This window comes from Acipenser ruthenus, chromosome 1 (assembly GCF_902713425.1).
Source record: "Acipenser ruthenus chromosome 1, fAciRut3.2 maternal haplotype, whole genome shotgun sequence".
NCBI lineage: Eukaryota > Metazoa > Chordata > Actinopteri > Acipenseriformes > Acipenseridae > Acipenser > Acipenser ruthenus.
The window spans coordinates 30,551,121-30,618,101 of record NC_081189.1 but is presented as its reverse complement, the minus strand read 5'-3'; the positions used below and the strand labels follow the sequence as shown (position 1 = coordinate 30,618,101).

General features: G+C 35.5%; 3 protein-coding genes across 4 annotated transcripts; 2 read left to right on the top strand and 1 right to left on the bottom strand.

Moving 5' to 3' along the window:
* Positions 1–15,114: 15,114 nt before the first annotated feature.
* Positions 15,115–30,842, top strand: LOC117421361 (UV excision repair protein RAD23 homolog B-like). Its single transcript, XM_034035667.3, has 10 exons — positions 15,115–15,360; positions 18,260–18,341; positions 19,904–19,983; positions 21,583–21,803; positions 22,076–22,131; positions 22,429–22,556; positions 26,762–26,909; positions 28,290–28,417; positions 29,307–29,456; positions 30,278–30,842. The coding sequence occupies exons 1-10, from the start codon at positions 15,295–15,297 to the stop codon at positions 30,389–30,391; spliced, it is 1,173 nt and encodes a 390-aa protein (XP_033891558.1). The 5' UTR covers positions 15,115–15,294; the 3' UTR covers positions 30,392–30,842.
* Positions 30,843–30,985: 143 nt separating this feature from the next.
* On the top strand, positions 30,986–40,144 carry LOC131737028 (uncharacterized). Its single transcript, XM_059023455.1, has 6 exons — positions 30,986–33,661; positions 36,123–36,194; positions 38,129–38,155; positions 38,507–38,581; positions 39,270–39,393; positions 39,832–40,144. Exons 1-6 carry the CDS (start codon positions 33,436–33,438, stop codon positions 39,959–39,961), a joined length of 654 nt encoding a protein of 217 aa, XP_058879438.1. The 5' UTR covers positions 30,986–33,435; the 3' UTR covers positions 39,962–40,144.
* Positions 40,145–45,713: 5,569 nt separating this feature from the next.
* On the bottom strand, positions 45,714–51,146 carry LOC117420823 (Krueppel-like factor 4). 2 transcript variants are annotated; one of them, XM_034034492.3, is made up of 5 exons: positions 50,859–51,146; positions 50,637–50,751; positions 48,849–49,635; positions 48,606–48,770; positions 45,714–47,132 (listed from the first exon to the last, which is right to left on the bottom strand). In XM_034034492.3, the coding sequence occupies exons 1-5, from the start codon at positions 50,861–50,863 to the stop codon at positions 46,957–46,959; spliced, it is 1,248 nt and encodes a 415-aa protein (XP_033890383.1). In that variant the 5' UTR covers positions 50,864–51,146; the 3' UTR covers positions 45,714–46,956. The 2 variants fall into 2 exon arrangements, with proteins under 2 accessions (XP_033890383.1, XP_033890382.1); XM_034034491.3 differs by having other exon boundaries at positions 48,606–49,635.
* Positions 51,147–66,981: the final 15,835 nt, after the last annotated feature.

The following is a 66,981-nucleotide window of genomic DNA, read 5'->3' as shown; positions in this document are numbered from 1 at the left end:
GGAGACAGACAGCATGGTTTTAGGAAAGGGAGATCGTGTCTAACTAACCTGCTTGATTTTTTTTCAGGATGCAACATTGAAAATGGATAACTGCAAAGCATACGACATGGTTTAATTAGATTTCCAGAAAGCTTTCGACAAAGTCCCGCATAAAAGATTAATTCTCAAACTGAACCCAGTAGGGATTCAAGGAAATGCATGCACATGGATTAGGGAGTGGTTAACATGTAGAAAACAGAAAGTATTGATAAGAGGAGAAACCTCAAAATGGAGTGAGGTAACCAGTGGTGTACCACAGGGATCAGTATTAGGTCCTCTGCTATTCCTAATCTACATTAATTGTTAAATTTGCAGACGACACAAAAATAGGAGGCGTGGCAAACACAGTTGCAGCCGCAAAGGTAATTCAAAATGATCTAGACAGCATTCAGAACTGGGCAGACACATGGCAAATGACATTTAATAGAGAAAAGTGTAAAATACTGCATGCAGGCAATAAAAATGTGCATTATAAATATCATATGGGAGATACTGAAATTGAAGAAGGAATATATGAAAAAGACCTAGGAGTTTATGTTGACTCAGAAATGTCTTCATCTAGACAATGTGGAGAAGCTATAAAAAGGCCAACAAGATGCTCAGATATATTGTGAGAAGTGTTGAATTTAAATCAAGGGAAGTAATGTTAAAACTTTACAATGCAATAGTAAGACCTCACCTAGAATATTGTGTTCCGTTCTGGTCACCTTGTTACAAAAAGGATATTGCTGCTCTAGAAAGAGTGCAAAGAAGAGCAACCAGAATTATCCCGGGTTTAAAAGGCATGTTGTATGCAGACAGGCTAAAATAATTGAATCTATTCAGTCTTGAACAAAGAAGACTACGCGGTGATCTAATTCAAGCATTAAAAATCCTAAAAGGTATAGACAATGTCAACCCAGGGGACTTTTTTGACCTGAAAAAAGAAACAAGGACCAGGGGTCACAAATGGATTAGAAAAAGGGGCATTCAAAACAGAAAATAGGAGGCACTTTTTTACACAGAGAATTGTGAGGCTGGAACCAACTCCCCAGTAATGTTGTTGAAGCTGACACCCTGCTTGATGAGATTCTGGGATCAATAAGCTACTAACAACCAAACGACCAAGATGGGCTGAATGGCCTCCTCTCATTTGTAAACTTTCTTATGTTCTTATGTTCTTATATTTTAAATTACTTGTAGTCTTCCAGAATATCAGATGGACTTTTAAACTTTTTTTTCTCAGTTTATGATATGCTTGAAGCAGCTAAACCAAAAAGGTTGGCATTGTATATGAAGTTATAGTCTCAATTAAATGAGTAAATGTGTCAAAACAGAATGAATTATCTACCAAACCTAAAAAGACCCTCAGATTGATCCAGACCTAAGGGTTTAAAACACAAATTACCTGGTTCAAGGTAAAGACAGACCTGTTATAACCTCCTTTTTCTCTGTATCCATTTCAATGTATTTTGGTGACCGGAAACAACCAAAGTTTGGCATCTTTTAAAATCAGTAGGTTGCCAAGTTAATATGCATTATTTACCATTTACTGCTTGTCCTGTAATATAAAGATTATTTTGTTGTTCACCAGAAATATGCTGTGCCCTGTTGGGCCTTGTTATACTTGTATCCTACTGAGCAACATAGTGTCTGGTTTACACCTGTGATAGGTGTTGATATAAAATTGCAAAGCGGTCTGCTCTGTGAACAGATTACCTTTATTTGACACACTTTGATGTTTCTCTGCTGGTTAAAAGGAGTATTTTATGTGTATTCCCACTGGGAGTACCATTCTCCATTATTGTGTGTCAATCTGACAATTGTTGCCGTGGACTGGGTTGCAATTGTCAAACAAGTAGAAACTTCATACGTTCTCATAACCTCAGAAATCATAACATCTCTAATAAACACTGTTGAGACATAGTTTGAGGGTTTTATTATTATTATAAAAAGCACTTATAAGATATTCCATGGTCACCACCATCTTTGTATCCTATCACAGTATATTGTTTACAGAGTTTCTTAATATATAATCTCTTCAGAAGGATATCGTGTTTTGTTGAAAAGAATGACAAGTTTCACAACCAGCCGAAAAACCAAAAATAGGCCATGCAATTAAATACAACAGTTGTCAAAAATTGTAATACACTAGCATGAACAATAAGTTGCTGGCAGTGCTGCATAGTAGCAAAAGTAACTACCAAGATCGATTCAGAGAACGTTTTCTTATTTTATTACAGTTTGGTTGTTCGCTGCTTGGTGGATCTTCCCTGAGGAGTGCTGCCTGTTATTGGTTGCCTATTTTACCCATGATAAACATCTTAATATATAATCATCCTTAAAACTTTTCAAATAGATGCAGTATGTATTGAGAAAGCCATCTAAAAAGTGAAGTGGTCTCCCAATATGTGATCCATTTTTTAAAAATGACAAACGACATTTGTTGACCCCCAATCAAGGCCCTTTTTTCACTAAATATCTTTGAATGGAATTGTACCCTCTTCAAATACAGTGGTATCCCAAATGTTATCCATGTACTACCATTGCAGAATGACTGAGTGGGATATTTGTTCTTCATTACTACAAAAAATGGTGACAGCCAAGACTGGTATCACATTGGATGGGCAGAACTATCTATTTGGGGCAAGAGGCATACACTAAAATGAATTTACGCAAATCGAAAACCTTAAATAATGTAACGCTTACATAAGAATCTAGGTCTAGACTTCTAGAGATGTTTTTCCCTTTCACTTTCAGATTGATGCACCAGCCAAGAACAGCTACTAATAATGAAGCTGCAGCAGCTGGTTTACAGCACATTACCTGAGGGATACAGTTGATGCCCTTACAAGACCATACAATCTATACATAGTTAATTCTCATTAAGACAAATGGATTAAACTAATGTCCTGATACTACGAGTGTTTACACGGTCCCAGACACATTTAACAATTGCTTATTATAAATTACTTCTTATGATACAAATTCACTTCAGAATTTCCTGTTTGTGCAAATTATTGTGGAAAACATTTTTCAAAAACAAGAGCAGTTTTTATTTCACATTGCAAAAAGTGGAGCGCACTTTGAACAAAGCAAAACAGTTGTACTGTACATCTGTAAGTGACCTCAGTAATAGGTAAGTGTGAAAAGCAGAACAGTGTCTGTATGCTTTAATTATAACAAAAAAATGTTATTTTTTATATTGTCAGCTTTTATTTAAACACCATGTACCTTGTATTGTATTAGAACAATGGTTTAAAACAAAACAGCAGATTAGCAAGCTTTGTTGAAGAGCCTGAGAGCTTTAAAAGTAATCAATGCCATTAAGATATTAAAGTCAATTAAACACAATCCTAAACAGATGTGGTCTTCTGTCAGGAAGGAGCAAGATTCTGCTTCTCATACAGTACACTCTTCAGGGAGCAGATTATTCCACAGCAATGGGGCAGTCTGCAAACCAAGACCTTTGTTCTTGAAATTAAGGGACATGAACATCTGATGACCTAGGGCTGTATTATCTCTGGATCTTGACATTTCAAACAGTTATGTCGAGATCATAAGATAAATTACCCTCAGTCCGTTTAGTAGTTTATGAGAAAGGTATTAAAAAGATTGGTGAAAAGCTAAGACAGTGTTCATCCGGTATAGTCCCCAATGTTTGAGGTGAGGATCCTAAAAACAAGTTGCCTGCAGGTTATTGAAAATTATAAGTCTACTCTACCACATTCTAACCATATATGGCTACTTCAAAGTGATTTTAGCTAATACAATTATGACATAAATCTTACCTGTTGTACACTTCAATTCATTATATACGTCTTAAATGTGCAATTTTGAAAGAAAAACATGTTCAGATATGATATCATGTACAACACTAGGTTAAAGAAATCTCTGTTGCACTTCCCCACCCTTTCAAGAGATGTTACCCTGCAGTTAACCAGTCAGCTGCTTCCTCTGTTGACTGACATGCTTTTAGAGAGTTACACTGCTGAGGTGAAATTACCTAGGAAGTGCAAGTGTAACAGACTGCCTGTTGAGTAAGGCATGGAGACTGAAAATGCTCTTTCAATTAATTGAGTACCAGATATCATGTGAAATAAAAACAATGCACGTTTACTATAGCATTCCTTTCAAAACTGCACACAGGACATAAGCAGCTAATCAAAGCGCAAGATTTATGGAAGTATTTAGTAGTCTACAATCACTTTAACAGTCTAGAATGAATACCTAACCAAAAAGATTCCCTAATGATTCAGGTGTTAAATCTTTGTAAATATGGCCCCATGTTAAAATATTTAAACTACTGAATATTACTAAACTACTGAACCACTGTATATGTTGCTGAGCAGTTTTGGAAAGATAACAATAATATAACTACTATGCTATAAAATCAATGTCAAAGCTGGGAGACAATTCATGACAGTAGCTAGATACTGTGTTTAATTGGATCATGCACACCCCTTTGCGTAAGGAATTGAAATGTGAATGCAGTGTTAGAAATAAACCACAAGGGGGCCAAAAAACACAGCTTGCAGTTTAAAACAAGCATTGAGTCCCACTAGTTTTACTGCATTGTGAAGATTAGCCATAAGATGTCTGTCAATGCAATATATCTTTAACCCAGTCCTGCTTCTAAAAAGAAAATTAAAAGAAACTGTTTCAGTTAGGCAAAGCTGAACTACACACACACACACACACACACACAAAACTTAAATCTGAAGGCTGTTTCTGTTTACTTACATGGTTAAGGTCATCAACTCATTTTACACAGTAATTGATTACGTACAATAGCAATAAACATTACATTTATATCATTTATATAAGTGTGTGTGGTTGTCTACAACAACCAAATAAAGCAAAAAGGTAAAGCCTTTCACCTGTGGATGCCTAGGTTGGATTCTGACTTAGTTGACAGTGTTTGTTGGTCTCAACTTACAGTTCACAAAACAAAACCATGACACAAGTTGGCATAATTATTGCTGGACACATTTACAGACAGTCTAATAAAATAAGGTCAAGAAGTAGGTGTTAATAAAGCTGAACTGCACCCTCTATAAGGGGGAGGGCTCTTAAGGGACAGGCTTAAGGCATATTCTGTGGATACTGGGACTGTAAATAGTGATGCCAATCAAGCACATTTCATTACAGTAATGTTACAGGGCGACAGAGTGGCTTTAAAACAAGTTCTAGTTATTTCAAGTAAATCGACAACAGTGATATGCAGTGGCCCTCAAAGTTGTACCTATTGTGTCTGTGTCTCTGCCAGCATCTGACATAATCAGGAATAATGCAATGCTGATTTATTGAGAGGGAAATAAATTACTGTTTACTACCTTGTGCTCTCAATCTCTTCTTTTGTTCCATTTGATAAATCTGCATGTTAATGTCATTTGATTTCACATTTTGGAATAAGTAATAGGTTAAATGTCAAAACTGAGAAAAGATCATGCCCTCGGCCTTTGTGTGGCAAAAACACAAATATGGCCATTGCCAAAAAACCTTTGAAGACCACTGGCCTAGCTAAATGCTTCGGGTTCAACTAAAACATAATTTGCATTATATTTAAAGTTGAACCACGTATAAAAGTGTGTGAAATAAAGGGGGTCACCCGAGTGGCTCACCTGGTAGAAGCGCAGCGCAGGTTTGTGTCCTGGCTGAGCAAAGTAGGCCAGTCTTTGCATCACATTGGCTCAGGCGCTTCCATGAGTTAGGGAGTAAAACTGGCAGGGACTGTTTCTCCTCATCGCTCTACAGCACATCCTGCTGGCCAGGTGCCCAGTGAGCTCAGAGCAGACATCTGCAGGGCTGGCCTTTGTCCTCCAGAGGTCAGTAGCTCGCTGACATCCGCTCTCAAGTTCCTGGGTGAAAAAGGAAGCTGGCTTGGTTGTGGGATCGGAGGACGCCCACTGAATCTTCAGGTCTCCTGAGCCATGTGGGGAATTGCTGAGGTGAGGAGAAAAGCAAGTGAGCATCCCAAATTGGGAGAAAATCAGGGGGAAAATTATAATTGGACACACTAAGTTTAAAAAAGAAAAGGGTGTGATGGATTCCAACCTCCTTGTCAGTGTGATGTATGAATATCTACAAACAACAGCACTCATGAGATTAGCTATGATCTGACTCTTTGGACACAAGTTAAGTAGGCTGGGGCCCAGAATACACACTGCCTGTTTTTTTGGCAACCACCTTGAATTATAACTACCATCTGATCCACTGCAGGCTAGTGACTGAGGTCAGATTTTCTACCTCTTCAGTTACCCCAGAGACCTGATCTTTATTTTCTGCTTGTCTGTTTACCAGACTAACAGCTGACTATCTTGAACTTTTGAAAATATTTCTACAGGAGGATTTCAGATCAGAAGAGTGAGGCTTGGTCAGATGAGGAGGAGGAAACCAGCTAAACTACTTGTTTACGCTGCGCTTACTTCCGCTCTGTGTATTTATAATACCTCACTTTGGCTATTCAGACTAAATTGTTCTTTATTAAACTATAGGGTCCTTTGAGCTTTTCACACCTAGTTTGTTTTTGAGTGATAATGAGATTCAGAGTTCAACTGTTTGTGGTCAGGTGTGAAACCTCAATGTTATTTATAATTACAATTTGCATGAAACTGGGAGTAGGTAAGTACAGTACTATGCATCAGTTTACATTTTTCTAAATGTATAGTGTTGTATTTAGGAAAATCTGCTAATCTTGCAAGTAGAAAAAAACAACCACAAAAAGAAAAAGATATTCAGCATAAGGACAGGAACTAGTGATAATTTTGCTAATTCTAATAAACGGTACTGTTAAGAAAAAATAAATATGTGAAAGCCTTGGTGTCCCCTATTTAATCAAATAACCATTTAGCTTGCTTATTTTATTATGTTCTTACACTTGAGTTGAATATGACCAGAAATAATGGTCAATCTACTCTGGACTCCATCCAAGACAATGCTTTACTGCAGATAGTACTGATATCTCAATTTCCATTATAAAAATAAATAAATAAATAAAAAGCCATAAAAATGACATGAAGGTTCGAGCTGTGTTATTGGCATCACGGTGGCATACTGTATGTGCCCTGCTTGAATCCTTCAGCTCTCAAACACTGCAGCAGCCAAGTAGAGCATTAAGAACATGAAATCCATAACAACACATTGTCTGTCATATAATGGACTAGAAAAAATAATTTGTTTGAAATAGCACACGCTGTATGTTTCTTTTGAGACTGAAAACTAAGTGGTAGCTTTCCAGCTATCCCCCGTCACTTTTTATCCAAAGCTATTTTTAAAAATGTTACGAAGAAACTGAAAAGCTGCATTTTCACTGAGGTGCGGAAGTGTGGGAGTCCTTTATTCTTCTTAGTTCTCATCTAGTCTGACTCCTTTTGATCTACAGTACTTTAAATCTTCTCCTGTTTGCTAGTGCCTTCGTTGCCATGTCCCCAAATAAAACCAAGTCATCATGGCACTCATAAGATAATTTTATCTTTGAAGCTGCTCATTAGTTACTAGCTTTATTTATTTATTTATATCTTCCTATGATCTTTTGAAGAAAAAAAGCATGTTTTTCTTCAAAACAGCTTGGTTTAGAATGGAATTGAAACCCAACTAAGGATATAACCAATTTTCTCAATGCATTTGAATATTAGGGACATATTTGTGCACCTGTGTGGAAGGGCAGGGAATGTGGCCTGGTGTTATCAATTAGATCTGGCCTTATGCTATAAAAGAGGAGCTGGGAGACAGCTCCAGGGTTGGTTTAGTTTTGGAAAAGGCTGTGCTTCCTGTTGCTGTACAGAGATAGCCTTTGCTTGGGTGCTGGTTTATTTCTGATTTGTTTGGTTAAATATTTTTGTTTCTTTAGTTGTTTAAATAAAAGTGTGCTAACAAGGTTTTTGAATTGAAATCTTCCTCCTGCCTTGACTGCAACGCTACCCTTCCACAAATTGTCTTTGTAATTATTACAAGACACTGTATGCCACTGTAACTTTAACTTACAGTATAAAGGTGCAGAAAGGAGTGATTTTGTAACAGAAAGTGTTGTGTGATACACTGGTTTTATGGATACCACTGACCTTTGCAGATGAGATGAGGCAATCTGATTTGAGAATGAAGAAAGAACTTGTCCATAGGGATCGATCCTTATGTACAATTTAAGAACAAACTAACTTGAGCACAGTACTTGCCTCAATAGCAACTCTGAACTGCTTAAAACCAGTGGAGGGCATAACTGGAATTTCTAACAAGCAGGCACTGTCTTCAGCTCCACTGTGCAAAAAGTCTTCCTGTATAACAACAATTAAAATGGGGGTATATTTTCAAACCTTATTTCTTACACAGAGAAGATTACACATGTTACAAGACCAAGAAATACATAACTTGAGAGTGCTTAACTGACCTTGAATTTGACTGCCTAGTTATTTTCTAGTTTTATCAGATTAAGTTTTTTTTCTTTTCCTTTCAAACATAAGGGACAATTCAAGATGAGAGTAAAAACTTATAAAATATGTCCTAGGAAGGTGTCTGAATTCTTTTTGGAAGGTATTGTATATAGTGTAAACAGACACTGCATATAAACACACACGTATTGTGCTGATAGCAAAAAAGTGAGGTAATGTTCATCAATTCATTTGTGGATCCACCTTTTCCCTTGTGCTTGCAGTGTCATCACAGGGATTATAGGCTTTTTGTTAGATGTAGTTCCACTCAACAATAACTAAATAGTTACAAGAAATATTACTAGGCCGGGATTTGGGCACACGCAGTAAAAAAGTTATATGTGTTTTATAAAGGTGTAACACAGTGAGATAACAGACCAAAAACAGAATAAAGAACCAAGTGGTATTTTATGCCTCTTCAGTGTAAATTACATCATAAATCAGGTGGGGACAGTGGGCTTTACCACTTATATACTGACATGAAAGCCAGTTATTTCTGTGAAAACTGCTTCATACAGAAGTAGTATAGTGTAATAAATAGTGTAATAAAGTAATAAAACTGAGGCCATGCTATCCAGATATCAAAGGCATTTGTGAAATTTCTTATTGCTTTTGTGACTCAATTTGTGAACAACACTTTATTTCTATACACACTATTAACTTAGTTAAGAGGTTAGACCTTTTTGAGGTCTCGAGCTTTGCATTTTTTTGGGGGGTGGGGGTTTCATACATCAACTCAATTAAATTTTAAAATGCTATTCTGTGTTAAGATTCATTAGAGACACAATGGTGACATCTAAAGGCCGAATCAGATTACTGCATAAATGAAGCCTGTTAAAGTCATTAAAATAATTCAGTAACCACCAAGGATTCTAAACTAAGGGACAAACTGAATAAATATTTTGGCCCATGCAATATCTATTTTTTTAAACAAAAAGTACAACATTCTTGTTTACTCTAGCTAATGACTAAGATTAGATATAAAGTCCAATCTCATTAGGACTACATGGTTTTTAACAGGTTTAACATTTCAGTGCAGTGAAGTTGAGACTAGCAGGGACAAACCCATATCAGACAGATCTAGGAGGCTGTGTGGTCCAGTGGTTAAAGAAACAGGCTTGTAACCAGGAGGTCCCCGGTTCAAATCCCACCTCAGCCACTGACTCATTGTGTGACCCTGAGCAAGTCACTTAACCTCCTTGTGCTCTGTCTTTCGGGTGAGACGTAATTGTAAGTGACTCTGCAGCTGATTCATAGTTCACACACCCTAGTCTCTGTAAGTCGCCTTGGATAAAGGCATCTGCTAAATAAAAAAAAAATAATAATAATAAATAATAATCTGTAGAGTGCAGTGAGTTTTAAAAACTACTGTTAAGCTAACAGTGTTGTCCATACCGACTAAACAATGTATAATGATATTCTTACAGGTGGCACTGCCTCTTAAACCAAAAAATATGCTTTGCTGATCTAGCCTGTAACAAATGTCTGTGGCGAAAGAGAATCTGGCAACTACCATACAGCTGCTCCTGGGCTCAAACCAAATCACTTTAACAGAAAGGATATCAATAATTGAATTAACACCATAATTGAGTAATTGCAAAGAGAAGCTGTCAGAATATTTGGAAACATCATAAAAAGGTAAGTGACCAATGGTAAAAGAAAATAGGAATATGTCATTTAAAGCTCTTTAAGAACATGCAACATATGATAGCACATCAGGGTTGCCAACTGGCTCCAGAATTTATGGACACTTTAAGCCAGGTCAGGTCTTTTAACTCGCCTCACTAACCGCAAATTAATTGATTTTATTGAACATGTACGTGAGTGTGAATTGCGGGAGCTGTCACTAAAGGAATGTAATTGTTTTGCTAACTGTTACTAAAAGCACGCAGCTGTCTGGGGGCGGGAATTACTTCCTGTGAGGATCGTTTCCATCAATCAGACCTATACAGACTGTGCGAAGCAGAAATAAGTATTAGAAACTTAACCCTGCAGTTAAACGAGAGAGTGCGGCTGACTGCCTAATTCTCTGAGATGACAGAATTGCACTATTTTGATACATATTGTTTACTACATAACATTTCAAGCTTACTGATTTAACATGGAGGCTGTGTGGTCCAGTGGTTAAAGAAACAGGCTTGTAACCAGGAGGTCCCCGGTTCAAATCCCACCTCAGCCACTGACTCATTGTGTGACCTTGAGCAAGTCACTTAACCTCCTTGTGCTCCGTCTTTCGGGTAAGAGGTAATTGTAAGTGACTCTGCAGCTGATGCATAGTTCACACATCCTAGTCTCTGTAAGTCACCTTGGATAAAGCCGTCTGCTAAATAAACAAATAACAATAATATCAATTCATTTGTGGTTTAGTGGTGAGTTAAAAAACCTGACCTGGCTTAAAGTGTCTGTAAATTCTGGAGTCAGCTGGCAACCCTGTAGCACACTCAGCACATTTCCTGCAAATATCTTATTCAACAGAAATTGAACAGCTGACATTGTGTGATAATATGGGGTGTCATGTAAAAAAAAGTTCAAATATTTACCAGGTGTTTTTTTTTTCCAGATTTAATTTAAATCACATAATTTTTCCTAGATTCAACCAAAACAAAAAAAAACCTGTCATTTATTCCAGATTTTGCTTAGTACATATATGTTAACAAAAACATAGTTAAATGTTTTGAAATGTGTACTGTACTGTCAGATATAATTTATAAATATTGAAAACGCGTATCACAAATTCAACATTTAAAGTCAATATGCCTATTAAATCTGGAATAAAATTCTTCAGTCTTTAAATCTTTTTTTTTTTTTTTTACACTTGGCGAGTCAACATTTAGCTGACAGATAAATCTGAAAAACATTATCGTTCAGCAATTAAATCAGAAAAATAAATCTGAAAAAATGAATCTAGGTTTTCACAAATTAGTTTTGCCAGCTAAATCTCAAGCTAACATGCAAATGAGTCCCTGCCCATTTCATCATTTGACATAGGCATTCTATACATAGAGGAAGCAGGGAGGCAGGGAAGCAGCAGAGAGCAGTGCTGCCAATTGGTTGGCTTTTCATTCCAGGAGAGAATGGTGGTAGGTGGATTGTGTTTTTAGGATGATTTTAGCAAAACGCTGCAGTTTTTATTTTTTTTATTATTTTAAATTTACATAAAGAAACAATGTTTTGTCAAATAATCTCTGCCATTATTGACACAACACATCGAATCAGAATCAGATGCTTAAATGACTCATTTGCATGTTAGCTTCAGATTTAAATGGCAAAAGATTTACTTTTTCAGAATTAATTGTTGAACAATTTTTTCTTTTTTTAGCTAAATGTTGAATCGGCAATTTCATAGAGAATTGTGAGGGTCTGGAACCAACTCCCCAGTAATGTTGTTGAAGCTGACACCCTGGGATCCTTCAAGAAGCTGCCTGATGAGATTCTGGGATCAATAAGCTACTGACTAACAACCAAATGAGCAAGATGGGCCGAATGGCCTCCTCTCGTTTGTAAACTTTCTTATGTTCTTCTTAAGTGTAACAAAAGATATTTAAAGACTGAAGCATTTTTGTTCCAGATTTAATAGGCATATTGACTTTAAATGTTGAATTTGTGATACGCGTTTTCAGTATTTATAAATGATATCTGACAGTACACATTTCAAAACTTTTAACTATGTTTTTGTTAACACTTATGTATTAAGCTAAATCTGTTAAAAATGACATTTTTCTTTTTTTTGGTTAAATCTAGGAAAAACTATGTGATTTAAATTAAATCCGGAAAAAAAAACACCTGGTAAAATATTTGTGCTTTAGAGGGGCTCTGGAGTGGTGCATCCAGTAAAGGCACTCCGCGTGGAGTGCAGGATGCGCCCCATAGCCTGGAGATCACCGGTTCAAGTCCAGGCTATTCCACTGCCAGTCGTGGACGGGAGTTCCCAGGGGGCGGCACACAATTGGCCAAGCGCCACCCGGGTGGGGAGGACTTAGGTCAGCCAGGGTGTCCTCAGCTCAACAGCAACTCCTGTAGACTGGCCAGGCGCCTGCAGAGTGAAAAGAAACAGACGGCTGACGGCACATGATTCAGAGGACGCACGTGTCCTCTTCATCTCTCCCAAGTCAGCGCAGGGGTGGCAGCACTGAGCCGGGTTGAAATAACCCAATTATTTTATCTTTGAACATTCCAGATTTCCAGATTTTATTCTGATAGAATATGCCAGAGGTCTAAAGCCACAGCTTCCACTTTTAATTATACTTAAAAACATCAAAATAATTCTTCCAGAAATGTATGTCATTTAAAAAAAAGATTTAAAAAAATTCAGCCTTTGTTTTCCAGACAGAGGGCCTTTATACTGAAGTGAATTGAAAGTGTTCCCTTACTTTTTTCTGAAAGCTGTGCTGTACATAAGTAATATTAAAAGGCAGAGTAACATCTGTGCAGCCAGTGAGGCAGACATACCTGCCCCTTAAGGGTTTCCTAATTGTAGCCAGCGCATTCTGAGAATTAATGTACTTTTAAAAAAATAATAATAAATCAATTGCTGCTACCTGTGTGTTGTTTTTATTTTGAGTATTTGACAAGTTTCCTGACCAATTCATACAGTGCTCTTACACATGATTTATAATAAAATATATAGGAGTACAGCTTTAACTTCTTACCGGTTTAAATAATATCCTACAGTATGTGTTCCCAGAAACTGATATATAACCTGGTAAATAATGGTAAAGCAGAAATACCAATAGAGAGCTATACAGAACCCACAAACAGAAAAATAAATTCTGAAAATGTAGATGGTAAGAAGTATTCCTTTACAATGCTTTAACCATAGCTGTTGGTTAAGTGTATCCCATGGAGCATTGACAATAGGCAGTTGTAACTGAATACCTTGGGAGATTTCACATATTTCTTTCGCGATGCAAGCTACCAATAGTTCTCCTATTGTCCAGTATTGGAGTCAGTGATCTTCACCTGATTCGACCCTACTGTCTGATCATAAGATCTTTCACTGACGTGGTTTAGAATAGTTTACTTTCAGTCTTCCTTATCTACATGTAGTGGGGGCTTGTACACGTCCATTCTGCAATTGTAATTTCATTATCATGTTGTCATTCTATTGGCATATTGTAAGGTCGCGTGTAAAATGAAAGCCGGCTCCACACCTGCAGCAGTTTTGTTCTCGAATTCAGTGGTTTAGCACAAGACAAATAAAAATAAAGGACCAGTGTCTTCCGTGGACCACGCCTAAGTAAAACTAAAAAATAAAAACCTCCCTGTGCTAAATTCAGTGTCCCTCTCGCTCTCACTCTGGCAACCTCAAGCTCTGTCTTGGTCTGTCACTCACTTTTCTTTTAGATGTTTCGTTATCTTCTCTCACAACTCACTCTGTGAGTGCGTGCACGCATGCACGCCTATTGATCTCTTTGCATTAAACCGCGCCCTCCATCCGCCTTCACCAATTGCGGGCATGCTATTCTCCCGCCAACATTCTGCGGTTGCAAATGCATGTCCAGGATTGGTGAGCCCGGACAGACAGGCACGTAGAGAGAGTATATTTGGGCAATAGTAGCATCCAGGTTTATAGAGAAGGAAGGAAGCCGCACCCAGGTTTGTAGGCAGTCCACAGTACCAATACTTTTATTATTACACAGAGATGCTGAGGATCATATATAGCTTTACAGCCATCTAGATTAGTCAACATACATGTTCCACTAGTGTAAATACAACAATAAGCCTTAAAGCCTTTATAATTCTATACCCTTCCCTCCTTGCCAGACGGTATCTGTCTGTCTGCCGACAGTGTTTACACTATGCCAGGGGAAGGGATAAGAACAAAGATTAGACTCTTGGAAAGGTGCTAATAGCTGAATAAGGGGTTAATTACAACTGTCTCACTTCTTTTGGTTGATAGAGCCATATTGATATCCAAACAACCATAAAAACAAAACAAAACAAATTACAAGAAGCAGCTAGACAACACACATTATGTATTTACTCACATGTTTAATCACCCAATATTAGTTTGTTGCACTCTTAAATCAAGAGAGCCATATCATCTGATCTTAGTAACAGTTTGAACACTGCCAGGTCTGAAGTCTACAGGATGCTGAAAGGTCTTATTAAGTATCAGAACCAGATTGCACACCTCATAATCGTAGCTAGTATTTCAGTTGGAAAAAATCAAATCCTACAACTTACTAGGTTTACCACTGACAGGGATGTGTACCACTAACGCAAAATGATCACTGATGCTTTGGGCTGACAATATGCAGTCTGTCGAAGGTGTGCATTGGCTTGTGAAAAGTCAGCTCTGCTTTAATAAATCTATATGTTTCAGTTATTGGTTACACATTGCAGTTTTAAATTTCTTTTTGGCATACCAGTGGTATCATGTTGGTACAGTGGGCAGTGGGGGCTTGGGGATAAAGACATAATGAAGAGTGCTAGTTCATAAAGCACGCTTTTATGTCACACAGTTGAATTGTGGAACATGGGTATTTGAGTTTTCATAAACCACTTTCTCAAATTTGAAAGTGTATATTTGTTACCAGCAGTTGTGCCAGCTTCAAAACTGTTTCAGGGTGATTATGTCGTATTGACATCTGCTTGGATGAGCTACTGAAGGCTGTATTTGTCATCCCAGAATCTGATAAAAACGTTCACGCAAGCGCACGGTTGGAGGTATTTGGCGCATGCGCAGTTTAGGTGCCCAGTTGTGTTTATGCGCTGTAACGAGCTCAGAGTAATGGCGGCGGACAGGCCGTAATGAGCTAGCGAAAATAGTCAGGAAACTAAATAGAGAGCTTTGTCACGAAATTGAGGAAAGATATACTGCAAAAACAACAACTAGATCACCGCAAACATGCAGATCACACTGAAAACCCTACAGCAGCAAACCTTCAAAATTGATATCGACGGAGAGGAGACGGTGAGAAGGGGGGAAGAGGGAGGACACAGTGTAGTTGGTTTGGGGAGGGATGATGATAAGTTAATGTTAACAAAAGAGTCTTTAAAATGCAAAACTTCTGGTCAGCTAATAAGATGTAACAGTTAAGTATTTTGTATTTAAAGCAGGCTTAAATGAGTATTAATTTACTCGTGTCACATGGACGGTCACTGCTTCGTAGTGCTTTTCATCCAGGGAAGCTAACCTGAAAAGCCTACTGTTGCAAATCTTTATGTTTTTACCACATTGTGTTTTTTTATATATAAAGTAGAAATGAAAGCAGAAGAAACGCTTGTTGATGCCTCAGTAAACCGTTTTAGTCACGACTACTACGATATGTTTCTGTACAGTACTAACATTCAATCACAGAAATCGTGACATAAGATAACTGTACATTTGATTTTTTTAGTTGGGAGAAACACATGTTCGTTAAAGTTTGTCATTAAAAAAAAACGGCCTAATTGATTTTTCTCTTGTTTTAAGAATGCATCCGAAGTGTAAATGCACCAGGGGTGCAGCTACGGATATTCTGCCAGGCCTCATATGAATTAGCTAGTCACATGAATCATAATGTTAATTTTCTTTGTATATTTGATTCCAGTAAACCGCTTACAGATGTGAAATACTCATTTAAAAATAAATTCTACATGCTTGGAAGGAGTGGTGGTGAAGTTTAGGCTATATCATAAACTAATACCTTGAGCTTTCATTGTTGTTTTGGAAACTGCTATAATTAAGCCTGCTTTAAAGGCTATGGCTATTTTGTATACTCAGATAAATACAACTATTATTATTTATTATTATTATTATTATTATTATTATTATTATTATTATTATTATTATTATTATTATTTATTTCTTAGCAGACGCCCTTATCCAGGGCGACTTACAATCGTAAGCAAATACATTTCAAGTATCACATTTCAACTGTTATATCGAAGTTAAAATAAATCCAGTAAACTGACCTAAAATTTAGCTGCAAAGGCATACAGCTCAGGTAGCACATTGCCTATTTATTGTTTGATATTATTATTATTATTATTATTATTTAAAAAGTGCATTTTAAATGTAACTGGCATTGCTTCCCAATACACTAGCGTACTGTATTTGTGAAGTCTGGGCATGTGTTTATTCTGAAAGATGGCAAAATCTGTTCTGGAACCTATAAGGTTGTCAAGAGAAGTAATTTAGGCCTATTGTTTGGTGATAAAGGCACGTTTTATTTCTATTAATCTTTCCAGCTAGTGTAGCAGGTAATCTACAAAAAGGAACAACAGCTATGCTGAGCTCCACTGTATTGTGAGGGCAGTGATATTTAATGAATTAAAGGGTGGGCTCAATAAATTGCTTTCCGTTCAAATACAATATATATGTGCAAGCGACACAATAAATCAAATGGTTTTCCTTGTGATGTCTGTCCAAATGTTAAAGAACAATTAAATGGCCAATTTGAATATGGTATATATCTTGCTGACACACAGGCATGTTGTACCGTATAAACTAAACATTCAGAAAGTGCTTCAAGAGCTTATCAGTTTTACACCAGGAGATTAAAATCCTTGATCTTGTGCAATTGCACTCTTGTGTACAGTGAACCACACTATTCCATTCATGTACACAGTCTGTGGCTCCCTTTTCATTTATTTGATGATGGTGCTGTATACCCATTGCCAGGAATACGGCAGACGTGGATTCTATTTTTGAGAAAGATGTGTATGATGTAACTGGATCAAACCCAGGTCCTGTTGGCTGCAGTCATGACACTCTGCCAATTGAGCAAGGGGTCATTTGGATGCCTGGATTCATGCCTGGTCACTTCCGTACTAAAGCACTGTTGAGTACACAGCTGTTGTGTCTGCTTTCGCTGCAATATGTATGGCAGTATCACAGAAAGCAGCAATCAAAGGTGGTAAGATTTAGAGATAGTCAGCGATTGAGATCTATGATCCAAGGAACACAGCCTGTCCTGGTATTAATACAGAGGCTGGGAGTTGTTAATCAGTTTTAAAAGTACCTTTTCAACCAGAAACTTGGTTAGTTTGCATATCCCATAAAGCAAACTTTTTTTTATTTTGTTTTTCTACATTTAAAAATTGGACTCTGGGGAATGGGTTACCTCTGAGTAATTTATCTGTGAATTCACTTAAACTTTCCCAAGGGTTATAATTGTTTGTATTGGCAAAACATTTTCACTATGTACAAAAGGAAAAGCAGACTAAATTCTGAAATACTGTGTAATCAATTTTGAATTAGATTCTGGCAGCTATCCCTACATTGTGGTTGCAGATCTATCTATCCGTGCATGTCATTTTGATTTTCGCTAGGACGCAAACAATGAAACATTAAATTCAGAACTTTGATATTTGGTCAAGACATATCGCAAGGGGGGGGGGGGGGGGTAAATATAAGTTTTATAAAATATTATCCATGAAATGTGGAAGGATAGGCACTATACAATGCTCAGTGCAGCTGCTACATTTGTCACCAGCAGGGCTTACATCTACCAAACTTTCCTCTGGTACAGCCACCTACTGTCTTGCAATCCATCCTGTTTTGTTGGACCACTGTGGCTAAGTAACTTTATAATTGCCTTGAATCCATAGTACGTGCCCAACTTCTGGTTTGGGCCAGCTTTAATGTAACCTGAACTAGTTCCATACATTTTTTCCATTATCATTAGGTCTCAAATGTGCAGTTTTGAAAGAAACACATGTTACAGCAAATGTTTTCATTTTAAATCCTGATATCTGCTACTATATTCCATTAAAGAAATCTTACAAGCCGTGTTTGACTGTCTTGCACTTCCTGGGTCACCTCAACCAAAGCTGCTTCCCCTTTTGACTGACATGCTTGTGTTTGTTTTCTATCTTATTTTTATTAGGTAAAGGCACTAAAGGAAAAAATTGAAACAGAAAAGGGAAAAGATGGTTTTCCAGTAGCTGGACAAAAACTGATATATGCAGGTATGTAAAAAAAAAAAAAAAAAAAAAAAATTTCTCAGTATTTAGGATGAACATGGTCTTTTCATGTTTGGATATCTGTTTAAGATTCAGACAAGTATTTGAATTGTCATTCATTTGCAAAACTTTATCAAAGCCATTATATGTAACACTGTATTAAAGTTAGAAAATATTCCAGAATAGGATGTAAAGGCCTTATTTTACACTAGTGAATTAACAACAAAACAAAGGATGCCATACCGTAGTTACGGTTTCAAAAACATTCTTGTCTCTTTCAGGTAAAAACAGTATTTTTTTATTTTAATCCCTGCCATTACCGTGTCTTCGCAATAGACCATAGACAAAGTGGCCACAGACACATTTTCATAATAACGTTACTTTTTAACTTTCAACACTTCAAATAAAATAAATGTGGAAAAGGAGCCGTTGTACAATAAAAAATACAATATTTACCCCTCATAACAAATTATAATTGCATCATGAAAGAAAACTAAAATGTTGATCACTGTACGGGTCATTTCTTTTGCAAATTTAGTGACATAACTGACTTGTATCATTTTGCAGACAGAAACGAACCCTGATTGATTCGCTTCCCAAATATAAAGCAGCACCGGGAACGTCACATATATGTAGAGATCACTATTTGGTAGCTAGTGTTGCATGCACAGCCTAATCTGGATGCTGTTTAAAATGCTGCCGTTTTTTGACATCGAAGATTAAACGGGGGACAAAGAGTGGCGCATATATATATATATATATTATTGGTGCAAGGCAAAACGTTGTGATACTTAATTCTCATTTCTATCAATTGTGTAATCTCTAGTGGCAAGGACATGTTTGTTTTTTTGTATTTATGTTTTTCCGGTGTATGATGTATATTTCATTTAAATATAAGTTAATGTTAGTTATAGATTTTTCTTTCTTACATTATGTAGTTGCTGTCAACTTTACTACAAAGACCTCTTCTTTTTTAAGTTTGTTTTTGAAGTTTTAAAAAAAGAGAAAAAAGGTGATTCATTTTTACAGCATTGAAAGCAACATTCCTCTGGTTTGGAAAGTGCATGAATTATGAAGTGCATGGATGACATTGTCATTGACCATCATCCTTCATTTGGGTAGAAGTATTTTCATTATTGTGGCCACAATGGTTGCCCTGCGAACACTCACACGTGCAGTCCGAAGCCATCTCTGTTGTCTAGTAATAGTACCGTTTTGTGTTGTCTGGAGTGATATCAACATCACAGAAGTTGCTCTGCAGTTGGCAGCAAGTTAAAGAAGATCCATTCTAGCTAAAGTAAACCAATTTCTGGGAAGGTGTCTCTTTCATTTGTAGCTGATGATACAACAATCAGAAGTAGGGCTGTGTGACTCATTCATCTCCACGTGGTGAGAATAGGTTGACTCATTCAGCTTGCAGTAATTGGGCTCATTATCTTTGAAAAATTAATGAAGTATTCTGAGTTGTTGTTAACAAATAGTGGAGCAAAATGTTAATATGACCAAATGATGACAAACGCTAAATAATTCAGGGTTTGCTTGACTACTATCCTTTTTCTTTTCTTCAGGTAAAATCCTGAATGATGACACAGCTCTCAAAGAGTATAAAATAGATGAGAAGAACTTTGTGGTGGTCATGGTGACAAAGGTAAGAGCAAGGTGGCCTGTATCACATATTGATGATTATTTTGGAATTGGAAGGCACTAGATGTGATAGTCTAGTGCTGTGCAGTTACAGTTGATCAGCATTATACCATTGTTACATTAGTGAAAGCCTTCACTTGTTGGTATTAACCCCTTTGCAGCCTCCTCCTGGCTATGTTCGAGTCCCCTGGTGGTCTTTGGGTAGCATGTTCTATTTTGCGCTATGTGTCCCTTGGTTATTTAACAACAGCATTCCGTCATTAAACTGCACCAAACTTCATATAGAGACAGTCAAGCCCTTTGTGAACCTGGCAGACTTGTCTCTGTTTACTTATGCAGCTTGATTGACATGCTGTTAGTTTTGATTGGTGGTGCAACTGTCACTTTTGCACACCCACATTCCCAGGTCGCCTGCACAGTATTTATTTTTTTGGCCCAACAAAAACTTTGTATTTTCTATTTCGAAACATCTAATACATGCAAGTAATTTTATTTTGTGATATTCTAAACTTCAGAAATCTGTTTATTTCAAAGTATATCTCTTTTATAAACGGTAACATCCCACATTGTCATTTCTGTTTATTTACTGTATATATTCTTTGTTTATTATGTTATATTATGTAATCTGTGAAAATAGTTACTATTTGATTTCATACTGGTATTTAAAAAAAAATGTATTCATTGTTAGTGAGTGACAATCTACGGACATATACATGTCAAACGCAGATAGAATGGATGGACATATAATGTAATAATAAAATGTAAATATAACTATGAATGTGTTTGCTTAATGTAAGGGGTGACTTTTTTTTTTTTTTTTTTACTTAAGCTCATTTTATCAGTTAATGTTTGTATTGTTATGCAAATTATTGAATTTTTCATTGTAAGTGTTTACTATTTTACCATGTGGTGAAGTTGGTTATGTTGAGTGTAAAAACTATAGGTTTAGTAATTTTAAATTGAGAAATAAAATCCCTTTAGCTTATCCCAGGGTACCTAATGTAACAGTTTATTTAAAAAAAAAAAAAAAAAAAAGTTATGATGTTGAAACAATACTTCCAAAAGATAGAATATATACAAAAATTAATGTTTTTAAATATTTTCACTTTTTAAATATTTTGATCTTTTAAAAAAAAAAAAAAAAATACAGCATTTTGTAGGATGAACATACAAGTCTTCTGGCAAGGGACTGGCAATAAAAAAAATAATCTACTCCCTCAACTTTTCTTTTTTTTTTATAGCCCTTTAAAGACATGCTAAATGCTAAGAATTTGGTAATTAAATCAAATAAAATAGTGATTCTTGCCTGTCATCTCCAAAAAGACACTGCTGATAAAATTCTCAAAAAGATTCTTAATGTGGTCTATCTCAGCAAGTATATACACTGATATCCCAATTCTGTTGTTCATGGATATTTGAACATACATAATTTAGAGACTTACGTGGTTACCAAAAACATTGATGTCAGAATTGTAGTGTACAAAGTTTGTGGGTTGCTGGTGGATCAAAAGCCATTCATTAAGTCAAAGGGTTTAACTTTTTAAATAAGGCTATTTAATATTCAGATGTCACTGATGAAAAATTTTATGTTCTACTTATTTAGCCTAAAGCAGCCCCTACAGCTGCCCAGCCTGCCACTGCCACAAGCACCACAGCTTCCAGCACTACGTCTTCAACCTCTGCTCCAGCACCAACCCCAGCGACACCAGCAGCTCCTGCTGCATCTGAAACTGCACCGGCCAGTGTTGCAAAAGAGGAGAAACCCACCGAGAAGGGAGATAGCAAACCTGCTACAACTGCAGCACCTGCAACATCTCCTCTTGGGTATATAGCCTCTATTTTCTATGCCTTTGAAGTGTCCCCAAATGAATTTGATCTGTAACCTTGTTTTGTTTCATCAGTACATAAAACATCTTGGTAAGTGATTATTTTACTGAAATAGTTTGGTTCTACTTCTGAAGCTCCCTATTAATTTAAAGAATCTATCTGCTAAGGTTGGGATTGCAAGAGGTTTAGTGCCCAGTTTACACAGAGAACACAGCAAAACTAGATGTTTAGCTATCTGTAAACTCATACTGGATTTTCTTCTTTTGTAGTACATCAAGTCTGTCTGCAAATGTAAACATTTTTGAAGAGGCTACTTCTGCACTTGGTAAGATGTGTGATCTGTTTTCCCATTTGAGTGCTTAATGTACAGTATGTGTTGTGATCTGATATTAAATGTTTTCAAACCTTCTGTAAGATCTGTTCGCTCCATTAGCAAAAAAAAAGTTACACTAATTGTTGTAGGAAAGTGGCCAAAAACAAGAGATTTTCTATACATTGGTATAGTTAAATTGTTACTAGCATGAAGTTGGTTTAATAAAACTTTAGATTGTGGTTCAATGCACATTTAATCTTATTTTCTGTTTACATAATTGATTTAATATTGGTGTTTTTATATATGCAGTGACGGGGCAGTCCTATGAAAACATGGTGTCAGAGATCATGTCGATGGGCTATGAAAGAGAGCAGGTTGTTGCAGCATTGAGAGCCAGCTTTAACAATCCTGACAGAGCAGTTGAATACCTCCTAACGGTAGGTGATTCTAATCAGCTCTTATAAATGGTACTGGTGAAGGATCAAGAATATGTATGTAGCACATACATTTTTATATACACGTAAGATGAATGCAGGTCATGATCAACTTTTTTTATACTGATGGCGCCACTTTTATATTTACGTATTAACCCTTTGCGGTCCTATGTCGGACCTGGTCCGACATTGCAATTATTCCTATCCGGTCCAATGTCGAACCTGTCCGACATCATCAAAAAGACGCAAAAAACGGGTTTCTAGTCGTTTTTTCTCCGGAAAAAGCCGAGAAAACCATTCAATGGTCGAGTGGGAGCGACAGGAGCCGAGACAAGCCGAAAAAACAAAAAAAAACAAAACAGGACGTATCTCATGAATAGTCATACTTGCCCCTGGCATCAGATAACGGCGGCCATAAGGAAACATGCTGGCTGCTAGTGCATCAGCGCTCAGAGAATATCACGGGCATTTGCAGAGCTTTTTTCAGATGTTATAGTAATAAAATAATGACTCGGATCGCATTATTGAAGCGTTTGGTGATAAAACGAGTGATCAGGAGATGATTGATCGGTATGTACGACTATTATTATTATTATTATTATTATTATTTATTTATTTCTTAGCATATGTGAAAGCTATAGCGAACGAAAGGGTGGGGCGGGGCTGGAGATGCCTAGTGAGTGCTTTGTTGATATGTAGGACCTTTTAAACCCGTTTGACTGTGGGGGGAAAAAAAAAACTTTTAAACAGCGCGTCTAAAATTAACTGCGCGTGTGAAAATAAATTGGACCTGACGCGTCTGACACGCACTTAATAAATGGACTGCAAAGGGTTAATATACCTGTTTCTCTTGCAAGGAGAGTTTTATAACAAAAGACTCTTGGGTAGCTCTTAAGGCTTTTGTATTACTGTTCCTTTAAGGTATAATACCCTCTGTTTACCAATGGACCTCTGGCACGTGTCATTCACACATGCTGGTACCAGCTGAACAGTACAGATGGAAACTGATTAATGCACATTTTATTGTCAAACAGCAAATTCAACTCTTAGCAGGACAGAAGAGATTCAGTTTTACTCAATTTTATACTCTCCTTGTAAGAATTCAAATCAATTGATACCTGTTAAGCCATTCGTGTATCTCACTTAGGGATGTCACGGTATAAAATTGACGGTATGGTAACCGTCAAAATATACCGCGGTTATCATCATACCGCGGTATGTCACTTTTTTTGTAATGCGTTTTTAAATGGCTATTTTAAAGAAATACTCAAGTCATTTTTTAACAAAAAAATAACTTTGAAGTTTTAAAACAAATTTTAATGTTAAATTGCTGTAGTTAAATTTCTGCTACAAAACTTGTTGAGAAAATAAAAAGTTTCCATCAATTTGAAAAACAAAATATTACTGCAGAATGTTTATTATACCACACTAATGAACTGGTCTGGCTTTGAAATCTCCATTTGCAAATGAAAAAGGTGCTATACATTGTACAACAAATTAGAGGCAGGGGGTTGTTTTAATAAATTTGCACACACCTGCATACATAATGGAATATTGAACGTGTAAATAAATTGAAAAATATGTTAATGTACAGCAAGTTATTTTAACAAGAAGGAAGTTCGCTAGTCAGTGTACTGTTAACAGCAACACGACTACATACTTATTTTATTACAGTATCTGAGTTAAACGGAACAGCAAGGCGGACGTGTTGCAGATATGAAGATTTACATTTTAAATCAGCAGTGTCAGACATTGTCTAGAATCTACATAAGAAAATTCACAATTCAAATTTCCTCTTGTGGAGGTATTTAATCACAATGCATACTGTATGTTCTACTTGGTAAAGATTCTAGTGATTCCACTAAAAGCAAGTTAAAAAAAAAAAAAAACATGGTGAAATTGTGCTTTCTGTGTGCCAACACACTGATTTTCAAGAGGCAAAATGAAAACTAGGTTGCGAAGGGGGGTAGGGTATCTACAGTAATACAGTACAGTTTAAACATGCTATGTAAAAACAGAATTTGATTTATATTTTCCCAGGACATTTGGCAGTTTAAAAAATATACATAATAGTAAAGTTGCATTTTTACTGTTCATAAGCCACTTCTCTCACGTGATTTTTTAAGAATATATTCTGTGGTAGAAAGGTATAATCTTTATGCAGCTGTATTTTCTTTGATGTAGTAGCAATACGTATTCTATACATGTCACAGTATTTATAAATGACAGTATAGAAACTACCATGCAAATGAAACCACTGCATAAATGAGGCGTGAAGTAAATAAAAGCACAAATTACTATACTTTCTTCAAATTAGTGTGTTTTATTTTCCTGGCGGTATCTGCTGTTTGCACAAAATCTCACCCGGGGTTTATGCTTTAATGTAAGTTTATGCACATGCTGCCGGAGCCCCTGAGTCTCTCAGCTACTACTGCTACGACAACATAGTAAAATATTTTTATTCTCGATTGTTTTAAATGTGGCATTCTATAAGTTAGAGGTTTATTTTTAAGGTTTGCCATCCGACATCAGTTAGCAAAAGCATAATACAGTAAATACTGTCTCTCGCAGCAGGTGCTGATATGATCAGCGATAGTTTGAAACCATGAACGCCCACCCTTGCATAGTATTGCTTAGTGCCAATTGGTTGAAATGCTAAATGCCAGCACCCGCACGGCAATTGGCTGAAACAGTTGCTGCATCTCTGTCTTGCTCATTCATAAACTAAAATTATCGGGAAACGAACAAAACTCCAAAATGCCAGTGCGGTTCACCGCTGGACAAACGGTGAATACAAAAACGCGCCGATACCGTGAACTCTGTAATCATGGTACAAAAAAATGGTTGCGGTTTCAAAACCGTGGCAGTTTATACTGCGGTTTACCGTAAAACCGATATACCATGACATCCCTAATCTCAATCACGTTTTAGTAATTAAAAAATATCTAGTAGTCTACATGTGTTCATGCTGACTGTTATTTATTCAGTAACCTTTTCACAGTGTGGTTTTATTCAAAGCCTGCTTTCTGACTTTGTTAGAGAAAAGAGCACCTTGCCTATGTTATTATAATATGCTGAAAGTAATCGAACTGCATCCAGTTGTTTGATTTCTTCATCTCGTCATTCAACAGCAAACACTATTCTCTTTTTATTTTATTTTTTTGCTTTATTTACTGTACTAAATTAATAGGTAGATTGAATGTATAGGACAGCGAGGAAGTACTTCATCTACATTGATGGAGGGAGTGTACTAGAACAGAGATCTTTTGTCAAGCAGAAAAAAGATAAAATATGTGAACTGTATTTATGTATTTTCCGTCGGTGATTTGGAACTGTGATTAAACTTGGTTTGAACGTTAACATTCACGGTCCATTACCAGAGATTAAGCCTCCCATATTGATCAATCAGGTTAAAGGAAATCTCTGATCCATGTTTCTAGTAATTTTATAATGCCCCAATGTTGATAAAGCAACTACAATATAGTAAACACACTCCATCCGAGATGATATTTTCACATATCTGATGGACTCCTGTAATTAGTTGCATCGGTTATGATAGGTTCTACTGTTATTCCCAAATAAATATTTAAAACACAAGTAAATCACTTGACCTGCCCCTTCTTTATTTGCAGACCAGTCTTATTTTTAGGCTGCAGTGCCATCGGTGTAACATTCTACTATTTCTTCCACTCTTGATACTTAATACTTAAGCTAAAATTTACATTTCCTTGCGCAGCATAGTCAGTGTAGCCTCATTTCCCCTCTCTGTTCCAGCTGCAATCTGAACCAGATTAACCTCTAACCCCTTTTGAAGCATTAGTATAAATTGGAGTGTGAAGGAAGAAAGTCTTGTTTTGATATACTGCTGTTAGCATGGATACAGAATCTAATATGGCAGCCTGTATTTTTGTTTGATGAGAATTATCATATGTCATCAGTCATGAAGTGTTTTGTTTTAAGTAGACCCAAATAACCCTCAGTTTCAATGCAGCATACTCCTCCTCCCCATCTTTTTTGCCCAGTTTGTGCATTTTGGCTTATTGAATCACTCTTTCAATCTGAGGGTCACGGTCCAAATAAAACAAATTGTTTCATAATGGTATCTAGGAATTTTCTTTGGGTCTTGTAATCCGTATTGTTCAAAATTGTTGGCACAAAAAGTGCAGAGTTTGTGACTTGGCGTGTTTTACATCGGATTCCCCTCCCAGGGTATTCCAGTGGAGAGAGAGAGTCATTCAATTGCTGATCCTGTTGTGCCACAAGCAGGCAGTACCCCTCCTGCTGCTACTACAGGGCCATCATTAACTCCCACTTCAGGTTTGACACAACCTGCTGCATCAGCCACAGTCCCTGGAGGTAAGTAGCAAGAGCAATAGGTAACCCAAGACATTTATCCTGGTTTTCCATCAAAGCACAAGCTTCACCCAAGTGCTAGACTATATATAAATTATTGTAGTTCAATTAAATATTTGTCTAAGGACCCATATGCAAGAAAGAGTGCTCTGGGCATTCAGTAATTTGAGACAACTATGTAAGGATATTCAAGATGTAGTTACCCACTTGACTTTGGATACAGATTATGATTGTAGATTGTTGCCATGTAAGCCCATAAGAAATAAATCAGTGTTTTCTTTTCTCCACTAGATGCCACTGTGTTCTTAATATTCAAGTGTTAATTTCTGACCCTAGTCTCTTGTGTGTGGGTATTTAACAACATGACCTATTTATGTATTGGTGTGCTACACTGAGCTGGGGTGTGATGTCAATAGGCACTTTGACAGCTAGAGTGACTATAGACCCAAGGGTTTAATAAAATATTTTATTGCAATAGTTAGTAGTTGAAGAATGCCTCCTAGTTGTATAGTGGCAAGCAGGTTTTGTGGGTGTTCATTTTGAGAATGTAAACAAACTATTATCAGTATGGTCAGTTTGAGTAAGTATAAAGTATACAGAAGGACAAACTATCAATGAATGTGGAAAATGCAACTCCTGATTTTTAAAAATCAAAGGCTTGTATAAGAATGCTGAAATGAATCCTCTAAAAGTGCTGACATGTTAATCTATGTAGGACACTTCTCATAAAGCGTGTATTAAATAGTTTTACAAGTTTTTGAATGGCGCCACTTAAGGTGTAACATTTGCTGTTACCTTTATTTTGAAGGACAATTAAAGATGGAGCCCTGATAGATGAAACTGAAATTAAAGCTTCCAATATGAAAGTCCCCTTCAGCTCAATTACAATTTAAACTTGTTCTTGAGGAAGTTAAGGAGTTTTAGTTGTACTCTTTAGTATGCTGTTCAGAACACGGAAGTATGTTTATTAGACAGTTGACTTCTAAAACTAGTTTTATACTAGTTTCTTAGCTTCAGTTTCTGTTCTGGTACAAGAATTACATTTGTGTGATGCTTTCACCCTCAATTCAAGCAGAAGTCAACTGATTTTTTAAGATGAAGTTTTGTAACAGGCAGAATATGAGAGACTGAAAGAGTTTTAATCTTTAGAAAAGAGTTCATCATAAATGTACACACAACCCGTTACAATGGAGTAAACCCCTATAATGTTTGGATTGCCCTGAGTGGATGTGGACTGGGACGGGAACAGGAACGGCCCAAGAACAACATTGATGATAATGGTCAAGCATTATTTTTATCATAAATGATTGTTTTGACTAATTATTTGGTTCCAACCCACCAAACTGAACTTGATTTACTTTGGTACCACCGGTTTCTTTTTAGCCAACCCCCTTGAGTTCTTGAGGAATCAGCCTCAGTTCCAGCAGATGCGACAGATTATTCAACAGAACCCATCCCTCCTACCAGCCTTATTGCAACAGATAGGGAGAGAGAACCCACAGTTGCTGCAGGTAATTTTTTTTTTCTTTTATTGAGGCCAAAATATAAACTGAATACTGATGGTTTACCTTATTTTTTATATTTCATTTTTACGCTCAGTTTTTATTGAAAATGTGTTTTGTTAATAAACCGTTCTGTAGATGTGTGATGGCGGATTTGAAAAGTTAAGCTCAACTACTACTGTGCAACCTGCCGTATGAAATAAGTGTTTGGCATTCAGATTAGTCAAGCTAATCATAGCCTGTGCTCATATACTTGTGACTATGTCCCTTGTGACATATTTGGCCTCTAAGACAAGCTATAGGAGGCTGTGTGGTCCAGTGGTAAAAGAAAAGGGCATGTAACCAGGAGGTCCCCGGTTCAAATCCCACCTCAGCCACTGACTCATTGTGTGACCCTGAGCAAGTCACTTAACCTCCTTGTGCTCCATCTTTCGAGTGAGACGTAGTTGTAAGTGACTCGGCAGCTGATGCATAGTTCACACACCCTAGTCTCTGTAAGTCACCTTGGATAAAGGCGTCTGCTAAATAAACAAATAATAATAATATGTGGCCCAAAACTCAGATTCAGGTTTATGTTCGGAACCCAGATAGAACTGAATAATTTTTTCAATTTTCAGAAATTAGGAATTACTGGGAAATAAGTTTTCTTTTTTATTACAGGATGCGCAGTAAATGCCATGTGCGAGCTATTCCCCTTTGTTTTCTATGGTTATCGCTAGCAACTAAAGAACTGTTGTATTATCCTTTCTGTTATAGCAAAATCTAAGTCAAATTATCAATTTTATTGTATATTACAGGCTGAAAACTAATGTTCAAGAAAATCGATTGAATAATGGAAGTGGATTAAGTGCCTCTGTAGAGCAGTACTGGTTATTTTGTTGGTGGTGTGTTTTTTTAGCAAATCAGCAGTCACCAGGAGCAGTTTATTCAGATGCTCAATGAGCCAGCACAGGAAGCAGCTGGACAAGGAGGAGGGCTGGCAGAAGCGGGAGGTGGACCGATGAACTACATTCAAGTAACGCCTCAGGAAAAAGAAGCTATTGAACGGGTATACTTTTCTCTCTCTGTTAGCTTTGTGGTTTTATTTTGTTTGTGTTTTTTTGTTGTAAACCTCTACCCAAGAGCACCCATTATAATCCTCATCATTCTTAATTCAGAGTAAGTTCTTTTTAAGTATGTTTTTGAGAGGGAGAAACACTGATTAAGTGCTAATCTCCCTGATTGCCAGGAACAAGTTTTAATGGATTGCAGGAGGACCCTGATGCATAAGGACTGATCTGCAGCAGGCTAAAGCATGTGTATTGGGGTTAGACTGTATTTCAACATATAAATTAGTACTTTTGTTTGTTTGAAATGAACGATTTAGCACTGCTTCCAGAGCTTAGGTTTGCCGTCATCTGGTAATCCTTTTCTTTTTTTTTTTTAAAACAAGTAAAACTTTGCAAGAGTGCACCCATACTTTTGCTTAGAAAAGAGGGTCATAGAAAATAAGAGAATTTCAGGTAACCAGATGAAGATTACTAGATAAGCATGGGGGAGATCTGTTTTAATAGTCTAAACCGCATCTGATTACTTTTTTCCTACATTAATCCCATTGGTTTCAGTCAAGGGTAATTGTTTTTGACCCATATTGATATAATGCAATAAAACAGTGGAAATTCTAGAAAAGCCACAATGTGTCACTCAGGGGCTCCAGTAACTTTGTGAAGCTTCATTTCTGCAAGGCTATAATACCCTGCCCCCCCTTTCATATTCAGAAATTCAAGGTTGAACCCACCACATTGAAATTAGACAAAAACCCATACCTTTAATAGGCAAGTAATAGAAGGGTTTTGTGGGTTTTGATTATTTTTATTTTTCCTCTTTCAGCTAAAAGCATTAGGATTCCCTGAAGGACTTGTTATTCAGGCTTACTTCGCTTGTGAGAAGAATGAAAACTTGGCGGCAAACTTTCTTCTACAGCAGAACTTTGATGATGACTAAGTGGAGAGACATCAGCTCTTTGCTTCAAACTTTTCCTTTCTGATTTAATGTTGTATTGAAAATACAGGCCTTTACTTTTCCTAGAATTACAATACATCTTCATGGTAACACTGGATGAACAATTCAATGAAAATAATTAAACTGTTTCTGAGCAGCTGTAATGATAATACAGTATTGCTGTTTCAGAAACAGGAAATGAGTGTGCAACCTGTTCATTATTCACATAGCTGACACAAAAATTATTGTTTTCATCAAAATGAAAGTAATGCTGTTTTAAAAGGTCGATCACTGAATATGTGATGCCCTGTTTGTTGGTTGCAAGTTATTGTACAATGGCATACACATACAAGTCCTGTTCCTGTTTACATATTTTATTTTGGTTAAATGCTAGGGATCCCAGTACTGTTTACTCCAATGAAATCAAATGAGAGTAAAAAGATTTTAAAACAAACGTGGCCTGTATTAATTTTCTGAATGTGTGAAATGGTTTTAATTTCAGTGGTTTATTATTATTATTTATGTGTTTGAAATGCAGTGGCTGTAAATCCATTCTACCACTTCCTATTGTTTCTATGTGGCTGATGGTGTGGTGGGCCTCAAGGAAATGCTGTGTTTGTGTTTATACTTAAGCTGAACTCTCCAACTGTTTGAGCAGAAAACAATTAAAAAGGCCTAATTAAGGGTTTAGTAAGTAACTGAGTTCAGTTGGAATGCAAACCAGAAGACACGGGTCCCCGAGGACCAGGGTTGAGAACCACTGCGCTGGGTTCTAGTCCTGCGGTGGCACTGGTCAGGTAACTTGTTCTCATTACCACCCACCATTACAATTAGAAATGGGCAACATGACAGACAATCAGATTTCACAAAGGGTGGTGGAGCTGTAAAAGGCTTTGTTTTGACCAGCACGGAGATTGTTTTGGGAGAATTGTATTTTGCTTAACTGTAAACATAGATGGTATCAAAATTTGCATTTTTTTTATTAGTATTTTCACTCTTCACAAGTTCACTGCACATTCATAGCACTTTCAACCAGTTTCATCGAAAGATCTCAAGCGCAAAAATCAAGTTGGTTTCAGATATCTAGTATATACCTTTTTGATATGGCCGTTTCTGTATTGAACACTGCATGCAAGCGATATGTGCCACATATACGGTTATTCTTGATAATGCATCTACTGTACAGAGACTACCCATTGCTGTATTCCATGAATTCATAATTATGGTTCTTCAGGTCTTTATTCAAACCAGGTCATATTAAACCTGTGTTGGATCAGTTTATCATAATGTATATTGTGGGTTGTGCGTCACTGAACACTAATTGAAGGATTCTATTATGACACAAGTGCTACTTTGTATTAAAGTGCAGTCAATGCAAGAAGCATCTAAAGCCCCTTTCACATCGGCGCTCTTACCCGGGTTTTGGCTACACAGGTTACAATCCTGCGTAGTGTGAAACCATGCAGCCAGGTTGACACTGACCTGGGTTGAGTAAGACAAAATGCATGATGAGCCATCCTAAGTGGACGAAATAACATGGCCACGCCTGTGTGAAGGTTTTGCTTCCACAAGGAACTTGTGTGCATTGCTGTTTATTCTGTTTAGCTATATTTCTGTTGATTGAGACACACCATGAGCTAGATTGCTGCAGCGATGGCGTGGAGCGATGAAGAAACATTTGCTCTAATCTGTAACAATCATGCCACCTTTGAAAGCCTGACCAGATAAAAGGGTGGTCATGTAAATGTTGCTTCTTATGGAGCGTTGCGTACGCGCATTGTTGACAGTGCTTCTAGAAAAAGCAGTGTGAAATCACGCAGAGCATGCCAGTGAAAGGGGCTTATGATTTGATCGTTTTTACAAAAATATAAGTCGGGTGATGAACAGGTTTAAGAGTAGTTTGCTAGTTGTTTTTTTTTTTTTTTTTTTTTTGGTTCCTGAGAAATTCCATATGGCTTCAGTACATGGTGCAGAAATTACCACTGATCAGAGATCCTTACTGATTAGTGATTCATGAATACTTTAGTATGAACTCTAGCTGGATGAAAGTGAGATGTGGATTATCAATTTAGGCTGCTACTTTGAAGATGAATGACGTTATATATTAAATTAATGTTTTCGTCATTACTATGATTAGTTAATTATTTATTATTATTATTATTATTATTATTATTATTATTATTATTATTTATTTCTTAGCAGACGCCCTTATCCAGGGCGACTTACAATCGTAAGCAAATACATTTCAAGTGTTACAGTACAAGTAATACAATAAGATAAATACAATTAATGTGTCCAGGGGATGTGTGCAAGTCGTTTGTACATGACTGCTGGAAAACAAGAGATGGTGTTTGTTTGTTTGTTTGTTTATTTATTTATTTTAATACAGTAATTTAGAAGTACATATTAATTTAAAACCTCTGGAAAAAATGAACGTTTTTTTTTTTTTAAGAGAAGTTTGTGTTTGATAATTTGTATCCTAATGTAGATTCATTAGCCTTTCTGGATGACACACAAAAACTGCACTGACAAAAATACTATGATCACGCAAATAGAAAATATAATGGTATTTCAGGCATGTTTATGATTAGATTATAAAATAATAATAATGGAAGCTGCACAACCCTGAAATATATTATCTTATGTGAAACATATTTCAATCGTTCATATGCAGTGGCAGTGCATAAAAAATTATACATTTCAGATAGGATTTATAATATAAAACGAGCATTGGCAAATGTTCCCCTTCATACATACATCACGTTACACCTAGTTATTCTTTTCAACAACTGTATAATTATACCGTAGCAATAATTCGCCTTCTCTTTGATTGCAAGTTTGCCTGAACGTATTAACAACAAAACAAAACAAAACAAAAAAAAGTTTAATGTCATTGTTTATTAAGGCACAAACTATAACAAACATGCATGTGTTCTAGAACAGTGGCTTTGTGACGTTAGCACACACAAACGCATTATCTAAACAGATTATCGTGTAGCATGTAGCATTTAGTTATTTATATATTTATAATGATCCCAAATGAATAAATGATGGTGCTTCGATCAAGATGTATGTGTGCATTGTTTTTGACACTGGCGCTTACTCGACCCACATTGTCCTGTATGAAATGTCAAAAAGAGTTCGATAGTAAATTTTTGAAATACAAGAAGGATCTATGGGGGAAATCATCTTGGGCTGGAGATTTGGTCTTCTGCCAGGGATACATTGATGACTGGATGGCAGATGTTAGGGATGGCTGGAAACATGATATTCGTGAGTGATGGCTTTGTTGTAGTTATGTACTGTATTTAGTTATTTATTTATTACCGCAGTAGTTATTTTTATAACTGAGGCAAATGTTAAGTGAAGCGCAAAGCTGCATCGACTTGAAAGACGATGAAAGTGTACATAAAAAAGTCATTCTAGTAGTTTACTTGAATTAATAAAAACTTAAAATAACTAGAATTCATTACCATTTAGTTTCTTTTTTGTGGAAGTTTGTGCATTGCTTTTCTTACAGCTAATGTAAGTAACGTATTGTATAACATGATACACTAGTATACTGTGTACAACTGCTTTTGATGTTAATGTCACCTGTCTGTGGAATATATTAATTTAGAGTTACTATACATTTATGTTTTGTCTATCCTGAATATTCAGTGTGAAAGAATATGTTAATATGGCATTTCACTTTTTAAAATTTTATATTTCCTCAGTATTTCTGCAAAATTGCATTTGAGGTGATACTTCCTTTGCTTTTTCTGGAAGAGTGTTAGTCTTCTTTCTCACATTGCCCTCACAAACTTCTCTATTATTGAGCAAGCTGTCTGACAAAAACAGCAGTGCACCAAAATGTTATTTTCTAGGAATGACAAAGGACTGGTAGGGGCAGATCTGTTATTTAATGTATCTTGTATCCTCGAAAATAATCATTTATTTCAGATTTTAGTAAGCATAAATCCACACGTGCAATGCAACCCCACATTGCAGTCACCGTTGCAGAAAACTTAAAAATATCGCACCAAGTCATTCTGCATTGGGAGTAAGTGGATACAAAGACTTGAGATTGAATACTTTTTTGAGTCACTTCATACAAGTGTCCTATAATTTTTAGTTTCATGGTTTTTTGTTTTTTCCCCCTCCAACAGCTAAAACAGATATTGAGGATATTGCCATTGATGTCTATGATCACATGGATAAACAGTACAGACTCTCAAGTACTCGCATTGGTAAATATTAAAATAAAAAGTGAATAAGGCAGGACAAGTGCTTTTTAAGACAGTGTATTCATAAATTAAAATATACTCGCAGTTTCCAAGCAACACTGTTACATTAAGAAACATTGTTCATATCTGGGCCTGGCTGTTACTGTGATACTGATTTTTTGGGTCACTAAAATACACATTGCCTTGAGCACTGGTTTGCTCGTCAAAGGTCAAATTCTCACATCAATTAAACCAGGATCTTATGACCTGATCAGCTTGTATTACTGTGTGCAGAGACAGGGTTTCCAGCCCTGTATGTTGTTACCACATTTTTTGCTCCAACAGGTTATACAGACAATGTGCAAATTAATTCATGTTGATTTTTTTTTTACTTCCAAATCATAAAATATCAAAATAATATACCATATTGATTGGTTGACTATAACATACTGTATATGTACAGGGATGGCCTAAATTCGCTCAACCTGGGGTATATCTACGAGGGGTGTGCAGATGAATGAATTATCTACCAGTGTTTTGTAATGGAGATGCATTTGTTTGTCGCGTTTAATCTGAGGTTAAATCTTTATCAAACGAATAAAAGAAAACTAATGATTTTTTATACAACTGATTTGATCAAGACAGGTTCATAATTTCAGATTGTTATTGAGTGGTACTCAATAATTGCGGAGACAAGGGCAAGCTAGGTAAAGTTTTGTTTTGTGTTGTGTAAATACACTTTTTAAAGGTTTTATTCCATTTGAATTAATACCTAACAAAATACAAGTATCTGCACATCCCTAATTTCCACACATGCTGTCGTTTATATGGCTGACATAGATTAGGCAGTTTTATATATTGCATCATTGTTTTTCCCATGCTCTGTGCCAATACCAAAATTCAGCAAGCTGTGTCAGATAAGCTGCAGCATAGTGGATATAGCAACTGTTTTTCATATATATACATATATATATATATATATATATATATATATATATATATATATATATATTTCTGTTGACCCTACAAATGCGCATTACAGCAATTCTAATGACCTATAATTCAAACCATGCAATGGATGGTATAGGAGTTGAGGGGCATATTTCTAACATATAATACTACTTTTTCTAAGGTCTCTTTAAGCAAACAGTTTTTTTTCCCCTCATTCTGTAAAATGAACAGATTCTCCTTCAGATTAAATTTTGCGTGGAACAGGCAGGCTCAGTTCAGTGCTTCCTGTTCCATTCAGTGCAGAACCATTTGGTCTGAGGTCCACTGGGAATTTCAACACAGCTGAATTACAGTATTACTGCAAAATGCAAAAATACCTCCTGAAAATTAAAAAAAGAGAGATGTTTGTTTATGGTGCACAATCTATTGTTCATGAGAGGTGGCATATTTCAAGGGTGACGGCTCTAGTCGCACATGTAGTGCAAGTCCATGACAAGTTGTTGTTTCTATTATTGTTAATGAAACGCAGCATGTCCAGCACTGAATGAGTTACAAGCAGCTTTTGTTTTCTGTGGCAGGCTACTTTCCGAAACAACTTCAGCGCATCAACAAGGATATGAAAGACAGACTTATAAAAGCTATTAAAGACGGTAAGACTTGCTCTCAGTAAGCAGCATGTACAGACAGTGCAAAGCTATTCAGTAAGATTTATACGGATTTAAAGACTTCCAAGACTTTTTTATTCTTTTATCTTATGATCCACATGTAACAAATAGTTTTCAGAAAGTTTGTTTTACATATGGCACTACTATCCTTACAGGAGCTTTTAAAAAGTAGCAAATAACAAACTAAAACAACTATGATAAAGATAACTGATGGTTTTTGGCATTTTATGCCGTTTTAATTAACATTATATAATTGTTATAGTTTACAGACCCGTTGCCAGCACCCCCACAAACCATACCCAAATTCCTGTTTGTATGCTGGTTCATTAAAGACAGTTACTAAAAATGCCCTTCCATAGGAATTCAATCAATTTACCCATAGAAAGCATCAACAAAGTAATCAGACTGCCAGAACTAATTGTATGTCTTCAATACTATGCAAAGTAAATGACTGTACTTTGCTTAGTTAAAACAAACAGCTGCTCACAGAAGCAGCTTCATGATAATTGCACAACAGACCTTTCTATCCAGGTGCCTATTTTACTCATTTTGAAACCGGATGGTAAGCACAGTCTTCCCCATTACTTCAATTGCTATCAAGTTGTTTTCGGCTGAGGGTGTCCATTTGCTTGTCTCACTTGTTTTGCAGCTTCACCCAGTCCTCTGTTTATTCTAGGGTTCTCTCTTGTTTAGTACCTCAACTAACATTTTCTTTTCTTTTGATAATTTAGCATTTTTTTAGTCAGTTTATCACCATTCATTTAATTTCTATTTGTAAATACAGCTGACATTTAAAGTAGGTCTACACACATTAACTGGTGGAGGTATGCAGTAGCACTGGAAGAGTAAACAGCATTTGTCAACCCATGACTTTCAGAATGTACTTTCATTGGTACATGCAGAAAGAAGAATGAAACAAAAAAACATTGCAGAGATGGCAGAGGGGAAGATGAAGGCAGCTAGAAAAATGTGAATACTCAGATTGGGTATTAATAGGGGCTCAAAATATTTGGGTTATCTGGAGCCCATGCTCTGCCTCCTGTACCACACCAGGGCAGAAATCATAAAACATGTTTTCTGCTTATACTGTTTAAAGTGACATCTTGGGAACCACGTGTCTAGTTGTAATGATAATTTAATCTAGTCTTACCAACAAAAAAATTGGAAAGATGGAACAGGTGATTCCTTCAATTATAAATAATATAAAATCACTTCATTCAACCTGAATCTTTTTCTCCATCCATGTGCTAAAGTAGTTAAATTGATTCAGAATATTATATGACTACCTTTTATTATAAACTCATTACAGTACTTTATATTACCTGCTATTGCAGTCTGTGTTGACGTCTACAGAACAACCAAGAGCTATTCCTATAGGACTACAACATTTAACGATACACCAAACACATGTTTTAAACACACTACAACTACAGTATAAAGAACCGTTCAAGCTACCAGAACGCAAGACAACTGTGCATCATAAGACACAGTGCTCCCTCTTTATAATGCTGTAGTTGGGAGACTGAGACTTTGTGTTGTATCTTTAGAAGTTAATTACGAGTGGAATGGTATTTCGAGACAAATGGGAGCCATGACAATACCAGCCCTAAAACCGGTTCTGCTGTATAAGGGGCCCACTTGTAACAAGGGAGCATTGTAATATGTTTCAGTATTCCATGCAGTCCATTCACACCAGAGGCATGAATGGATAATAAGTAACTGGAGGTAATGTGTGTTTTGCTGTATTTTATCCCATGTGAGACATTGGTGCCTCTTCACTTCAGTGACCTAAGATGTGTGGTGATCTCTTTCATCTCAGAACGACAGCATATTGTGTATCTGGGAAAAGACAGAAGGCATTTTCAGTTTTATTTTTTGGTGTAGCTCACAGTTTTACTTATTTTGTTAATTTTTTTCAGCTGACCGAAAATGCAAACAGGACTGCAGTAAGTATGGTCCTATAGCTAACCATGACATAATAGCTAAGTCAGCCCTACAGTAGCATACTTGTGGCCTTACATCTTAAAAGTCCTGCCCCATTAAGGCATTGTTATTGTTTAATTCTGTGTTCACCTCAGCATTGTCGCCACCTGTTGGCCAGATATAGTTCTAACATTTGAGGCGAGATTCAGAACTGATTTCAATCCTACTTCTTAAAATTTCACTTTCAGACATTTTATATTAAACTTGTTGTCCAAACGTGGGCACTAATTGTATATTGAAATCCCCAGGCAGTGACTGAAATAGCTTCTCTATGTTTACTGCCCATTATATTTAAAAGAAACATATTTTTCCAGATATACATCCTGTTGCCATGGTAAACTGCTGGACCTGCAAAGAAAGAACCATACAGTGTGGGGTTGACTGCTCAGGTAAAGAAAATAACAATTTTAATCAATAAGAATTGGGGTACAGTGAAAATCTCTTAATGTGGTCTGTTTGTACACCTTCATTTTGTCACATAAAGCGATTCATTCAATAAAGCAGTAGATTTTGTTTGAAGAGAAAAGGGAATGTAGTTGATTCAGTTAGCCAGGGGTTCTATTAAGCAATTTTCACTGTATAAAGTGAATTTTTTTTTAAATACTGTAATATCACATTTGTCGTTCATTACTTCAGTCCAAATTGACATTGTTTCATTGTGTTCTCTTTTATTTCAAAATAGCCATCGTAATGATATGTTGCACATTTATCTTACCTTCTACTTTACGTTATGTGAAAAGGAACAACAAATGAAAAGCATGTAACTTACAATAACTTACAATAACTCATATACAAAATTGGTAGGGTGCTCTAAACTTTTTTCTTTGGTAATGTATGCTTCTTAAACCATCAGTTCTGTACTTGATATATTGGCAGTTGTGAAAATCACAACATTTTATCCATTTAAATGCCTTAGTTTTGCTTCTCAAACTGTATGTATAGAGTACAGTTGAAACTCAAAGTTTCATTGCTCTTCAGAAGAACGTTCTGATTCGCTGTAGTCAAGTTGAGCCGAGTCCCCTTTATGAGGTCTTTTTAAGCGGGTAATGTGTGACTGACCTTTAAAATATCTTACAGTTACTTCCTTTCCAACATCAACACTGCCACCTACCACAACACCCGCTCCAGATGACAAAACCACAGGAATCTTAATAACAGTTGTTGTTGCATTATTTGCCATACTCGGAGGAGTTGGATATTAGTAAGTTTTGGGGGGGAAAAAAAAAAAACATGTATTTTTATGTTATATTCAGCTGTCATTTGTACTTTTTACAAACATCCCAATTGTATAGGCTAAATTAAAATGACTAACAAGCTGTTAATAATTATGATCTAACATAATTACATTCTTGGTAGTCTTGAAGTACCACCTCTTTCAAGCAATGAATTCTTAAATATACAGTACTAATACTTCACGTGATTGTTTCAGATGTTCTATTTGAAATCTTGTTCTTTAAAGAAAAAAGGGATGTGATGGGGGCAATAATAGGGTTTACAATAGCATTACTGACCTATTACTGTGTTATTTCTTAAGAGCCTCATTACCCGTTATATACTAAAGCAAACTTGGAACTGTACACTTATAACCATGCTGTTATCACAAAGTGTGTTTCCAAATCTTCTCTGTTTTACACAATAGCTTATACTTTGGGAAGAAGAAGAAGAAAGAAGCCAGTAAGGAAGGTGGAGATGGCGGCAATGATAATGAAGAGGGGGAGGAAAATGAGAAAAGCAAGGATGACAATGATGATGATAAAAGTGAGGGCTAAAAGAAAAAAGAAAATCTAAAAAGAAAGAGTATTCAGATTAAGCCATGAGATGAAACATTAAATGGTGAATTTGTTTTCTGAAATAAACATTAATAATAAAAAAAAATATTACCTTTCTGTATGTCTATATTTAAAGAGTAAATACATTTTTCTCCTGTTCCTGTACTTTCAAATTATGTTTGCAGTGTGATTCTTATCTTATGTTTGCAGTGAGTCTTATGTTTGCAGTGTGAGTCTTATCTTATTATGTGTGCAGTGATTCTTGTGGTTCTAATAGCAATTACTCAAAATGGTGTTTACTGTGTTTACTCAGATACTGTGATAAGGTGCTTTCACCTAATAAGGTGCTTTATCCTAAGGTCTTAAGAGCTGTTCTAGTTGACTGCCATAGATATATGCAACCTAGACTAGGGCTGGGACCAAATCAAAACTTTGCCAACCCGCTAATCACACTTAACAAAACTGTATTTAATAGCGTTTTCTTTTTATGAGTAGAAGAAATAAAATACTTACAAAAAAAAAAGAAAACGCTATTAAATACAGTTTTGTTAAGTGTGATTAGCGGGTTGGCAAAGTTTTGATTTGGTCCCAGTCTAGATCAGCTAAACTATATACAAGTAAGAGAAAGTGCCATCATGTGATCTGCCACTTTGGAAACACACTGCTGTGCATTAGATGCTGCTGTCAGTTACTAACATGAAAGCTGATGTGTAATCTAGCCTACATTACATACGTCTGTGATAGACAACTAGAACCAAAGAGCAGCTCCTGAACTCACTGTCAAAGCACTTTACCAAGAATGATCAAAACTGGTCATCACAATAAGAACCAGAATAAGGCAAGAACATGTAAAAAAATCAGAAAATCTTATCAGAAGAAGCTCTTCAAGGGTTATAAGAGTTTGTTAGACATGTTTTTTTTTTTTGAGTTTTACTTCAACACTTTTATTTTCTTATGTCAGGTCTCTCATTGTGACAAACCAAAAAATACACCTAAGGATTTAATCTTACATATGAAAGAAGTTATCTCAACTAAACACACATGCAAACGTGTGTATGTTGTGAGTATTCAATTTCATACCTAAACAGCAGTTATTTGATTCCCTGTGAGTCAGTATAATCTTAACATGTAAATATGTCAACACAAATATTTTTCATTTAGAAAATACATGGTAAATAATACATATGAGAGCAGCATAAATACATGTGCTTCACTAGAAATGTTAATGGCATACTGTAGAAAGCCTGCTATTTAATGTATTTTTTTTTTATTATTGTGAATTTTTGTTTGTTTTACATGCCTGCAAATTTGAAACATGACTAAGCTCCAATATAATGGACTAAGTTTGAGAACTATTTTCCACTGAGTTTGGATTAAGGCCACCAAACACATTTCTCTCGTAATATGAACCTAGGTGAAAGCTACAAAGGTTTGTGCAAGCCATCCATTAAAAATGGAATATTAGTAGCAGCATGGGAATATTTAAATATAGCAATTAGTAAACAGAAAAAGGTGCTATCATTCCTGAGTTGATTTTAGAAAAACTTTAAAAAAATGGTTGTGGAGCTGATGATAGTGCATTTTATTATTTAAGAATATGTCCAGATTGTGATATTGAGAATAGTAATAATGGTGCATTATGTATTAGACCTCAGTGCTGTGTATCATGATCTAGTGGAACGGCTGTATCCCATTTCACCACATAACCCCTGCCAATGGACTAGATTGTTGACTAGAACCAATATAAACAGTAAGTTGTGTAAAATATAACTTTCATTTTCCATTTACATTAGTTATCCAGTTAAGTGTTTTTTAATGGTGTTGCAGAAATCAACTTAACGCATTCAGGTCAACAACTTGGATAAAGGAAAATTACCCGAAAGCCTGAGTGGAAACAGCAGTCAGTGCCCTTGTTGTTTTAGAGCTTGATTTGAATATAAAAGTTCTTATTACAGTGCTACTCCTTTATAACGCTGTAGTCGGGAGCCATAGTTAAGAGACCGTGCTGTTTGTGTACCACCTTATAATGAGAATACTAGTGTTAGTGTAATAGCATTATGGGGCAAATGGGAGTCCGTACCGCCTTATAACCTGTTTCGCAGTATAAAGAGCCGCCTTATAAAGGGGGAGCACTGTATACTGTTTAAAAAAAATAGTAACTGGGGGATGTGGGGTGATGGGGATTAGGTTGTACATTAGTACTACTGTTTCATACCATTTATAACTAATAAGCATTGATTAAATTACCTTATTAATAATAATAATAATAATAATAATAATAATAATAATAATAATAATAGTTATTAGTTACAGTGCTGTATACGATGCAGTGTACTGTAGACAGAGTCTGCATTCTGAAAATACCCAACATTGAACTGCCCTATTTGAAGCAAGGGCAACATTGGGGCCCTATTTGAAGCAAGGGCAAAGGCAAATAAAAGCAGGTCCTTCCCTGTTTGAAATTTGCTTGCTTCAAAACAGGTCCCTAAAAGTGAGCTACCAGGTTTTAAATTGTATTAAATATTACTGTCCGTAGATAACTTAGTTGTATCACTCGCCAGCTCGCAATCAAACAATCCAATTATGATAGACTAGTCGTAAACGGTATGGTATACACAGAATGTATTCTAAGGATATGTTGCTATCTGCAATCCTGCATATATCCTGAGGGAGGCAGTAGTTGTACTGTTTAACTTTGGCTTCTCAGCTTTCATCCACACACTTCCAACAATTCTGTTTTTTTAGGGAATTCAAAATAATTTTTTTAATGAAATTAATGATTAATACTAGCAATATGTTCTAAGATATAAGCAAGCAATGTTGTATTTTATTTATTTATTTATTTATTTATTTATTTATTTATTTATTTATTTATTACCTTTACCCTAGCCACAACCCTAACAATAACCTTATCAGTATTACTGTTTATGACTATGATTATTTCAGATAATTATATTAATAATAACGCTGACAATCCTGTAAAAGATGAACTAATATAAAGTCCTACCAATAATATTTAAAAAAATAACTATAAATGTGTTTATACTAAATGGATAAGTACAGTGAAGAGATACAGTACCAGTGGATAAAATATGTGACGTCGAGGATTTTATACTAGCAAATGAGAATGTTGTCCACGTGGAGCACATCGGATACATCACTGGCCTGCTCTGAAAGACCAAACTTGAAATTGAATGTCAGATTTTATCCACTCTAAACTTGATAACCATGTTCCTAAGAGGATGAACAACTATACTTGAGGATAAGTTGTTTATCCAGGCAAACAAGCAGTTGTCTCACTTTACTTCATATATAATATAGCTATATACCTGTAAGATATGAGACATCAATGTAGGTGTATATACTGATTTGTCATAGCTGTGCCATAGATCCATATTCTCAAAATGTATTACTTTTAGAATTTAGAACACAAGTCATACTGTTTTGCAAGTATTTATTTTCTTTTCAGTAAATATTTAGGGTGTATGTGTGTGTATCCTTACTAGATACATTTGTTACTTGATTGGTGCATTATATTTAAAAATAATAATAACAATAATAAATGACCTGATAATTTGTAAGACTAAATGTCTTTGATGTCATTCCCTATACTGTTATCCATAATACCATCAACATATCCTTTGAGGGTGTGGTGGAGGTATTTTTATTTTTTTTCTGGTCGACACATATCCTTTGATAGTAATCTGATTAAACCCAGCAGGCTTTTAGAAGAGATCAGACATCAGATCACAGTTGGCAAACAATTACCTTTCTTCACATATTTGTCTGCAAATCTGGATGCATTTCCTATGCTGCTGTATTGTGGAGACGGGTGGGAAATGAAGCAGGCTCACACAGGTATTGCAGGTTCTTGAATTCAACGGTTTATTGAAAAGCAACAGCTGAGTAACGCAGTGTTACACAGACTGTAGAAACAAAAGAAAAGCACACTGTGCCACGACAACTAAACTGCCACGCATGATCTGTACAGAGTTTAGTCAAGAAATGCCAGTTACTAGTCTGACTGCATCTGACTTATCTAAGCAGCCTGTAGCCCCCTCATTTAAACAGGTAAAGGTAGGAAACAACAGAGAGGATGCAAATTGACTCAATGTTCTATCTAAAGACGATTGCAAAGAGGCCATAAACACTGTTCGAAATTAATTGACAATGAAAGTAAAGCTCTGCCAGGTAAAATAATCCATAAATTGATTTAATATAAAAAAATACACATTTTATTGCTGTCATTGAATATGCTCTGCATATTCTATCTTACCATGGCAACATGCCTTAGTAACTAATATTGATATTAGTTGCGTTCATACGTATAAACCAATTTATTATGCTCCTTCCTGTGCCATCGCCTTCTTCAGTGTGCAGTCAGTGCCGTTAATGTTTTTCATTCATTACATGAAGCACTGAAAAGCGGACAGTAATAGGCTACATTTAAAAGATTTGGACAATTAGAAAGAAATGAGGTTCACACCAATAACAGAAGAATGTAAAAGATACAAGAAGAAAAACAGTTCCTGACATAAACCTCACAATGTCGTATTTGCGTTCAGTGGGAGCAATGAGAGAACTTCACCAGAGACCTGGACAAACATCTTTCAAATTTCATGTTGCCAAAAAAAAAAAAAAAAAAAAGACTTTAAATCAAGCATTTTTAGCAGCGCTGACCATTGCATGTGCAGACATAATGAATGCAGCATTTTCCAGAGCAGCCCTTCACAAAATAAACTCTCAGCCAAACATAAACAGCTTAAGAAAGAAAGGCAACCAGGTTTAAGAAATAGAATCGTTGAGTTATACTGCGCCACTTGTGTACTACTGCTCAAAAGCAACTTGAGACATATTATTGTGTGGTAATATATTCTGACCCATATATCATTCTATTTATACACATCCTCTCAGCTGGGGCTTATTTTATATATTTTATTTTATTCCTGTTACAGTAGGTCTATAGTTACCAAGGAATAATATATTTGATTGTGGAACGCTGCAGTGGTAAAATAAAAGTTTATCATACAAGTTTTTCATTATACCAGATAAAGCTAATAGTGTTATATTCAGATTGTCGTCCAAGTGATAAACCTGCCTATAATGTAATTCTCAATTATAGCTATCATGTTCTGGCTACTGGTATTTATGGTAATATGTTATAAATGTCTGGTTAGATAAGGTTCAAAGACATGTGGACATTAATAGTAGTAATAACATAAATCAAATGTTCTACATGGAATAGCAACTTGCAGCAAATCTTTAGTATCTAGGTCTAAGTATTCATTTTAAATCTGCATTCATTGTCAGGACTTAGAAATATAATAAAAATAATTATTCACAGTACATCAGGCTGCAATAAAAATGTAAAAAAACATAACAGGACATGGTTTAAACAAAAAAAAAATCTGGATGGCTGGGGGTCTCCAAGGACTGCTGCTTAAAATGTTGCGTCAACTGAAATATACAAAGAACGCTGTTTTCATAGTTTTCCATGTTTTACTGCCAAAGGCATTCATCTGTGGCTTTTAATGATTTTATTTTTCTTTGAATGTTTCTAAAATGTATTCAATTGTTTTGTGTGAAAATAATGTAATGTGTTTTTCTAAGGAATCGGGGAACCATTTGTTATTGTTGTATTAATTACAGATGACCTATTGCTTTAAAATTCCTCATAAAACAAAACAATCTGTATTGTGAATTAATTGTGATTTTCAGTGTTAAAAAAAAACAACAAATTCAACCTAAGAGATTTTACATAAAATACAAATATATGTTTCTTTAATCCAGTTTTGCATTAAAACAAGGAATTCGTCAATGTACATTTGAAACTGGGGCTAGTACATTATTTACAGTATGGGCTACAGTCTTCTGTACTTTAAAACATGATTTAAACATTAAACAATATATAAAATAAAACATCTGCATCAATAAAGGAAATCAGTGGTCAACAATTTGTTTGTTACTACTGTACAGTATGCTTTTTATGAATGCTAAATATATTGCTTTGTCTGCTTTTCCTAGAAAAGACGACTCACAGAAAACCCTGTTGCCGATAAGTTTTATTGAAGCTTATATTATAATATGTGTCTGAAATAACAATCCCAGTGTGGAAACGGTTAATACCCTGTACCAACCACTTACAAAACCCATTTATCTCTGAACCAGTTTAAAGAAATATCAATTCACTCTCCTTAAATACTGTTATTTTATTTTGGAACATAGTTTCAAGAATACATAAAATACACATTTTCAGAACATTTTATATTTACAAATGTACAAAACTAGACATCACTTAAAAATTATATTACATAATTATTTGTCAAAGTACTGTAAAAAAAAAAAAGAAAAAGACTGTTCTGTGGTAAGATTTTAAAATGTATTAATGACTTTACAAGTTATTGCACATTGGAACCACAGTGCATTTAAGATTGTGAATGAGAACCCTTTACCTGACTGTTATCAAGCCTGTGGGTTGGAAGAGTTCACCTCCCTGACAAGCATGTGGCACTTATGAGAACAATGGCTTCCTTTTTCCTTTGGTACCTTTAATAATATTGAAGTCACTGAGCACCATCCAGCAGAATTCTATACATTACTTGTGTACATTAAATGTATGGCTTTCTGAACCATTACAAAAATATAGGTCTAATACACTGCTATGAAACAAAGTTCCAGGGAATGCATATATCAAAAATCTTTCAAAAATCCTTTTTCTTGCCCTGATATCCATATTTTCCAGTTATCCTTTAGCACCTGGTATTCCAAGTCTTGTCAAGGTAAATGTTGTTCCAGTTGAAAAGATGGTCTCCCTTCAGTTGAGACATACCTTTGGAATGATTGATCTGTATTCCCAGTCTTTCGAAGACTTGTCTGGTAATATCTAAAGATAAAGCGCTGGTACGTGTTCATTACCATGGAAGACATGGCTTGTCTTGCACAATGCTGAGTGTCTTTAGGCAGTGTGTATTATACACATTTTTATCTTCTCCTGCTTATAAGTGTCGTTTCATGTGTAGTGCCAAATGGTCTGACCTTGAAAAGGCACGGTCACATTTCTGACACTGGAAGGGGCGATGCCCAGTGTGTTTCCTGTAGTGTCGAGTCAGTTCATCTGAGCGGGCAAACTTCCAGCCGCATCCCTCCCAATCACAGTGATAAGGCTTCTCCCCTACAAAAAAGAAAGAAAGAAAGAAAACAAAGGCTGTCAGATTTACTCCAGTATATAAAATACACAAGTTTCACCACTGACGATCAGAAACGCTGAGGAATTTCCATGCATATTCTCCCATTTTCTGGTTCGTTTTACAAAACTAGTAACACACAGTATTTCAGGGTCTTTTAGGCACTCAGATTGTTTGTTTCTCATTTGTAACAAAAGGAATGTTCTTGTTTAAAAAATATGCAGCAATTAAAGACTGGAGTAAATGGTTTAAAAATAGACAAATATATTGTAGGTTTTCATAATTTGGATTTTTTATCTATAACTTTTAATATATGACAATAAGTTCAGCAGTGGGACTACAAAGAAACTTACAAATGTGCAAACATTTAGCATAATAATGGTTTATTTATTACAGTCAAGTTGGTGTTTAGTACTCCTGATTTCTGTTGCATTCTGTAAAATGATTCTCATACAGGGAATAAAGAAGACAATGTTGTTTGAAACCCTTCATCTGTAGTGTCTGCTACTGTTACAAAGTTGCACAATTACTATAATTATTGAACATGTTTATGTATTTCTTGCAGTATAATGGTATTCCCACACTGTTTCATAGAACATGAGCAAGAGCTGTCAGTTTTAAAGGCTGCTATTCTATATCATTTGAAAAATATGTCAGGGCTTGCATTACTTTATGCATTATACCTTTTTTGCTGCTAGCTGTATAGATATGCTAGTTCACATTACGCAGACAAGAAAAACTGCAGCTCATTATGCTGTAAATCTTTTTTTTATTTTTTTACCTACTAACAGGTTATTCAGGTGCAAACTGGGAGACTATACAAATGTGAACTATAAAGGCATGCACTGCCAAGTCTTTGTGTAATGCGCTGACATTGTCCTCTTTGTCTTTGCATTTGTGATGATATCCATTTACATTGCAATATAAAAACATGCACATCAACAATTTAACCTTCCCTTAATGGGATTCTTTATACCCTGACAAATGCAAAGCAAAGTGGAAAGTGGAAGCACGGTAAAACAACCAGGTCACCGTACAGACACACATACAATACAATCATGTGGACACAGATAGAGGTTACAATGTTTTGGTAAAAATAAATCAATAAATAAACTACTCCAAACATGTTCAGTCTGTACTATGTAAAATAATTAATCACAAAGAAATAGGCACATTTTTGCAGAAAACACATTTCCATTATTCCCATACCTAATGCCTGCAACTGATATAAGCCATTAAGCTAAATGAAATCATGACAATGTGCTTGTTAAAAAATAAATAGATTTTATTTTTTTAATACATTTTGAATAAAAATAAAACCAAAAATCACTCCCTCTGGAAACAAAAAAAAATATTTTTGTAAAAGTTGTTGCACGACAGCCTGGTATTGCGTATGTATTTCTTGCATGTTTTTCTATTGACTGAAAATAAAAAAGCAGTTTTTTCTATTTTAAGCATACCTGTATGAGTTCGATGATGTGCCTTGAGATGGGAGCTCTTGGTGTAAGTCTTTCCGCAGCCTGCATAGTCGCACGTGTGTGTTGCTATCCTTTTCCTGGGCCAGGACCGACGGCCTCTTTTTGGCTTGGGTTCTTCCGGCATGCAGCTTCCTGGAGACATGAGCTCTAAAGGTGAAGAGGGTGGAGTCAGCATCGCCCCTTGAACCAAATGTGGACCTTTAAAAACATTTAGATATAACTGACCTTGGTACTGGAGTGGAGGCTGTTGCTGGAAAGAAGGGTAGTTGCTAGGTGCATGGTAACCTTGTGGTAGTGGCAGTGGTGGGTGACTTAAAACCTGAGGTGAGATATGTCGTTCTCTATTCATGACTTCCTCGGGGGCAAGGGGTGGTCCAGGCCTTTTGGCCACGGGCTGCCTTGTGGGAAAATCATGCTGTTCTAGTGGTGATCTTTGGCTATTTCCATGGGCTGGGTTACTTCCAAGATGGACATCCATTGGCAGTGTAATTGTGCAAGTGCTGGTGTTCTCTTGTTTGATCCTAAAAGGCAATGTGCTGTCCATGGCAGTAGCGCTTTTGCTTACGTTAATGGTCTGGCTGTAGTCCTCCATGTCCATTGTTGTCTTTACCACAAACTTCCCTTGGAGGCTTGTGGGTTGCAAGTATGCAGGGTCCAATTCTGGTCTCATGAGCTCAGCCACAAAGCCACCTGAGGGAGAAACATCACTAATATCTGGAATGGTGAAGGCAGCTGAGGAGTCCCTGCTGTACATCACATCAGTGGCAGGGTCTTGTGGAGATGGCAGTTGGTAAGTATAAGTGCCAGGGGAGGTGGCCACGTTTCTTGATGTGGAGGTCATTAGTTCCTGCTGATGCATGGTGTTTGATAATATAAAGTCATAGTCCAGCAGCTCAAGGTCCTCGGATTCCTTTTTGGTCATTGTACTCGAAAGGTCCTGGTCTTGTCTTTCATAGACTCGACCCGTGGGGACACAGGTTCTCTTCAGGTGAGACATCTCCTGTTTCCATCTCTGCAGATATAAATACATGATTTAATTAAACGATTTTCATAACTGTAGTAATGTCCTAACTTTAATACACACATAAACAGCTCAAGATAAAGACCGCCCAAAGCCGGTCCCTTTTGATTTGGATTTAATATTAGTATTATTAAAATAAAACTGTTGTACTACTACTACTACTACTACTACTACTACTACTACTACTACTACTACTACTAATAATAATAATAATAATAATAATAATAATAATGTGAACATATTAATAAGCCAGATCATAATATGTTTTACCAACTTTGAATTCAATTTAAGGTTTGTCATACAAATGTAATTATCCTAGTATAATTCATTCCTATACTCTAATACATATTTGTTTGAATTGTAATCCCCTGGTACAGGTGTAAATTGCACAACGCAGCGACCGCCCTGTTTAAACGTACCTTTCATTCTGCACAGTGAGAAGGAAGTACTACCGGTATTGTATTCACCTCCTCAAAATATAATACTAACACACAAATAGAACCTGAATGGCTGACGCTAACTACAATGTTTTAATTGAAAATAGTTTTAAATTGGTAGTTTGGTATAGTCGCTTGCAAAGCACTTTGACGAGAGGATCTCCCAGATGTTAGAATCTCGAAAAGTTTCTGAAGCCAGCCTACGCCCTAAACTGCATTCGTAGCTACAGTGAAAGGTGTACACTGCAGCTATATACTGACGACGAAAAAATAAACGAATCGGCTACAACTGCAGCATTCGCATTTGAAAAAAATAAAGGTACATTATTTGTATTCAATTGCTGTACATTTGATATAATAGCTATTAACACGATTGTAAGACGAGAAGACAGACATTAATTTGTTGTTTGCTCATCTTCGTTCACCTGTCACTTTGAGCACCTTTCTTCAGTCAGGGGACATCATCGCATTTTGGGTAAAGAAGATCAACACAGGCTACGGGTAAGCATTTCTAGAAAGTAATGAAAACGTGTTCGTTTTGAATTGCAGACTTACATTGCTAGCGACTCCCTGTCCAGATGATGTATCCTTGACACTGGTGCCGGTGGCAAAGGTGGAAATGGAAGGTAGTGTCCCGCTCAGTGCCATGTCGAACTCGCTTGGTGGCTGGCTGAAAGAACAGAGGATGAAACTGTAAATCCGTTTCTGGTGATAAAGTCTCCAAAAGCCTGCCGAAATTCGATGAGTTTTATAGCAGGAACAGAGAAAAACACGCACCTCATGAATGAAAAGCAGTTGTTGTTTGTTCAGCTTGCGAAGTATAATACTCTTGTGCACACGAATTGAACAGAATAATTTGCATTGGGATGTCAATTTCTTTCTTTTTTAGAGCAGTCTGTTAGTGTTATGAGGACTATGTCGGCAGCAGCACATAAGTCCGAGGCAATGAATGGAATGAAAAAATGCAAATTGATCAATTGCGAGGTAAGACCCGGGGATTCCCTCCTTGTGCTGCCATGGAGAGACGGGATTCTGTTGCCTGAGACTGTAAGTGCAGGACCGCGCGCAGGGGCTTCCCTTCTTAACTCCTCACATCAAGACACGCCTCCCTAGCGGTTGCCCTAACAACTGTATAATCAAAACAGTATTAAAAGTCGACACGCTTGCGAGAGGGAGAGGGAATGGGTTGGGCCGTGTCGTCACAGACAGCAGCTGGCTGGCAAGCCTATTGACGTCACTGTCACTGTTACTGTTTGGGACCAAAACACTAGGATGGCAACAGCATCGAGAACTGTTTGCTTTTATTTATTTTTAATACGAAAGAGACGGATTTAGCAACAGAACATGCACTGTTTGGGATAAATAAAGAAACCAGCATTTGAGATTTAAAAAAAAAGTATATATATTGTTGGTATTTTCCAGAAGTCAACTTCATTAGACGTAATCCTGCATACTTTGTGTTGCCTTGATGAGTTCGTCAAATCGGGGGCGCCGTCTTAATCTTAAATATGGCTTCATACCCAGGAAGTTGTATTATAAAAAACACGCTGCGATATGTAGAGGTATGTTAGGTGTGTTGTAATGTATATATAATGGGTTGGCAGTTCCTGCAATGGTCATGATATATCCAGGCCATACCTGGTAGTTGCACTTTAAACTGGTCACAGATTCATAGTGTGTAATCCTGGTTTCGAAGCTGGTTAAAGTAGGTTCAAGAAAAAAAGGGAGCAGGGGAAATTTAGGTGTATATATATATATATATATATATATATATATATATATATATATATATATATATATATATATATATATATATATAATACTGTGTTATATGCTGTTGATTTTAAACTGGCTTTAATTCTTAACGTCGTTCTGATATATGTTGCAAAATAATACTGTGTTATATGCTGTTGATTTTAAACTGGCTTTAATTGTTAACGTCGTTCTGATCATGAGTTTTATCATAGTGTAACAGTGAAGCAGTGCTTCATATTCACAACACTTTTTACTCCAGTTATTTTAACTGTTTGTAAAGTCTGTTACGATGGAATAAATACAATTTGGTATTAATGAAACAACAATGTAGAACATTTTTATGAAAAACAAACTATTTAAAAAAACGAGCAGACTTCAAATAACTCCTAAGCTTTACTGTTTTGTGCCAGCAGTGCTGATATCTCACGTGCAAAGCAAGCCTATTTTCAAACGGTGAGAGAAGACCACTTATGTATTGCATAGACTTGGTTTTCTAATAGTGCCTGAGTGAGTATGTATTGCACAATAGACATTTCTCAATGATAGCACATGGCTCCCTGCCAATGCTGGAGGTGTGTCCAGGAAATAGAAGTTTGATCTAGTTTACCTGGCTAGAAATCTATAAAGACTGTAGTTAATGCTAACTGAAAACTCATGCAAGTGCGTGCTACAGAAAGATAAAGTATGGTTTATGGCAGGTATTTATAGTTTGGAAGCCTGTAAGGTAATGAAAGTATATACAGTGGTTTGTAGCATGGATACAAGCAGATTAAACAGGCAAGGCCGAGAGATGGTTTTGAAACATTTACTGGCATTCATCTTATGGTATATTGTTTATTAAAACAAATTGTTACCTGCTGGGGAGTGTTACAAGGTAATAATGAGGCTTGTTATATAATTGAAAATAATTCTGCATTTTTATTACTCTTGAAGTATCTTAGAGTTTCCAAAGATTTGTTTAAAGTGTTATTTAAAATAATATATACTGTGGTAGATCTACCAGTGTTTGGTGTTTTCTTTCCATTTCTGTGAATAAGTTTGTTTGTGGTTGGGCCTAACACTTATTTTATTTTGATCCCCTGGACAAATCAAAACTGAATCTACAGTACATACATTATACAGTACTGCTGAGTTAAGAAATAGCCCACTAAAGTAAACTACAATTGATGCTTGTGTTGTTTCTTACTATTTTTATAACATTTTTGTTGTTTTCTTTTGACAAAAGACACCTAGAATCTGCATTTCTAAAGTGAGATAGTTTTAAAAATGACCACTAGGGGTGTGTAACTGTGGCAAATGTGAGTTAGCAAATGGTAAATCTTTATGCAAAATCATAATTTCAGGAAGGGCAGAAATGAGTCATTTTTCAAATCAACTCACTTCAGAAATTCAGCTTTTGTGTGTGGTTAAAAAGGGACACTCTAGCTGGAATAGTTAGTAAGCATAGCAATTAATGAGCTAAGCAGAAACACATTTAGATAATAATAAGAACCTACATATTAGGATATTAAACGGGTAGGAAATGAAATATTATGAAAATGTAGACGATATATAAGATGTACTGCTGTGGACATGTTAAGTTGTTCTTGTCATGTCTTTTAGAACTGTGGATAGTGCTTTGGTGTTGTGATGCTTGTTTCTTGAGGGTACACTCAGTCAAGTCCAGCTAGAGTGTAGTCAATGGAGAAAAGGTATCCTCAATCAAAGTTAGAACCTGCTCTCCATAAACTTTTTCTAGTTATGTGTTTAGGATGTGTAATTCTTAAAGAATGGTCTGTTTAATGCAACAAGGTTTAATGTTGAAAACACATCTTGTGACTTTTTATGTAATGCAAAAAAAACCCATAAAATATTCCTGTGATTCATAAAATTACCCTTATGTTTGTAAGCTAATGCCCAACAGACACAAACATGCGAATTAAACATGAGTAATAAATGCAGATAATTGTTTAGTGGTGATTCTAATATGAATATAATGTATTCACAAGGTTCTGGTGTTTAAGTTTTATTTTGTATTCCTTTTTTTGTAAATTAAAAAATGCTTTAATATATATATATATATATATATATATATATATATATATATATATATATATATATATGTTTATTCAGGCTTTATCTTAGCAGGGGAAATCTTCTTTATTGTGAACGACATATATATTTTTTACAGTAATAATCGTATTATTCAAACCAACCAATTTTATGAACAGCCATGGCCCCAAAACAGGTTATATATTGTATACTGTCTGTTAGAATAGTACTCACTGGCAAAAAAAAAACTAAACAAAACAAAACAAAAAAAAACATCTGCGTCATCCTTGGAAGACTTCTTCAAATCTCATCTTAAAGTTATGCTGTTTTCCCATAGAACCAATGTTGGAGCCAGGTTGCCAAGCCAAGTTTAAAGTACAATGCTATAGAAAAAATCTGGTGGCAAGCATTAATGGTCTTATTTTCTTTGAAGGGCATATTATCATTGATCAATTGACATAAAATGTTGAGTTTTTCCCAGCAATGTAATTTGTCAAGCCAGTCATAGACCAAATCGGGCCTTGTTAACACTCATCCTTTCCACTAATCTGCACAGTGAAGAAACAAAGGGAACATCGTGTGGACACTGAATGGATATTGTGCAGCCTCTGTATGTAGGCCTGGTGACATCTAGCCAAATACCATTATGTCTAAGATGCATTTGTTTTTATTCATGTAGTTATGCTTACTGCTTTTTTATGTTGTATAATTCTGTAGTTTCAATTTAGAATTGTAATCATGTTAAAACAATATATTCACTGATATATTAAAACAACTCCAATATTAAACATTGTAAAAAAAATGCACCTGGTGTTTCAGTTTTGAGAGTAACTGTTAACTCCATTGGTAGTTTTTCTGGCTGTGGGCCACCTTTTAAAATGGGATAACAAGTATGTTATCACAACAATCACTGCAGTTGCTCTGGGCTGATCAGTTTGAAATAGTTTATATGTGTTTCTGTTAGCAACTTGTCAAAAGGCTGCTAGTGGTGCAGTGTTACAGTGCTAATATTTACTTCTTTCACTTGGAAATTTGGTTAGCGTTTGCATGACACCCTTGAACATTCATACATTCATGTCAACAGAATGCAGCAAGCTTGACATGTAAAGCAGCAGTGATCCCAATAAGCATTAACACCCTCTAGTAATTTTCATATAATTCCAACGAGTCGCATGCAAAACACGTTTATTTTGAATGTTTTAACACTGGGGTGAACACATGATACTGTATGAATCCAATCAAGCTCAGATATGATTTTCTTCTTGTCTTTTCAGAGGCACATTTTGGTAGAATAGTTATTGAGCACGGCAAATAGTGATCTAAGCAGGAAAAAAATATATATCACCATACTGATCACACATAATAAGATCTTTACCATGTAATCATTTAAAAATTAAGAAAATGTATCTTACCTGTATTGGGAGGACATGCACAACATATTATCCCTGCTGGTGTAACACTTTAGTTTTGCATATATTTAGAGAACGGCTTATCCAATTGTGTTGAAACATGCTAAGGACCTCCTTTAGCACAAGTTATTACGTGTATAATAATCTTTGTGTAAATGGAATCTGTCTGTCTGTAACAGTTCTTTTTTTTATTACATTTGAGTATAATCTAGGGGAGTATGGAAGTTGTCTGTCTGACTGCCCACCTGTATGTCATAATTACATTTAGTTTTTTTTAATTTTTTTATTTTATAGCAGAGGTGGTCATCTGTATGTATGTCACTGCACACATTTTTGCACATTTCTAGATAACTGAGTTCAAATGTCATGAAACTCAGAATTAACATTATTTAGTATATATTATTGAAAATGTCAGATTCTGCGGATATATGGGGGTGTCTGTCGGTCCATACAATCTGTCCATCCATATATCTGGAGAACAGTTTATCCAATTGTCATGAAACTTGGCATTAACATTACTTAGCTTACGTTATTGTGAATATTTTGGTGAATAACAGATTCCCATTCTGTGCTATTCTGTACATGCTGTTAATATATGTCAAGGTCATCAACTTTTTCAACATTCTGATAGCTCTAATTTTAAATTTATAGAATAAGAATAAGAAATTCATTATTTAATTAGTTTGATAAGCTGTTCTCCAGATATACGGAGAAATGTACGTGTGACATACAGATGGACAGATGAACAGACCCCCCTATATCTCCAGAATCTGATATTCTTTGTACCTGTAACTTAATAATGTCAATACAATTCATGAGTTTTCATGGATTAGTGGATTGCCAGATATAAGCACATCCCTTTGGCAGGGGACTTCATAACCAGCGGAGTGTAACAAAGCATAGTGAAAACATGGTAAAACATTGTACAAAGGTAAATCAAAATAATAATAATAATAAAACTAATGAAAACTATGGTAAATGCATAGAATTACCATGGGAAAAGCATGGGACAGCTGCAAATTGACAGTGTCATGTAAAAGTACTGTAAACTTTTATAAGGTAATGATGGGACAACAAAATTCAAAACACCACACAAGCAACAGTACTACAGGTATATCCTGGTACTGAATTGTTTACCAGCAAATGCCCCAGGGGTTTGGAGGGTGTGTAGTATTGTTGACATGTAGAGATTGATTTGTAATGAGTGAGTGAGGAAAAGGGCTGTGTGGAAGAGGGTTTATGTTGTTTTTATGAGATTGAGAGAGTCACAAAATAACTTAGCGGATAACTGAACACTGCATTTCCAAATACCAAAGCTGTATACATCAATCCTTGTTCATATTTTACAATATCTGCATCACTTGCTTGGAAAACATCCATGTCCATTGATAAAGCAACTTACACACTTACTGACTGACTGGTATGCGTTAATAGTCGTGCGGTTTATGAATATCTGGCAACCTGACAAATTCCGCTGAAAACACAGTATTAGGAACAGATTAAGATGCTTTTAAAAAGGTTTAATTATGGTGTAACTCTTTCCTAATACTATCTTTTGAATCAGATCTGGTCATATTTTCATGATCTGACAGGTTTGTATGTATAATTACAAACTGCTGTAATGCTCTTTTGTGGTAGCTATGCATGATGCAGATTGCATTCAGACATTATTTTATCCAAAAATTATTCATGCAGGAAGTAATACCCATCATTGTATACAGCATTTTATTATAATAGATAGTTCCCTTTCTTAATTTAGCAAGCTATAGCCTTTGCAGAAATCTTTTGTTTGTTACCATATTTTCTTCAAGCCATTTGTTTTTAATTATGTATTTTATTCATCTTTTTCAATATGGCCAAACATTTTCGTAGGAATTAGTTATTAAGGGTTGATTTGAGCAGCTTTTACCCTACCGGGAATCAGATAAACCACAACTCGATTTTATTGAAGCATTTTAAATACAGCTGTGACTTATCAGATTTTGGTTGAACAAATGGAACCTTTAATATATACACAATTGAACTATGGATATTGAAACTTATGGTACATTATTGATTTATTTATTAATTTATTTATTTATATCTGGCCATCTGACCCTGGCTGTTCTCAGTGAATAATAATAATAATAATAATAATAATAATAATAATAATAATAATAATAATAATAATAATATACAATTCTAACAGTTGTGGCTGTTGCTCCCATCAGAATTAAATTAACTGAAAGTAATGGTTCTATGAACCTGGAAGCATTGATGCAAAAGGAAAATACTGACAGAATGTGTGCTTTGAAATACCGGGCAGTTAAATAACTAAATGCTCACTGGCATATGACATCATATCCCATGCCTGAAATTGTTTGTACTGTAAACAGTGCTTAGCCTAACAAAGCAGAATGCTGCTTTTTGTTGAACTAGTAAACATTTCACTTTTAATTTAATTTCTTGTACGTTCTAACTCATGTTTAAAAATTAAAAATACAGCATTACTCTGCTTCATGTTGGTTGCTATGTATATTTATTTACCTTTGGGTCTGGCAATTTCAGTAAGGCAGGATTTTGCATTCTAGCAAAGAAAGCATGGGGTGAAACCCAACATGGAGATGACAGCTTGTCTATAGTGTGGTACTGTACCTTCAGCAACTATCCAAATAAAACAATATATTTGATATAGTTCCTCTGAGCACATAATAATATCAGCACCCTGCATCTTTCAGCAAGCTCATGTTGCATATTCTTTAAAAAAAAAAAAGAGCTACAGGTATTAACAAAAGACACATTTAAGCAGATAGGGTTGTAAAACAAGGTGAAATATATATTTAAGAAACACTTCATTTGTATCCAGCTGCTGTAATAATGTGATATTGTATAAACTAATTAAAGTATGTTTTATTGTTTTGTGTTCAAGATTTGTTCTTCTGAGTGTGCATCATTATTTACAATAGTATATGTCACTATGTTTTACAGTTGTATTAGTTACTGCAATGTTAATCTTTCCAGTAGTTGACTAGAGTGAATCAGGAGTGTATGTATGAATTCATTATGTATGTTACATAAAAACCTTGCCATAAACCCGCTTCGCACCTGGAAGTAATTGAGGCACCACTCCTTTTGTTTTGGAAGAGCCCAGGGGGCAGACCATGAGCAGAGATAGGGGAAGCTATAATTGTTCCATGTGTTACACACCAGATGTACTAAGAAGACATGTTACAAATGATCCGGAGAGCTATATCGAGATATATATTGTCAAACATATATATTGTTTTCTACTGATATGAATTTCTAGCAATGTACAGGGTGTGTTATTTCTTAATCTGGGTTTGTCATTCTGTCAACAATTTGCACAGCTGCAAACTATAGAAGTTCAGCTTTGTCTACAACAAACCCATTACTCACATTTATCCTTGAGTGGCAAATTGTAGTTCATAAATAAAGCTTGGATATTTATAGAGTTTGAGGTTCTCAGACAATAGCCAGGACAGGTAGCTGAGGATTCCTTGTGACTGACTGGACACAGCTCAGAGCATTCCTTCATGATAGCATTAGTCATTAATTCTCTACATAGTACTAGGTACAGAACAAAAGATTCAGAGGGGGAAGAACTTTTTTTTTTTTACTTGACTTATATACGACCAAGGCCCAGGGCAGTTCTTCTGCCTTCAGGCCACCATCTCTACCAGATGGCCAATCCCCAGGAAATGCATCATGATTCCTTAAATACTTAGAAATGTGCTAGATAGTCTCTGTTCAGCAGCTTGTGTGTAACAATATTTTGAGAAAACCAACCTGAACCTGAAACAAATCCAATTATAATTGGATGGCATACTATGGTATTTCAGACAGACTGATGAAAATTGTACTAATTGAGTTGCATGCTAAATGTAATTATACACTGCAAGAACTCTCATAATGTCTGCATTCATTATGGTACAGTAGATGTTTAGATAAAAGTTGAACAACAATTAATTAATTGAAAGCAGAACATTCTGAAAGGCTTCAATAAAAAAAAAAAAAAAAACAAGATTTTCATATTACATTAACCACAGCTAATACATGGTTAATTAAAGGTTTGTTTTCAATGCAACACATTCCCATTTTAAATTAATCCAATATGAAAAATGTAGGTGTGTTGTCAATGGTCTTATATTTTACAAGATAGACATTGGAGTGGGTGAGTTTGTAGGGAACTGGTTTTGTAATTTCATAAAATGTTGTTATTGTGAAAATAACGGTTTCTGTTATGAGAAAGGCAGGGAAATGTCTCTATTGCATCAAATTGTGTTGTTTCCTGCCTCATGATTGTTATTTATAGTTGTGTAGCAGGGCGGTAGTAAGCCCTGCTTATTGATATGTGTTTGTTTGTTTTATTTTCAGAACGAGGGTTCCCCCTCCGCCCCTGTGTTATTTTGTGTTTGTTTATTTTGATGATTTATTATATTTAAATATATGACGGCGAGCGCCGCAGGATTTATTATTTATGTACAGATGATGGCGTAGCCGTTTTATTTAGTAACGCGGATGGGAAGCCCCATCCACCTGGTATTTAAAAACTTGTGCAGAAGGTGGCCATCTCCCGAATTAATTAGGTAATTTAATTTGTTGCTAATCGGGAGATGGTCACCTGTTATAAAAAGCCTGCAGCTCTCTAGCTCCGGGTGGGTGTTAGTGAGGAGCGAGAGTGGAGAGAAACGAAATGTGATTTAAAAAGATTCCAGGAACAGTGACAGCAACTGCCCAGCCTGACCTGGGATCGGATTATTTATTTTGTGTTCGTGATTGGTTTTGTATACCCTTTTATTTGGCTCTGTGAGCGCAGTTTCTTTTTGTATGAATATTTTATTTATTTTTGTTTTTGAATTAAAACGGCGCAAGCCTTTTTGAACTGCAGTACCTGGTGTCAGTATTTTTTCCTGCTTCTGCCGTGACGTCACCGCTTGTCATCCCTGTCACAAGTTGTTATTTATTTATGCAATATATTTAAACATAGTAAATATGGACTGGAGAGGAGGCTAATAGTGGGAAACTATGGCCCCAGAGGAAAGAACTATAGTTACCAACAGGGGAGTATAATGCCCGAAGCCAGGCTGAGGGCATTGCCCCCTGGAGGTAACTAGTAGTTCCTGAAGGGCCTTTAGTTTCCCACTATAAGTCGAGATCTCACTCAGTGGCCCAATTCTTTGGTGAAGGCCCTTCATTGTTCTAACAGGATGACACTCCCTGACACACACACACACACACACACACTTTAATCAACACAGTTTGCATTTAGTACTGTCTTAACCAGTCCAGAATCACATCCTTAGCCTTGTGGATGTCCCCGTGAATATCCGAAAGTGGCCCTTTAGCCCACACTGGAGCCATTAGTGAGTGAACTTAAACTGACTTAGGATCAACTCTTGAGTTGCAACAACTCATTTCCAAGTGTCATGAAAATATAAGTTGATAATGAAGTGTGTGTGTGTATATACACACCCACGTTAATAATGATGATAAAATATAGCGTGCACTAATGTTGGTGTTGATTTGTCGTATGGAAAAGTATTTCAAATGCATTTGGAATATTTAGTCAAGTATGTCCATTTGTATTTAGTTTTAGTACTGGAAGTATTAGAATTTGCATTTAGATTTTCAAAAACTATTTGTTTACAGAAAGTTACAGCAGAAATAGATGAAGTGAAACTGATTTTCCAGTCATTTTGCTTTTTCTTAAGGCTTTTGAATGAATCTCATGGGTTTGAAAAGTAAAATATACAGGTGACCATCAAAATGAGTTGACAGGTATGTAATTTTTATAATTTGATGTTGCTGGTGTAAAAAACAAAAAAGGTTCATTTATTTTATTTTATTTTTGGGGGCGTAAAATGTCTTAAAATTGTGGTCATTGTTTGATTACTTTTCATTAGTTTGCTCACAACAATAATCTTTAAAGAAAAAAAATGCAGTTTAAGTTGCATTATAAAATTGTTTTATTATAGTACTAAGTGTTTACACATAGAAAGCCAGCCAGGCAGCCACAGCTGAAGAGATTTAACGGTTGCATCATGTCAGGCACATTACAGCATGCTGCGAGAGGAAAAAGCTCATGCTACAGCAGTGACTGACCAGGCACTGTTTGCTCTGGGATTCCGCAGCAACTTTAAATATGCCAGTTATTTTTAACCTACTACGTAATGCAGCAGAAAGCCATCCCACTCTAGTACAATGTCCCCTTCAGTAAGGAGGGGAAATGGAGAGGGGCCAGGCTTCCTGATCACATGGTGTACCAGTGAGTAAAAAAAGCCTCTTTTAACAGCTTTGTCCAACTTTAACCCCCTCAGCATGGAAGCCTGGGGGGGTGGGGCAGGCAAGACAGCCTGTTTTAATCAGATCCAAGGACGTCAGGAAAAAAGCAAGCACAGCGGCAATTGGTGATCCTGCAATACTGAGGATGTGAGGTCCTTGTACGACACATCGGCAGACGAGGGGCAGGGTGATGTAAGCCACCGTTCCAGGATTAGAAACCTCTAAAAACTTCAGAGCTCTCAATAGGTTGTCTGAGTACGGTGTGTGGAGAAGGCAAAGAGAATGGAAACTCAGGCGGCTATTTTTGTAAAAGTTGTCAATGTTTTGCTTCCTCTGCCCCCACCCTAAAAGAATAGATTAACATTTACAAAGCTTTTTATGTGTTTCATCCTGTTTACTATTGCTTTTTATTTGCAGATAAGAGCTATGCTTTATAGTGTGCTTCAACATTATGTGGCAGTTTATTTATAAGTGTTAATATTTCAAATGAAATTTTACAAAGTTATTATTTAAATGTGTTTGTATCACCTATATTTTGCTCATATATATATATATATATATATATATATATATATATATATAGATAGATAGATAGATAGATAGATAGATAGATAGATAGATAGATAGATAGAGACAGAGAGAAAGAAAGTTAAAGTGAATTAGCACAATGTGATTAAAAATCTAATTAAATGCACTCAAAAGAAAAACAAGCTAGACTATTTTCCTTTTCTACAATGACAAAATAAAAATTGAGTACAATCATAGAAGTTAATTGCTAGTGATGGTCCACTGAAGATGAATAATAGATTATAATACAGTTTTAAGATAAGAGAGTCTTCTACAGTTCATCTTGTACAGTACATTACATTGAAGGAACACTGCAGTCACATTGAATCTATTAAATATAGTATTATCCCTTACACTAATCTCAGTATTAAATGCTACCATTATGTTAACTGTATACATAAACAGTTTGTGACCAGGATAATAAGGTTCACACATAGGTCAATTCCAATAAACTGTGCTTGGAATTTACAGGAAAGATATGAGAAGAGATGTTATACTCTAGACCAAGGGTCTCCAACCCCTATCCAGCAGGTTTCTAGGTGTCTTTACATCATCAATGGCTAAAGATCTGGAACACCTGTTAATCTTGACTAATTAAGCCAATAATTGGTTTAATTAAGTAACTGAGAGATTGGTTGAAACGAAAACCAGAAGCCCCAGTAGCTCTCCAGGACCAGGGTTGGAGACCCCTGCGCTAGACAAAGTCTTTGAAGGAGTGCCAACCAATGTTTTAAAATCATTGCTCCTTTGCTGGATGGAGTTTTGCTTTAACATGACTTTACAGAAATGGTGGGACAAGTGAACAAAACAAGAATTACATATATTCCTTTGATTGGTACGGCTCAGAGAGCAGAGGTAGACTTTCAATACATGTGGAGGGCTGCTTAAAACTGATCTTAAATTCTTAACTGTAACTGCACTATTATTTGAAAATGCAAAGTGAAACCATAGTAGAAAGAGCTACTATACTATAGTCCCAAATGTTTGTCTCAGAATTGTCAAGACAATATGGTTTATTACAATGACACATGTAATTGACCATTTATGATTCTATAACCATAGCTACAATATTTAAAAGTATTGTTTCTATAGAAACAAATTAAAATTGCAGATCAAATAAATTTTGTAGATCTAAACCTGTATGCATCATTATCTTACCAGGATCTACATCAATTACTTGAGAATACTAAGATCATTTGATTTAATGACAGTAATTTGGCATTTATACAGTAATTTGTGTTCTGTCTTCAGATCAAAGCTACAAGTAAGCCATGAAAAAGGTTGTAATATTATCATCTTTTTTGCAGTCTCAGTTATTCCTCAATAAAATACAAATATGAGGATAAGGGACTCTGTTTGTGTTCCTACAAAATACCTGCACTGGGATTATATATTTAAAGCATTTTTAAGCTCTTGGCATAGTTTATGAACAATTCATTTCAGATTTTTGGTAACTTGTCATTACAATTTATCATTTTTTGTATTCACATCTAAACCACATGTTTTCTAGGTTTTAGAATGGTTGTCAAAAGTTCTTGATAATCTAAATACCAATTAAAGTTGTCAAACACAGACACATTCTTATTTAACTGCTGTCTTCCATCTTTTCAAAAAATGCAGAGAAAGAGCTTTGAGATTTAGGGAAGAGGAACTGCAGATTGTGGTGCATTTCACAATATAATGCTTACTAGTCTTGACCACTGGTAAACTTAAAATACTGATTAAGAAGCTGATCAGCTTATGGTCTACTTTCCAAATGGAATTTAGACGAGTTTTTTAAAGGACGGTGGTGTGGTAATGTAGATAAAGAAATACAATGCTATCAGGTACAGTGAGCAACTACATTTAGCAACCATAGCTTGTTTCAGAATAACGATAATGGTCGACAGTATAGTTGTAATTACAGAGTGAAATGTACTGTGCTCCTACATGAAATTATATAAAGCACTGCAATGTGAATTAGTGTTCTCAGATGATTGCTTTGCCAGGCATAGCCTTGCTGCCAGAAGTCTTAACTGTTAGCTCTCAAGGGAAAGAGTAAGCCTTCTTTCTAAAAGGGTCGCAAATATTATTTCTGTAAAGCGTTTAAAGTATAAAATTAAACTATCCAAGGTTTTCCAACAGTTTGTGTAGCTTGCTTTACCTTGCCTGCCTTTTATTTTAAAAGTGCTGTCTTTGTTCATTATAAAACTTCATATTAATGAATGGACTATTGTACAGTGCAGCATTGTATTGATTGTTTCTATATTTATTTATTGTTCAACATTTTTATTTTATTTTCATGTAAGCTAAAAATTTGTAAAAGGCAGAAAAGTACAGAAAGTAGATATAATTGTATGAAGAAAACATAATATTTATTAGTATTAGCTGCTGAGAATCACAGCATAAATAGTGAGAATACAATTTCAGAGCTAAAATGCAATTATAAACCATACAAACCCTAAAATAACCAGCTATGGCTTAACATTCTTATCTACATGTGTACATTCCAAGTTTTCTTTTTGGCTAATATAAAACGTTCATTCACATCCTTAATGTGGTACCCGTTAAATGTTTTCACAATATTAAAAACCCAGCAGAAAGCTTTTTCACTGTGAAAGAAGCTTTTAATGAACACAAATAATATTAAGGGATTGTGGGCAGTTACAATATTAATGGGATTTTCTAAAGTAATAAAGAACTCTGACTTTTCCTTATTAAGGGAAATGGCCCTTTTCCTCTGGAGCGTAAGTTCTAGTCCAGCCCAGGAAAGAGAAAGATTAAGATCTCATTTATATCTGATAACATTTTGTTATATGAAACTGAAAAGCTTGTTGGACTGTGTTGCTTGGAGAATGATTTTTACTCCACATCTCAGTACAACAAACACTGTATTTATTAAAAAAAAAAAAAAAAAAAAATGAATACAACATTTTTTTTTTTTAATAATCTCTATACTTTGTATGCAAGCTTTATATTTAGTCTATCAAAATCTTTGTCGATTTAAAAATGCCAACTTTGTATCCACCTATATGAATATATATATATATATATATATATATATATATATATATATATATATATATATATATATATATATATTATACCATAATTCAAGGTAACAGATTTAGGACAAGCATTTAGTAAACTTCAAACACTTTTTAATAAAACAAACAGCAAAATACACAATTTCTAGTAATTTAACAAATAATCTGTATAAAAAAACAAACAAACTTATTTCATTTAAAGTATTCGTTTAAAAGAAAAGTATTGGCACCCCTGCTGTAGTGGTACTTCTTAATTATTGCTTTGATTGTGAATTTTGGTATTCCATATTTCTTTGATGCTGGTCTGTAGCTATTTCCTTTGTTGTAGTTTGTTACGAGTGCTTTTCTCAAAAGTGAATCCAACTCCTTTGTCTTGACCATCATCTTGCTGAGTTGCCAAAACATTCTTCAACAGATGTTGGCAATAATTACCTCCTTTTCTGGCTGTTGACTTTATAATGCAGCTTACTTACTGTGTACTAGTTTTCAATCAATGAATAGATTTTTAAATTAGTTCTATTACATTTTTACAAACTTTTAATATAAAGGTGCCAATACTATTGTCATGAATAAACATTTGAAATTGCATAAGTGTTTTTTTTTTTTTTATAAAGATTGTTTGGTAAACTACCAGAAATTGTGTATTTTGTCATATTACTTAGTGGCTTTCTTGAATTACCTTATATTAATTGTAGGGTGCCAATACTTTTGTCATGCGACTTTATTTATGATTTGAATGTATGTCTTTTGCATTGTAACTTTTTTCGAACATTCTTAAGCAAAATATTCAAAAATATATCATACAAATATTTTGTTAAATTCCAGCAAGGACATTAGTAAGTCATTTATAAAAGATATTTACTTAACATGACCAGACATTCCAGGTCTTAAACAAATTATTGCTGCTCTAGAAAGAGTGCAAAGAAGAGTGACCAGAATTATTACTGGTTTAAAAGGCATGTCATATGCAGACAGGCTAAAGGAATTGAATCTATTCAGTCTTGAACAAAGAAGACTATGTGACGATCTGATTGAAGCATTCAAAATTCTAAAAGGTACTGACAATGTTAACCCAGTGGACTTTTTCGACCTGAAAAAAGAAACAAGGACCAGGGGTCACAAATGGTGATTAGATAAAGGGGCATTCAGAACAGAAAATAGGAGGCACTTTTTTATACAGAGAATTGTGGGAGTCTGGAACCAACTCCCCAGTAATGTTGTTGAAGCTGACACCCTAGGATCCTTCCAGAAGCTGCTTGATGATATTCAGGGATCAATAAGCTACTAACAACCAAATGAGCAAGATGGCGCCGAATGGCCTCCTCTTGTGTGTAACCTTTCTTATGTTCTTATGATGCTTTAAGAAAGAAATAAGACTAGATAATTAAAATAAAAAAAAATACACACACAATAAAACTAAAATAATAAAAATGTAAAAAACAAAGTTCATAGTCTCTAGTTCATAGTCTCTAATTCATTGAAATTGCCAATTGTTTAGAACAGATGAACAAGAAAAAAATATTTTCATTAGTAATTTTTATAAAAGTAAATAGTTATGCTGGTGACTCAGTGGCATATATTACTAATTATATTCATATTTATTTCTAGATCTAAAGATGCTACATATTGTATGATATAAATAGGCATATTAAGTGCCTGTAATAATTCTTTGGAAAATATGTTGCATTATAAACACAGTATATCATTTTCTGGATCAACCACATTCAAACGTATAAATATCTTTATATTATTAAGGTGGCGGAGGAATTGATCTTTATCAAGAATGTTGCTTTGCTAAATATTGTATAATTTGAAAAGTAGTAAAAAGGC

Coding starts and splice junctions, on each gene's coding strand:
- LOC117421361 (XM_034035667.3), top strand. CDS start 15,295: ATGCAGATCACACTGAAAACCCTACAGCAGCAAACCTTCAAAATTGAT. Junction 15,361..18,259: donor ATATCGACGGAGAGGAGACG/GTGAGAAGGGGG, acceptor TATTTTTATTAG/GTAAAGGCACTAAAGGAAAA. Junction 19,984..21,582: donor TGGTGGTCATGGTGACAAAG/GTAAGAGCAAGG, acceptor CTACTTATTTAG/CCTAAAGCAGCCCCTACAGC.
- LOC131737028 (XM_059023455.1), top strand. CDS start 33,436: ATGATGGTGCTTCGATCAAGATGTATGTGTGCATTGTTTTTGACACTG. Junction 38,156..38,506: donor AAAATGCAAACAGGACTGCA/GTAAGTATGGTC, acceptor ATATTTTTCCAG/ATATACATCCTGTTGCCATG. Junction 39,394..39,831: donor CTCGGAGGAGTTGGATATTA/GTAAGTTTTGGG, acceptor TTTACACAATAG/CTTATACTTTGGGAAGAAGA.
- LOC117420823 (XM_034034491.3), bottom strand. Junction 49,636..50,636: donor GACAGGGAGTCGCTAGCAAT/GTAAGTCTGCAA, acceptor TTATATCTGCAG/AGATGGAAACAGGAGATGTC. Junction 47,133..48,605: donor ACATCATCGAACTCATACAG/GTATGCTTAAAA, acceptor TCTTTTTTGTAG/GGGAGAAGCCTTATCACTGT.